The following is a 72,089-nucleotide window of genomic DNA, read 5'->3' as shown; positions in this document are numbered from 1 at the left end:
CAGCACCAAAAAAAAAAAACAACCCCAAAAAAGAAAGAAAACGAAAAACAACCAAAGAAAAAGGAAGACTGTTCTGGTTCAGTTCCCCAGACCTGTCACTGCAGGTTCAGTGCTGTGTTGCTGGTGCAGGGGAGGTGGTGGGAACCTCTGGCCAGGGACAGAGGGAGGTCAGTGTCGGGCAGCATGGATTTAGCTTGGCTTAAATTGTTCTGGATCCAGACCCATACCCTAAGCTCTTTGTGACAACAGAACCGCGGATGGTGATAGCCCAGCACAGCTGAGCAGCCCACATCACCTCACCGTGCCTCTGGCTCCTGCTCTCAAATTCCCACTGAGATGAATCCCTCAGGTCACATGGAGAACTGAGATCACAGCTGGGTGTCAGACAATCCCGAGCTCTAATCCCGCTCTGCCAGCTCCGTGCTGGGAGACATGGTGTGCCTCAAGGACATCGAGCAAGTTGTGTCAGCTTCCTATCTCTGTAGAGCATAAAAATTAGCTATAGAAAGTGCTTCCAGAGCGGCCCTTGCTCCAAGACAAGATCAAACAGAATTAAGCCAGCCCTTAAAAATACATAGTAGATGGAGCTCCTAGTCTCGCTGAACAACCATCCATTGGAAAGTCTTTCTCAGTGCTTTGTCGTCTTCTCAGGTGGAAAGTAAACCCATTAGTTTTTGTACCGTCCACACTGGACATGGAGGACCATTCACGATGGATTGTGGTTGTTTGGCTACCTCAGATTGGCAGTGCCTGGCCTCATCTGTGCGTGACTGTATAGCATGTTAGTACTGTTCAACGTGAAGGGTACTGGGTCCTCTGACAGTCATCCATTCGGAAGCTGACGGGGCCCATAGCTCATTGCACAGTTAGCTCGCTGTGATCCCACCGAGAGCGATTAATTCTAAAGCAGTCAACTGTTCCCCCTGGAGGCTGCCGCTCCGCACCTCCTCAGCTACATTCCCCGCCAGAAGAGGCACGGTGGCGAGCAACTGGGAATATGGGGTCGTTATCACATCGGGGGATCTGCATGACCCAAGATTGCTCTCCTGTCTCTTGCTTTGCCTGTCAGTTTTCTGATACTGTCTCATCCTCATGTTGACACTAGTAGTGCCACCTGGGATAAAGCGGTAACGGGGTGATGGGTGCGGAGGTGGTTCTTTCATCAGGGATGGGCCAATTCATCGCTGCCAGGGTGGAATTTCTGATCGGAGTGACAGAACCAGACCGAGCCTCTGGGTCTCAAGTGCTGCTGTTGTGGTGGGACTCACATGCCCAGGACCACTCAAAATGAAGACTTGAACTTCACTGTGCCGTATTTTCAATGAATGTTTAAACACCTGCTTTCCAAATCAGCCTCTTCCTGAGCTGATAAATATTTACGCTCCTCTCCAAATGGAGCAGTGGTCTCAAGAGAATTTCAATTTGACTGTAGCTTTGTTTATAGGATATTTCCTTATTCGAAATCAAAGGTTAATGCATCTCTTGGGCAGATTCAGGGTGCCTGTCTCTCTCATTTGCTTTTCATGAAGAAGTCTGGAGGGTTCGTTTCTTCCTGGGGCAAATGGTTCAGTTCTTCAACAAGCCATGGGATGGAAAACCTCTGCAGGGCCATTCAGTCCTCTTGCTGGGGCTGGGAGAGCTGCAAGGGTCTCCGTGCAAAGGAGAAAGAACATTCAAATGTGTTCCACCAGCAAGACATGCTGCCTGCTGCCCCGAGGTCACGGGAGGTCTCCAGGGCCATTGCTGGCATTTAAAAGCAAGCAATGGACTTGGGTATGTTATTTATGACACAGGACACCATAGTGTAAAAGCAGCACGTCCGATTGAGTTGAAACTGACTGACCTGAAAGCAGATCAGGAGTTGCATAATTTATTACAGTCAGCTTTTAAGTGAAATTAGGGATTAAGTCTGGAAAAGCTGTTGAAGCTGTAGCTCTGCTCTGATCTCCTGCCTCTCACACCAGATAGTCTATAATGCTTCAAAACGCAAACACTGAGCTAACCGGTGGCAGAATTTCCTGCATGATGCCCCGACGGCTGCTTGTGAGCAGGACTCCCACTGCAGTACCCGGGGGGAGGCTGCATCGGAATATATGAGGAACTAAGGATGCTTTCGTTTGCTTTTCCACCAAGCAGTGTGTGAGGGATCACCTTGCTGTGAGACGGAGGTGGGCACCACGCTGCCAGTGGTCAGACTCCTCACTTGAAGGGCTTTCTCACCAGCTTGGCCTCCAACGCTGCACGGCACCAAGAGTGGTTTAGCTATGGTCAGTTTTTCTTTCTTCTTTCCGTGTCTCTTCTCATTCCTCCAATTACCACTTTCAAAATTACGGAGGAAGCATGCCCCATCACTTCCATTTTCTCCTGCTGCCCCTTCCCTTCATTTCAGTGTTTTGCATAGAAAAGGCTTGCTTTTTTCCATGTTTGCTTTGGGACATTCGTCTGTTTAATAACTGTCTCGGAGACATACTCAGCATGACCCAAGTGTTATCAGCTTGGGCTCAGGGTGTTCTCGTCAATGTCAATCCTTTCCTCACACGTCTCTGTGCTGGGCTCCACATTGTCATGTCAAAAGACACCCTGCAACCTTTTTTTTTCCCCCTTTAATCCTCATCTGTCATTGCTCGTGTCATGGGAGGCGTGAGCACATGAGGTAAGGAAAAGCCAAGCCTAAACCATGAAGAGAGCCTGAACCAAAGCTCCATCAAGCTGCTTTTTCCTTCCCGCTGGCTCTGGACAAGAGCTCTTGAACAAGAACAAACAATAAGACACCTTTTCATCTTACGGCGCACTACCAATGAAGGATGTACTTCCTAGCAGGCATCACGCAGGGTTTTAAATCCCTGAATTTGTTTCAGGTAGAGGGTCCTGTTCTGGTGGTTGGAAATGTGACAGACACAAATGAGGGGTTTCTCTGGTGGGTAAAGAAAGATAAAACTGAAACTTCCACTATGAATCTGAATAAATGCTCTTCAGCATTAATTTCTCTAAAGCAAAAAATCCACAAATCATTTTTAATATAGATTTGCTCCTTTTCTGCATTCTAAAAATCTTTTTTACAGATTTTGCTGGAAAGCAGCTACACAATCACCTGCACCCCATATAAAATGTGTAATTGCAACTCGGAGGAGAAAGTAAGTTTGTTCTGGTACTGAAAATCCTCTATCAGAAGAATTTGATAAATAAAATGCAGTGTGGAGAATCAGCCTGATTTTAATTTTAAATGCCTTCTCCAGTACCAGAGGGGTTTGTCCTTTATGCAGCGCCAGCCTCCGGTCAGCCAAACAATTACCCCCGCTACAAAGGCCAAATGTTTTGCCAGCTTGCAAGGATTGCCAGAACTGTAATATGAACTCGTGGATGTCTTGATATATTCTTGTACAGGCTGGTGTCTTTCTGTGTAATGGGGCACTGCCTCAGATAGCCTAACAAATCCCTTCCCAAGCCTGTAATTCCAGTCTTTCTTTGTGCTCTATGAACCCTGCCAAACCCTCGCGTGCCCCAGGAGAGGAGTCTGGGGGCTCCGATCGTCCGTGCTGTGCAGATTGCTTCAGGTGCTCCTGTCTCCAGCGTAGCCTTGCATTTTGTACGCCAGCTACGTGCCTGAGACAGCGTACATTTAGAAGGAAACCGTGGAGAAATGCAGAGACGACCTCATACCATGTGTCCCCAGCGGGTCGCTATGGCACACGAGAGCTGCTCAACGACCATTAGAAAAACTAAGCCTATAGGGACCCACTCTACAAACCTGAGGCTGAAGTATGACAGCAATTAAACACCTATTCTTCTCTGAGACCGAGACTATTGCTAGTTAAGTACCGCCATACCACTGCGCTTGCTGTTGCAGAGCTCCCATCCCATCTATTTCCAGAACATCCCAACAGTCTGACTGATTGAGTCCATACCACGACTTCACTCCAGTTTAGTAGTTCTAAATATGGCTTGGTGGGAAGATTTCATGACTGGATAAAATGTAATGCTGCTGGGAATCAGGAGCAGTGGGTAGAACATGTACCTTTATCACAAACCTCTGCAGAAGCCTTGGTGAAATGAGTCTTCCCCATTTGCAACTTGAGCAGTAACATTTTATTGCCTGAACCCTTTACAGAACCTCCCACAGTCCCACCTGGTTAGCACTAGGAAAATTCTTAGAGGTCCTGAACAAAACACTGGCACACACGTGCAGAGAGGAACCAATATTTAGACTGAATGAAAAACTTTGGGGTTAGCACGTCTATGGGCTTCTGTTTAGCAAGACCTTCAGAAATTGCCGTGGGCAGAAACATTTTGCCAGTTTCAGTCAAATTAGCAATGCAAAAGGCAAAGGCTTTGTTTCTTTTTTCCTTCATTAATGCTGCAAAATAGATGCTGCTAAATTAGAACTCAACTGTCTTCATAGTAATAAAACAGGAGGTCAGATTTAAAGAGCTACGTTTGCCCTTGTGTTTCTTGGAAGACCTCTCTGTCTCTAAGTTGACAGTGCAGCTGTTCACTGAAAATTACGCAGAAAGATTAATAAATTCCTAGTTGGGAATCTCAAAACGTACGGCAAGTCCAGCAGTTTTAAGTAACCACGGACCACATTGTTCAGCTGAAATAGCTGAACACACTTTTACCCTGGGGCTGCAGTATTTATCAAGTGCAAATAGTAAAAAAAGAAATGCAATAGAGGAAAATAAATGAATCTGATTTCAGCCACGTCCAGTCACGATTTCTCCTCATGTCCCGCGATGATCCGAGAGCCCGGGGCGGGGGGGGATATAGAGCGTGACTGTCATCCCGCAGCAAAAATATTATCACACACTTCAAAGCCATTGGCTGCCTTTCCTCAAACAAAGTCAGAGCTTTAACGTGCACCCTGATGAAAACAGGATGGCCCCTTTCAAACCGGGACGATAGAGACAGACGAGGCAGTAAGACGAAACCAGCAGGAGCCAGCACACGCGGAGCTGCAGTAAATCCACGCCATAAACAGAATGCCTCCTGTGCTTAAAACCTTCCAAGGCCCCCGAGCTTTCCCAAAGCGTGGCGGCAGCCCCTTGTCTTGCAGACCTGCAGGGATTCAGAGGGGGCACCAATTCCTGTGGTTTTATAATGACTTACACCCATGAAACAAATATTCTTTACATCTTTAGGGAGAAACGTGTGACCGTTCGCGGCCAGTCATCAAGGAAGCCTGATAGATGAAACAGGCAGCGCTGGGCGGCCATACGATAGGGCCGTACGCAGCTGCCGCCGCTCCTGCTGCCGGCCATCGGCCACCGGCCCGCATGGGGGCTCGGGTGGCTGGCCCCGGCCAGGACTCCCTGTTCGGGATCAGTTAAGCTTCTGAGAGCACCAATCACGGCGCTGCACTCCCCGCGGGGGCGGCTGCTGCGGGAGGGAGCGCTGCAAACCTGCCCGGCACCTTTCCCTCGCAAACCACGGCATCAGCAACTGCTCCCTAACTTGAAGTCCCCGAACTCACGTGTTTCACGTAGTTTATGAAGACTTATTTTTAGTTTTTTAGGGGAACTGCATGCTGGGTTTGCAGCGCTCTGATCACACAGGAGATGATAGATAGTAAATTCAAAAACACAATTTAAGGCAACACTAGAGCACGACCCCATATTTGCACACACGGATGACCAAAATGCCCAGATTAACTCTGCCTTGCAAACACGATTCAGGTGTGTTTTGTTTTTCTTTTCGAGAGCTTAAAAATGTCTGCTGATTCTGAAAACCAGGCCTGGTAGAAATAAAGAAGCCCTACCTGATGTTTTTGCTCTGAGAATTGAGACAGATAACTAAATTTTAACAAATAAAATAGCATTTAAAATATTTTAAGGGCCGCATGTCTAGACTGCCGTCCCATGGTCTATGTGTATTTATATGCGTTACTTTTGATGTGCTGTTACCACCGTTACACAGAGGGGCAGCTGAGGCACAGGGCAAGCTGGGGTGAGATCTGGTTTCGGATAAGACACCTACATCTAAGAGTCTGGAGTACGGATGCCTACCCGCAAAATGGGTGTCTACGCTCTCATTACGGCCAGCGGAGGTAAACAGAGTCTGAAGAGTGACCGGAGTTGGACAAATGCAGGAGTCTATTCTGGGATGCATCCCACCCTGATTTCTCAGTAGCACGTTGTCTGTTTCTGAGAGAGAAAACAGCTAAATCCCTGGAACGCTAAGCCACGGGGCCTGTGCCATGGGGACGTCTCCCCCATGATGTTCACTATAGGCTTCTGTACGTGCTGCTGGGCTACCCCATGCAGACAGTCCTCCCTGATGGACACTGCTCTTTGAAGTCACCTCCAAAGGAGCACCAGGAGATAATCTGCTTGAGGTTAGACAAGATGCTTCTGCCACACAGAACAGCAGCTTCGTCCGGGGCATTGTCTTCCTGCTAACAACCTGAGTGAGTTTTATGGCAAAGAATGGACAAGATGGCAAATGTTCAGAGAGTTTGACTTGTTACTGTCTTCCATAAGGCATTAGTCCGATCTGTGCAGTGAGGGAACATCTCAAGAATGGGCCAATGGTAAGAGGCTTAGTGCTGAAAAGGGCTTGGGGAAGGACCTAAGGAAGCAGATAATCTAGTTTTATTGGAAAGTCAGGAACCACGAAGACCTGTAATGATCTCATATTTATCACTCTTCTGGAGGATTTCAGGACCAACAGAAAGGCTGTTCTGACAGTGAAAACATGAGGAACATGACTAACAACTTCAACTACCACTGCACTCGTTTCCAATCAGGGGGTTGCAGCTACAGCCTTTCAGGAAACAGAGATACGTTATGTCTACAGGTAACTGTGCGACAATGTGCCAGCAATGAGCCCTTGTGGCCAAAAAGGCCAACTATATCCTGGGGTGCATTAAAAAGAGCGTGGCCAGCAGGTCAATGGAGGTCATCCTCCCCCCCTACTCTGCCCTGGTGAGGCCACATCTGGAGTACTGTGTCCAGTTCTGGGCCCCCCAGTTCAAGAAGGACAGGGAACTGCTGGAGAGTCCAGTGGAGGACTACAAAAATTATCAAGGGACTGGAGCATCTCTCTGAGATGCTGAGGCTGAGAGACCTGGGTCTGTTTAGCCTGAGAAGACTGAGAGGGGCCCTCACCAATGCTTATAAATATCTAAAGGGCGGGTGTCAAGAGGATGGGGCCAGACTCCTTTCAGTGGTGCCCAGCGACAGGACAAGGGGCAACAGGCACAAACTGGAACACAGGAAATTCTGTCTCAACACTAGGAGGAACTTCTTCACTTTGAGGGTGACAGAGCATTGGGACAGGCTGCCCAGAGAGGTGGTGGAGTCTCCTTCTCTGGAGACATTCAAAACCCACCAGAATGTATTCCTGTCCAGCCTGCTCTAGGTGAATCTGCTTTGGCAGGAGGGCTGGACTAGATGATCTCTGAAGGTCACTTCCAACCCGTACCATTCTGTGATGCTGTGACAATTCATTTCTACTTGGCAGAAGACACAGTCTCACTAAATGCTCTGCACCGCAGCGCAGCTGAAGGTAGCCCGGTTAGCCAGCCAGCAGCCACAGCGGGAGGTACAAGGTACGCTGCTCTCAACTCATCCCAAATCCAGATACCATCTCTAGACTGGGTGGGCAGCTTGACTGAGGAGGCAGATTCCTCACATAAAATAGTGGAATGATGGTGATCATACTGACCAGTTGCTGCCCAAGGTCCATGTGATTTCCTGAGGTCCACAGCCCAGAGAGTCCGTCCACACAATAGACCAGGCAACATGCCCAGCAGCAAAAGAAAGATTCCAGTATTTTTCTGTTTCCTATGCCAGCAGTGATCTATGTTGGGTTGACTCCTTGAAGAATGAATCTTGGATTACTGCTATCCTTTGATGTATCTCTCGCGTTGCTCAGTAGAGCAATCAGTGCAAAGCTTTCTCTATTGGTCATTTAGTATCTCAGAGTATTCTTCAACTAAAATGAAACCAGTTCTTTTCCCCAAAGAAGAATCCACATCAGGACAACTTCTGTTCACTTTGAAATGGCTCGTGTGTTACACATCAGCTGCGTGCTGCAGGCTGCCGAAGGTATTTGTAAGGCAATTGGGCTAACTGGATTTTCATGATGAGGTTTGGAGAGTCCAGAAGTAAGACGCTGGTAGTGAAGACCAGGATGGCCAAGAGCAGTGTGGGCTGAGATGTGGTAATGCATCTGTGAGAAAGAGACGCTCCAGGTATTTAGGCGGGGCATTAGTTTAGCAGGAGTCAGAAGAGTATCCCAGCTCCTGTAAGGCCAGCATGGAATCATAGAATCATAGAATCATTTACGTTGGAAAAGACCCTTGGGATCATCGAGTCCAACCATCAACCCCACTCTACAAAGTTCTCCCTTACACCATATCCCTTAACACCACATCTAAACGACTCTTAAACACATTCAGGGATGGTGACTCCACCACCTCCCTGGGCAGCCTATTCTAGTGTCTGACCACTCTTTCTGTGAAGAATTTTTTCATAATGTCCAGCCTAAACCTACCCTGCTGCAGCTTGAACCCATTCCCTCTTGTTCTATCGCTAATTACCCGTGAGAAGAGACCAGCACCAACCTCTCTACAATGTCCTTTCAAGTAGTTGTAGAGAGTGATGCGGTCTCCCCTCAGCCTCCTCTTCCTCAAACTAAACAGTCCCAGCTCCTTCAATCGCTCCTCATAAGATTTATTCTGCAGGCCCTTCACCAGCTCCGTTGCCCTCCTCTGCACTCGCTCCAGCACCTCGTTATCTCTCTCGTATTGAGGTGCCCAGAACTGGACACAATACTCAAGGTGTGGCCTCACCAGCGCTGAGTACAGGGGGACAATCACCTCCCTCCTTCTGCTGGTCACATGGAGGACCTTAGAGCACAAAAGGGATCCTTTAAACATTACAGAATGATTTCATACAGCCTTTCTTTTCTTCATCTTGCTTTACGGGACTCTATTGGCCCTTCTGCAGACTTGTGATCAGATTTTTAATTTTTTTTAAGGTCTCTGAACACTCTTGGTATGTATTTACCTCCATTTTGGCAACTAAAAAAGCCTAGTGGGGCTGTGCCTTCTTCCCAGGCATCTTGCTGGCTGAGGTCTTAAATTTTGTTGGTAGCTTTCCTTTTTTCCTAGTCTGATAAGAATTCTGCTTTCTCTGATAGCTTGCATTAGAGTTAGGGTAATTCATAAGGAATACACAGTAGGTGTTTAAGGACTGCTTTTCTCTGTAAGGAGTAACGCGCTCCTTGGGCTGCCTGGCCGAGAAGCAGATCAGCGATGTGATGTGCCACATTCAAATACTTTTCTAAGAACGCAGAGTCTGCGGGGACACCTCCTGCCAAAAAAACCCAGTATTTCCCTCTCCAAACCACAGTATGCCACTCAGGCAGAAGTTTTGGAAAAGTCATCTCAAAATACTTCTTAAGATGTAATATATCTCTTTGGCAAATTGTAGACGTGGCGAAGAAACAGAAAGGTCCGTGTATCATCTCGCTCAGGAATTACATTGACTCACCTACGACAAGAACCTCGACAGGAGCCGGATGGGATGCTGAGATCTAATCCAGAGCATCCCCATTTCAAAACCAAACCCAACAGCAGTGTCACCGTCTGTATCTTCCCTGCCACGTGCTCTTGGCACCAACTTTGATACCAAGAGCTCGCTACTTGTTTTTGTACCAGGTAACCCACTATTAGCGTGGACAAAAATATAAAGTGCAGGGCTGAGCACCGTTCTACACAACTGACAGCCGAGGGGCTCGCTTGCGCTCCAGAACTGACCTTCCCCTTACCTGACTTGGGCACAGCAGGTAAGTTTTAGTAATATATTCTCCAAGGAGTAGGTAACTAAAGCTACTGCTGGTGAAAACTTAATTCTTGATGTAGGACCTTGAAAGTGAATGCTACTACCTAGCAGATTTCTGCTGTAGCCACTTGCCTTTCATGCTTACCCACATTACCCTCAGGAGAGCAACCACAGAAAACGTGTTTTATGTTAACTGGCCCCAGACCAGCTTTTTTCCATTTCATTTTGCGTTTAAAAATAAACGCAGATTCTCTGCTGACAGTTGAACAGGCGTAACCCTGACAAAGGACTACACGCTGAGGATCGTTTCTTCCCTTGATGATGAAATAAGCACTCTTTTCGTCCAAAAAACTATTCTAACCTGAAAAATTTTACAGTACCGTCTATGAAAAAAAAAAAAAAAAGGGGGGGGGGGGGGGGAAAGGATGCAGATTTCTCAACAGTCTGCCAGTCTGTGTACCTTGTGTCCTGAGCATCTGGGAAAGCCCCATCTATGAACAAAGGGCCCCAAATCCAGCTCAACTGCTCCGGCAGTTGCCTGGTTCTTTGGCATCGACATCCAGAAGAGCCGATTCCCGATTCCACACGCCTGCCCATGTCACTTCAACAAATACTTTGTGTCTGATACATGCTACAAGCGTTATCCTATTTCTTAAGCTTTAAACTCCAGATCGTGTTGTGTCCCTCAGCTGGCACGTACAAAAATATAATGTGGGTTTATATCTGTTTTCAAACTTGTTCTGTTTTTTAAAATTTCTCTGAAGTTTTTTCCTCAGAAAAGTTTACACCCCCTCATCTAATCCTCAAGTAACAAGTTTAAAATTCATACTTCTCAAGTAACACAACTCAGAAAAGATGATTAAGCTTCAGGGAGGGGAAAGAACACACACATGAAGTAATGGCTCAAGAATTTCACTCCAAAAAGACTCCAAAAACTCTTCAGAGCACTAGCAAAAGGGCCTGTAAGCACGTTCTTCAGTACTAAAAGATAAAAACCACAATAAATATATCAAGCTTCACAATTTCACAAGTTCAGCTGTTTATAGATGGGTAAGTCCTGCAGGTATGACCCCAAACGACATTAGAGAAAAATGTGAATACCTGATAAATTACTATTCTAGCTCATTTTAGCAGTTTCTCCACAAATACCGTGAAATTCAGCATGAAATAAAATTTGTCAGAAATCAACGCATTATTTATGTTTCGATATTGATGGAATGACTCTACTTCTCAACATGCATCTGCATTAATTTCAAATCTGTGATTTCAAACAACTAACGGCTTAATTTTTTAAGCTCAAAATAGCAGACGTGCCATAGCGGTTTGGTGATTAAAAAGCCTCTTCCACAACTGTATAAACATCCTCCAACGTTGGAACACTACCTGAGAGAGAAGTGTCAGGCTTGAACACGGACATTAAGCCCCCCCAGCTCAGGTTCTAGTTCACGCTACCCTCCCCTTTCCTCCTTCTCGCTCACAAGAAATCCCCAGGCAGCCAACAAAGCCATAGCACAGGAGTCCCTCCTGCCAGAGGGCACCGGTCCTTTGAGAGACAGAGGTTTAGTATCTTCTAAGCTTCCCTAAACCATTTTCACTTTTCTATAAATAAAGCTGCTTATCACTGTACTTAAGCTTCAGGAACTTTAATTAGACCAGGAATTCCTCTAATGATTAGATAAAGGCTGCTGCAATGGGTTGGTAGCAGTCTTAAAACAAAACCAAAAAGATCTCTCCTCCTTTTTCCTCTTTACATACGTCTTACTTGGGAAAGTAACCATCATCAAATAACAAAATTGTAAGAAAAGCTTCCTTTCAAAAGCACGTTGTAACCTTCTGTTTACTAAGTGGAAAGAAAATAATACACCTCAGCACACCCTGTAAGTAACAATTCCAACTTTGCCTCGCGCTTAAAGCCTAAAAACCTCAGAAGTACTAAACTTAAAGCGCACAGCAGACAAAAACGAGAAGTGCTGGGCTCTTCAGCTGCTTTAGAGGAGGAACGCAGACTGCTGAAGTGTCCTGGGCTCCAACACTACAAGGTGCAAGACAAAGATTTACATCTGTAAAAAACTCCTAAGTTAGAGCCTTCCTTGACAAGAGTTAACTCTTTAGTACCCCTTCTGCATTGTTCACTAATGAAGCCACGTTTGTTTGACCTTGAACTGTTGCTGGATCCCTGCGCTTGCCCGCAGCAGGAGCTGTTTCCAGAGAAGCTGCCGAGCAGCCCCGCGACCTGCCAGGGGCACAGGGTGTCACATTCCTGCTCATTGTGTTTATTCACTAGCACAATCCAACTTTCCGGAGACATGAAAACTACTGCGATCTGACAGCGGCTATTTACTGCTTTGCGAACTTGGCGAGGCGACCCAAGTTACTTTTCAAGCGTGTAATCAATACGCAGGTCTATTTTAAAAGCCGTGCCACAATTAGCACTTAAAAACCACACAGTTTTACGCTAGTTGGGTCAAATTAATTTTATTATGCTCCATGATGAATTGCCACCAGTGCAACATCCTATTCACTGTACATTTCAAAAATTCACATACTAAAAATTTCAGTTTGATAAATGGAAAACTGAATGATTGAGAAGTTCTTACGGATTTCATACGTACAAGTGGCTAGCTGATATTGTCTATGCACATAGAGTGTTGAGATACAAAAGCCTCATGCTAGTTTGTTAATTGCTAAGGCTATCTGGACAGTCATTTAACCAGAATATATAAGAGAGGCCTTCATTACAACGTTTAGCGACAATGCACCAGTATCATGAAACGCGATCTTCTGCTCATAGTGCAAGTGGCGGAGTGCTGAAGCATGCAGTTAGGACTAACTTCGCTGCTATCGCAGTCTTTATGCCTGAAATTTATCATGTACAAACACTACTTTAAAGTAAATATTAACCTGGACACCACAGAATGTGAGTGTACTTTTTTTTTTTTTTGTACTAAGTAAAAGAAGTAGAAAATCCAAAAGCTTTCTTTGGCCAGTATCTACAAATCAAAGTTTTGTTCAGTAAGGTAACTTCAGAGCTCCCAAAACCTGGAACAGAAGTTTGATTAATGAACTGTGACGCTTAATTATTAACTATATTACAGAAATTCCAATCCTGGGAATATAACAGCTAAACATATCTAGCAAGCAGCATGTTAGGAAAACCTCGAGGCCTCATTTGCTTAATTTTGCCCTATATGCAATAAAAAACAAGGGAGCAGTGCCAGAAGTTATATGAAAGCCACACAAAGATTTTCCTTACACACAAGTTCTTAACTCCGCTGCCATTAGCTACCCCAGGCTGCACTTGCACTCGATCCAACGCTCAAGCCATTCCAGCAGCAAAGCTAGCAGGAAGTGTTTCTAGCAGCAGAGGGCAATACAAAAGTTACCGCAAGAAAGTGAGACCACTTGGAAATTTTTTTCCTCAAGTTATGTGCTTAAATTACCCTTGGAAGGAAGTTAGCATCCTCTGAATAATTTAACTACAACCTTACCTCTCCCACTACTTTTCAGCAACTTTCCTTTCTTCTCATACGACTAAATTAATTCGCTAAAGACTAGGTTATAACTGGGTTAGAAATCCAAGCCGTATCATGCAGGTCCAGCCTGTCAAGATCAGGTCAACACTGGGTTTCCGTCAATACAATTCCGATAACTTAAATTTAGTTTGATAGCTTGACTACAGTCAAAGACCCAGGACGCTATGCATTAACTACACTCCAAGTATGACTGACTGAACTAAACATTCCGTGTCAGATAATGTGGTTTTTAAAAAGATCTTCTACCTGAAAGTTACAGTAAGTACAGTAATTAACGCTGCAGATATTAAATACCCACGTAGCATAGATTAGTATTTTGTAATAGGCAGATACGCCAATGTTTACTGCACTACAAAGTACAACTGATATAAATGTGCAAGCTGTGAAATGAGAATCCCATTTTCCGTCCACTTACTCAAATGCTATTCTTGTGAATTGGGTTCTTGATCTTCATCGCAACCCTTGGTCTTAAAGCCAACATATGAAGACAGAATATTGCCATAAAGTTCAGTATTTATTCAAAGTGTATATTCTGAGTTAATGGCTTTCCAACTTTATGGATGTAGGATTGGTGCTTCAGCATTTGTTGTGTACCATAACGCAAAGACTGCAAAGCAATACCACTTATGTTTACTTTATTAGTACACCAACGTCCTACAAATTTTAAAAAGTAATTAAACATTATTGAAGCAAGCATTAAACGCAGCCCTTCAGCCTGAAAACCACATAAAATTGATTTTAAAAATAAATCAAACTGTAGCAATTGCCAGCCTCCAGTATAGCCCCCAGTAATTTACACTTCTTCATTCTGAAAGTAAGAGCTGGGAAGGAAAAAAAAAAAAAAAAAAGACTGAACTTGTCTGCATCAAAGATGCCTTTACCACTATTACAATGTAAAACCACCCTGCTTGACTTCAGATAGAGAGTTCCCTAATTGAAGGATTTAATTCCTACTGCTGTTCAATAGCAGTCAGTATTGCTACAGTTAGGGCAAGGTAATCTTCACAACTAGCTGTGCATTTCTGTACTGATTTTGTTTTCTGTAAAGCGTACTGCTAAGATTTGAACTGCAATGGTGTGACGTACTTGAAACCATGCAATAGTATAAGCCAGCCTCAACGTTCACGTAGCATTGCATTTGCAATGAAGGGGCTAAATAAACTAAGAGCTGCATCACTTAAAGAACATAGTGCTATACTAGGTTTTAATAAGAAAATTTAGATACAGAAAAAGTAGGGTATGAAAATAGTGTTTTCCTTCTTGCATTATAACTAAATTACATTAAGGTTTTTGTCAGTCTCACATATTACATTTAGACTCCCTTATTGATGGAATGGAAAGTATTCACATGTACATGATCATCCAGGTGTAAACTTGCACACATTAACAGGGAGTAGCTTTGTAGAGGATTATGACAAACCTTTACAGATTAAATGAGGTATTGCACAGATTAATAAAAAAGCAAAAGGCAACAAAAATATACAGCAAATTGGTAGAACATTTACATGATAATTTTACAGAATCCATAGACAGAAAGTAGTGTTTAGTATATCATTCACCTTAAAAAATATATATATATAATAATATATGATCAATCATCCCATTCGTCATCATCCTCAAAGTCTTCTTCATCATCTTCATCCTCATCTTCATCTGTAAGACAGAAAAAAGCAAGTCAGTTGCATGCACCAATTTAACATGACAAAAGCGTTACTGATTTGTCCCACAACTTTCTGAGAACAGAACACTCAGTTCAAGGAGGTCACGACAATACATTTGTAATACTCTGAGATTTCTAGACATGACATTCAGTTTAGGTAGATTTAACTTTCACGATCTGTTTCCTTTCTCACTCCTTGCCCCAGGTAGGGAAAAAATGTATCTTGCTTTCTGCTATGAGAAAAAGAATCAGAAGTTCTTATTTAACACTTACTACTTATTACTCTTACTTAGAGAATCTCAGAGTGACCAGCTTGTTCCAGACTGGTTTTTAAACTTCAGGGACAGATTAACTTCTGAACTGTAAGAACTGCTTCCCGAAGTTTACTACATAACAGGATTTCTGTTTACTGTACAGGCAGATAAAAAAAATAAATTTATGAAGTACATTCCTTTGTGGTTACTGGAACATTCTAAAATATGTAATGCATACCAACATCAATGTTTCTTGTTAACTTTATTGAGCCTTCCACTATTGTTAATATGTATCACAATTTAAAAATTGTAGCCTGTTAAAATTAAACTTCTTATTTGTTGGGCAAGAGCATTTCCTTCCCTGGGTAAATGCTGTATCAGCCCCCTTCTGGTAGTCATCACAGAACACCAGGTTGGAAGGGACCTCAGGGATCATCTGGTCCAACCTTTCTTGGCAAAAGCACGGTCTAGGCAAGACGGCCCACCCTGCCCAGCTGCATCTTAAAAATGTCCAATGTTGGGGAATCCACTGCTTCCCTGGGGAGATTATTCCAGTGGCTGATTGTTCTCATTGTGAAAAATTTTCCTCTTGTGTCCAGTCAGAATCTCCCCAGGAGTAACTGGTACCCATTAGCCTCGTGCATCGTCTTTTCCATGTGACTCCTTGTAAAAAGGGAGTCTCCGTCTTCTCTGTAGCCACCCTTTAAATACTGGAACATGGCGATAAGGTCTCACCTAAGCCTTCTTTTCTCAAGGCTAAACAAACCCAATTTAATTCACGTAAAGTACCAAAATTGGAGATCACTATGTAGGGCTTCAAATCAACAAACTATATCGCATTTAGTCAAACTGTTTGCAGATTGCAAGCCCAGTTTTGGTACAAGACAAGCTCTGGAAGAAAAATGTATCAAAGCCTAAACAGCAGAGATGTAACCAAACAGCTGCACTGCAGCTACTGAACTGCATTTATTACAAGCTGGTAGTTGAGAAACGCAAATCCTCTTGCAGCCTTATTCTTCCCAAGAACTTAAGTATGAAAAGTTGATTCAGCACTAGTATGTGACTAGTTAAGTAACACTACTTATCTAATTATTATCCAGCAGGTGGCATCCAAAGCACACTGGAAGCCAGAGTTTTAAGAGCATGAATCTTTGCAAGAGCTTTGGCTTCTAGAAACAGAAAGCATTAAAAGCCTTCCTTCCAAAATATTTTGATAACTTATTTCATCAGACATCTAGTGGATAAAAGTAAGTTAGTCCTACAAAAAAAAAAATCTTTGTAGGGATATTAACCTTGACTAGTAATTTCTCATTCAGTATTATTGCGAACTACTATACAATTCAAAGTAGCACGAAGTAACCACTCAGCCCGTCACTATGGGTCTGCCTGGAGCATTCCGTATTGGACTATATGCTGAAATCCATGCTTTTTTCCAACAATATTTTACGCTGAGTAGAAGTGTTAACTCTTGAAAATCTGACACTGTGAGGTCAGAAAGATTCCATCAGACTCACCTGAAGAATGAATGGCTTTGCTCCTTTTCTGCATAACTTCCATTAATGCACCCACAATTCCTGAGGTGGGTGCAGGTGTAGGCGGTGCACTCTCCTGACCATCAGATACCTTGGAAAAAAGGACACATTAGAAAGATGCAATTAGCAAACAGAACCCGTGTATTTCGAGACAAACTTCCTTATAAGATTAGTGAGTTTATTTTCAGGCAGAAGGAAGAGCGAAATTGCAGTTTGTTTCTTTAGTTCAAGCTAAGTTTTTATTTATAAAAAAGTCAACTTTTTCTCTTTTGTCATACAACACAACTGTAGTCCACACTCAAGATTAAATAGTTCGTCTCTGATTATCATGAAGTGAGTGTGCAGCTGAAGGAAAGCTTCTTAATATGGTTGTACAGACACGATTTGTGTGGTTGCATAATCATTTGTTATTTTATCCTTGGTACATACAACAGAATATTTTTTCTTGTTTGGGCTTGTTAACCAGGTCTGCTTTGGGCTGATAATCCCTTCTGAAAGTAGTAGACTTTGATGCTGCAAACCTGTAATGGCAAATAAATATTAACGTGCCCTCACGCTTTTTGTATCAGAAGCCTCAAGTGCAAGAGACTGGCCAAAAAAAAAAAAAAAAAAAAAAAGTACCTACAGGCAAAATTATTTTAAAGATATTCAGTGACATCAAGAAGAAATGCTAATAGTAATAGCCAGAGCTGCAGCAGAAACAGCAGAGGCATCCCTCACAAGTGGCACTTTTCTAGACACAGGCAGCCACTTTCTTAGAAGCCTTAGTGTTTGCAGAGCACAGGACCATTTTAAGATGGAAAAAAATACAGTAATAATAATAAAAAAAAAAAATCTAGTGTTTGCCTTCCAGTACCATCACTGCTGAACTCATCCCCTGCAGTTGCTTAGATGTTTTTACTGAAGTATTAAGGAGACCAGCAATCTTTCTTAGTTCTTGCAAAAGTTCTTTACAGCTGCAATACTGTGGTATCATCACTTTACGAGTTACGCTTAAAGCTTTACTGAAAAGTGAGAAATGAGTTCAAAACAAGGACAATTTCATGCTAATACTCCCCTAGAGCGAATAAGCGTTCTAAGCATTTTCTCAGTACTACCATTTAAAGTATCACTTCGAAAAAACTCTAAAAGTTATGATACAGCCTGAAACAGCCACAAGTTACTCTTCACACTGCAATACTGCATCCATTTGCAAGTCCCAAGGGGACATAGATGAGAAACAGCTTTTACTCACGGATTTCAGCTGTATACCCTGTCGTATCTGGTCTAACAGTGCATCTCTTCCTGAGCAGGACACTGGTCGACTGTTCTGTTCTACTTTCTTTAACTGAGCTCCTTCTCTGATTTGATCCAAGAGTGCTGCTTTGTTTCCTGCAGGAACTGGAAGCTGGTGATCAACCTCTGAAGGAAGGCCTGGTGGTGGAGGAGGACCAGGAGGGGGTGGAGGAGGTGGTGGCGGTGGAGGAACAGATGACCCACTTGCCGGTGGTGGTGGTGGTGGAGGAGGGCCGGATGGTGCAGATGATGAATGCACTGGTGGTGGTGGAGGATACATCCTGTTTGGAGGAGGAGGGGGCACTGTGGCACCAGGTCTAGATGGAGGTGGGGGTGGAGGTGCTGCTGTGGGAGCTCTTGAAGGAGGTGGAGGTGGTGCCCCTCGGCCCCTAGCAGGGGGAGGAGGAGGGCCCGAGCTATGGGGAGGTGGTGGGGGAGGTGGAGGGGGTCCTCCTCTGCACGGTGGTGGTGGAGGTGGGGCTGAAATGAAACAAAACAATTTACAATTACATGCTACTCAATACTCATAAGTCTTTTGTTGGAGACTAGCGGAAAAAATAAAAAGGCTTTGCCTTGCCTTTTGCAAGGATCTCTGTGCTCGTGCAAATTGTACCAGTTCTGGATTAAGTTGAATATAGCTGAATATAAGCTATGCTTATATGAATGCAAACCAAGTTGACTATAAGTCCCTATGTCTGTCATGTATTTTCAAGTGCAACACAAAGACTAACTAAAGTCACAAAACAAGCTTGGTCGTTAATTTTGGTTTGGTCCTATGGTAGTAATTTTCCTCATAATCCAAGCGTAGTGTTTCAATTTCTCATCACAAAATGTAGAAAACTTTCAAAAGAATCCTCTAAAATTTTATTGAGCTAGGACAGAAGGCAAAAGAAAGATATTTTAGAAAATACACTTAAAGTGAAATACAGAATTTCCACTTTGTGGAATCTATCCATTATTTTATTAGGGAATTACAGGATGCAAATATTTTTTGAAGCATCATCTTCTAGTAACAAAAACACCTATTAATGCATTACGATGCAGCATAAACTGATTCTTAGTCCCTTTTCAGGAAGATTAGTTCCAATAATATCTTTATGGAAGGGACCATAGAAAGGAAACAACTTCAGGGCTATCTCAATGCACAGGATCATTTCTATATGAAGTGGCCTTGAGATGTACTTGCTCCGTTAATGGCATTTTAAATAGCACCATTTCATTTCCTCTTCCATTAAGCATCTAATGGCTTATGGTACTTTAGGTTGTGTGGTTGTTGCACGTAACTACTTAATAATCCAGGTGCCGTCATACAACTAAGAAAATTCACATTTTATTTCATATGCTTTAATAATGAAAAGGGTATTACACTCAAGAAGATACTTCTTTACCTCTTCTATTACATCCTTCCTGCTAAATGCTGATAAAGTAGGCTGTCTGCACTGGAATAGAGAGGGGACGTCCCTAAAAAAGGGATTTTGAGGAAGCAGGAGACACTAGTGCCTCAGTGCCTCCTTCCCTGCTCATCTGAGAGAAACATCCCCCTCCTAAAATCATGCGTTATGTTCTTAAGTTCCACAAATTGCTCTGTTTTTTCCCATCCCTTCAAAAGAACAACATGGGCAGAAGCTCCTCTCAAACTTTATATATTTCGCAAGAGACATACTGCCAACATTCTTGATTTTTTAAAAAATCACCACTTTTTGGCTACACATGACTGTAGCTTCCTTTTCGGCCACTGGAGGACAGTATTTTCAAATATAATTTGCTTGGCAAGCACTACAGACAGTTATTCTGTATTTTACCGAAAAGATATATAACATAGTCATGTTCCAGAGTCTGTAGTGTCTGTAGATTTTGAACACAAGGTTTAAGTTTTCCTGTGGGGGAAAGGTTTCACTTGCATCGTATACAGAGAGATGTGCCACATCCAATCTGTGGAAATAAGAGTTCAAGAGCTTTTATAAGGCTTGTCTGCACTCAGCTGGAGTGAAATGAGGGAGGAGAGCAAGGCGGGAGCACCATTACCTCATCCACACTCCCTTCCCCCCCAACAGATGGTACAAGCAAAGCAAGAAATAATTTACTTTTTTTATAAACGCACATTAATCTAAACATGGCTATTAACAAAAAAAAGTACGTAAAATCTTCTATTGATGGTACTGCCACTAAAAAAAACCACCCCAACAACAGTACCAAAAACTAGGGGAAGGGCAGGAAAAACAAGAAAGTAACTTCTATCTGAGCAGAATAATGTGTCTGTAACTCTCAAGTCAACATCTAGCAGGGTGAATACGTAAGCACAGAAATTCTTGCAATAGAACACAGAAAAATGTGTTTCAGTTGAGAAAGAACACTCCAAACAGCAGTCAAGCCTACACATCAAATAACATAATTGCAGGTAAACCCACTGAAATACTGGAATATTTTATCTACCTCTATCCAAAAGCACAGAGGTAGATTATTATCATGCATGTTAAAGACGAGGCAGCTTTTCTTTCAATTGCATACATGCAGGTGGCTGTAACTTGAAGTTAACGCATACATAATAGAAAAATAGGCATTTTTAAAGTATTTTAAGCTAGTCATAAGACTCCAAAGACAAGTCTTCTCAATCCAATTTTATGGTCAGTCCTCTGGGATCAACAACTCTGTAAACATTTAAACAGAGTTAAGAAACGGACAGATTTCTTACTGAGAAAAAAAAAATCATAACTGAAATTTTGCTCGAAATTTAACTACGAAGTTTGACTATAGTTTTTAGTATTGCAGTCAAACAGATGTGCACTAAGGTTTCTCATCTAGGAAAGAAGTCACACAGCAGCATAAGTACTTTGAAGCATATGCTCAGATGCCAGCTCAAATACATACCGCTCCACCGCGGGGGACCTAAGGAATAAATGTAACAAGTCACTGTACCCTGAATCTGTATCTCTTCAGTCACTCAAACAATTTATTCACTAGTTTCAAACTGCTATAATTTCAACGGCATTTATATCCTGTTCCTCTTGAGAAGCGTTCTAGGCAAATCTTTGAAAGTTTGACATTGGCAGCGTAATGTTCAGACTGACTTGCTATGTTCCACTAGATAATGCATCAGCCTACTCAAAAGTAGTACTTTTTACTTTAAATTAGAAAAAAAGACCGTTTTTTCTTCTTAAAATATTCATATAAAATTTGCAGGCCTCTAGCTGTTGCAAGGTTCATTACACAGCGCTGACAGCGTAAATGGGCACCACACATACATCTGCCAGACATGTGCCACTACTATCACTGACAACAGAAATATAGATAGGATTTTATTTTATTTATAAGATCGAGGTTATACAATAAATATGTAACATACACAGTCTGAAAGGTCTATATGCAATATACTGCATAGTATACCTTACAGTCAGACTAAGTGTTACTGGAAATTACTGACACAAATAAGATCCTTATTCATTAGGGAACTCTCATGGGTCAATGCATCAACATTTTTACATAGCATATAGTATACAGAAACATCATGAAATCTAATGCAACTGCGGTGATGTGAAGTCCAGAGAAGAGAAACAAAAATTGCTCATCACCAACAGCTCCTACGCTAATCCTTAAGGCAAAAAATGCCCTGATAATTTTTATACGGAAATAAGAAGAATCCCACCTTGTCTGCGCAGTTCATTTTTAACAGCTTCCACACCTCCTGTTTTTTCAATGAAATCATATATGACCTTTGAAGTTTCTTTGTCTTTTAGTTGAGCCTCTGAAATTCCACACATATCAAACAGGTTTTTCAGTTCTGGGTCTAAGTTGTTCACCTGCAAGCCAGATACATTGCTTTTAAGTAGCTTGGAAGAATTTTTAAAAATATCATTTGTATTAGCAAAAACCCCACAAACCATGTAGTTAAAAGGAAGAGCAAAGCCAAAGACATTTCTCTGGGTTGACCTTTCAGCCAGAAAGGACTATTTTAGGACAAGTCAGTACCTTGCACAAAAAGTTTTGCATGTCTTCCCCTATTCCCTTCTACTCCAACATGTCTTTGAATCATATTATAAAAATCACAGTTTATAACTACTTTGATGTACAATAAAGTTTACTTAATGCTGATCTTCACAATTTACATTAAAAAGCCTCTAAAGCTTTTAATTATTCAGTGTCTAGAATAGCTTCTTAAATTACTTACATCAAAACCTGTGTTTGGATCCCAACCAACATGTCCAATGTGTCTAAAAAAGAAAAGTGCATTTAATCAGCATAAAAAGGACCTTGTTAACTACAATAACAGGACACCAAGGTAACTAGAAATTACTACCAGCTTCTACCTCCAGGCTTATAAGACACTAAGCAATTTTTATTTCTTAGTGCCCCGCTTGAGAACAGAATAGTAAAACTTCTTTTACTCCCACTTTTTGACTTGTGTCAAAGAACCCAAGTGGAGAAGTTATTTTGCCCCCTTAGGTTATGGTCTCTGGCAAAATAGGAAGGCTCCATCCCACCCTGTGCTACAGTATATTGACGGCGATGGAAGGACTGCACAGAGATCAAGGGAGACCAAGTCTGGCCATATACAGTAACTGGACTTCACGCTACTGACAACGTCTTGAGGGTCGTGCAGCTGGAAAACCACCTCTTCCCTACCATCGCTGTTTGTTCTCTCCTCACCCTTCTTCCATTCACTTCCTTCTTTCAACAAAAAGTCAGGACTGTTTTGAGTTGCCATCTTCCTAAGCTTCTAGTAGCCATTTCATGTGTCTACTAAAGTATTATTTGACGTGATGCTATAATGAGCTAAAAAGACAGAAGAGCTCGTGCCCCTCCAAGCTACTTCATGCAGCTGCTGTTGGCTACAGAAGACAGAACCACTACGTTACCAGCACTCCATGTTCTGGGTTTCTTTTTGCCAACGGCCAGTTCTAGAAACACAACGCAGTCTTCAGGAAGTCTAATTCAAAGTTTTAAAAATACCAGGTGAGCCATTAGTAGCCAACACGGTCTAGACTAAGCTTGTCAAATTACAAGGACCATCGCGCTGTCCTTATGCAGTACCTTGCACAACAAACCTTATATTCTTGCTTGGGTCTGTTAGTACCACCAACAGCACAAGTTTTCTTTCTTAATGAGATTCCTGAAGCTCAGTGATCCGTTTTGGTCTTGGTATAACTATGATTAGTTAACTACTTAGTTTGAGGGGCAAGAAGAAATCTGGTTTAAAGATTGTATTACGCTACAGAAAAGGCAAAAAACGGGAAGCCCTTGTTTTTCCTAAGTATTTAAATGCCTTTCACTGCCCAAATATAGGATGATTTATTGATTACAGAATTCTAGATGTTAAGCTACAGCTTGTTTAACATAAATTCGACACATATTTCCTAATACATAGTCTCGTATCCAATTGTAATGTATTAACTGGCATATGGAAATTGACAGAAGTTTACCAGCAAACACAATCTTACCCATGTATCTGATCTGTGCAATTCACGATGCCCTTTTAAGAGTTTGTGAGCATACGATGCAGAGCTTAGTGTACTTTACTGATATTAAAGTCTACATGGATTAGTATTAGCATTATTTCTCATTTATTTTTCATCTTTCAGAGTAAAATAAGTTACTTGTATGCATTCACTGTAACACACTGTTTTCAAAGGTCTTTTCAATGAAAATGCATACTTATCAGGTAGCTGCAACTGTTACGTTATTTAAAAGAACATATACAGCAAAAAGTTATATTAATGTTAAGTGTAGTTTGATTATTTTTTTCCTCAGAACACTGGAAGTCCACATCTGTCTAACAGAAGGCATTTAAAAATTGTACCTACTGATGACAACTTTGATTAGGCATAAACAGTGATAGTGTTGGTCTTCACCAGTATCACAGCTCAAGTTACACACAAGTTATCCTACTGGCATGTTTCTTTAACACCACCAAACACCAATTCCCATATGTATGTACAAAACCAGCAATTAAAGTATCTTGCACAGTAAGATGACACTTAGCTGCACTCTACAGGAAACTTAACTAGACCTTAAGCTGAACAGAAGAGACTTTCAATCTTCTTTTGCAAAGGTTCACCACTTAGGATTTAATGTTACATTTAATGATATGGGAACATATCTTTTGTTTCAACTTCATTAAATATTTTATCATCTTATTCTGAGCTTCTCTAGGTCTTTAATATTTTATGAGTGCACATAGTGTTTTGCAACGGTCAGAACCTAAGAGACATTATAAACAAAGTCTCAAAGTCATTTTATATCTGCGCTGCTGCACAGCCCCTTCCACAAATTCTGATCATAGGTAAAACACAGTAATGGAAATTATTATTTGCAACTTTGTCCACATATGCTGAAGTCTGCGTCAGTAGAGCTACAACAGTGACCAGCTACCAATCACTATTCAATTTTCTTTCTTTCACTCTTCCTCCTTTTCTGCATTTTTCAGTTTACGTGACATTAACAGATGCAGCACTTCACTGATATGCAGATCAGAAAGAACGTGGTTGATGTCTGAATTGTCTCAGCACAGTCTGGTTAGGGAAGCATTTTATCGCATTTCTCCTTTAACTTTCTGTCCACTAGCCCATTCTACAGAGCACTCTCTCAAAACACTGTGCAGTAACATTACTGTAACTGATAATAGCAGCATTACTTTTATGGAGTTTTATTCTGGGAAGGCACGTCAGTGGAAACGATGCAAAGTAATGGTTCAAAAGAACAAGACATGCACTTGGCATGTAAACCCCGCACTGGTTTGCTAATACTTCACAGAAGCTGATCTTTCCAGTAACTAACTCAAGCCCTTTAAATTCCTGTTGCTTTAAGCAAATAAAGTATGTTTATTTTAAATGGCAGAAGATTAAAATACCAAATTATAGTTCAGGAAAACAAGAGTTAATTCAGTAAACTGACCAAACCCAAGTTTCATGAAAATGAAGCTTAAAATGATACATCATAACTATTCTAAAAGATTGAAGACACATAAGAAACAATATTCAAAAAACCCAACCCATTCCCAAGAGGTATACGCATGCACGTATACTTTCATCACAAGATATGGGTACTAGTAGCCTATATACCAGGAATAAGTAAGTTTGTAAACAGAAAGCCAGAGCTAAAAATATGGCTTTGTCATTTCTGCTGTTACGACAAGTCAGGAGCCGCATGTGTACGTTGTATGACGAAGCACAGCTCAGCAGGCACAGCTGTAAGAATGACAGTGTTAAAGAGTTGACCGTTGAGGATAAATATGACTCCACATGGAGCTGACCACGTCAGTAAGACACTTTTATGCAGCCAAATTGTTTTCTAAACTATTTTAGGATAGCAAGTTACTTTTTGTTTATAGTTGCAGTAAAACCCTCACCTGTGTATAAACTAACTTGCTATAAAACCCTGCACCATTCCAGCTAGCATTCCCTGTAGTTCAGGTTACACACAACAGTCACACATTTAACTCTTGAGCGTCTGCAAGTGTAACGGACAAAAAAAAAAAAAAACACCACCAAAAAACCCACCAAAAATAAAACCCAAACTCAAAAAAGTCCTTACTGGAAATTAGATGGCGTTCCAATATCTGCCTTTGTCAATCTTCTCTTTTTAGTTTTTCCTTTCTTCTTTTCTTTGGTATATGAAATATTGTTGACTTGTGGAGTATAAAATCTGTTAGTTGTAATTTCCGGGTTTTTGATATCAACAGTTGCCATTGGTAGATTTGGGCCTGTGAAGGTAAAGTACAAGATTTTTTACTACTGTGTTTCAACAAAGCCATATTTAACCTACAATTTTATTATTTATTTTTTTTGAGTGGCAAAATACTTGTACTGTAGCCATAGTCCTCTGTGCCACATGCATCTGGCTGGGTTCTGGATGTCAGAAACATAAACTAAGTTATTTGCTGAAGAAAAAAACAAAACATGTTGCTAGAGCAGAGCAACGGCAGAAAGATTTTCTAAATTAGAATTTGATTTTTGCAAATTTGGCCAAGAAAGTAATTTGAAACTAAAGAGCTTTTACGTGCTCAAATCACATGGAAGAAGACACACTAAGGTTCAGCACAGTTACAATCCTAGACAAGATTAAAGGAATGCCACAAACAGTAAGAGCCACCATGCGATCACCTTGGCAGCACAATAAACTGATCTTAAAGGAGAGGGAACCTTTGCTTACTAAGTCCCAAGTGGGAACACTTTCTGCCATCGCACACAGAACTAGAGCATCACAAGAGCTTCAGAAGGCTGCTCTGGACACACTATTATCTTCAAATACTTGACAGTATCTATGGAGCTATTCAGGATTTCTTATTTCTTACACTTTGACAGGTTTGCAAAAGCCCCAGATAAGAAACAAAGGTTGAAGAGCAGTGACAGTGCAAACAGCACCAGAAACAGAAATTAAACACTCACATTATGAATTATGTTCTCAAACCTTGTTCTTCATTATACTCTCATTATTTAAAATGCATCTGAATTATACTCACGCCAATTTTAGCATTTTAGTATGCTATTACTTGCATGATACTAGCAAATAAGTACACCTGGCAAGTTTTCCACTCAGGCTTTTTCAGTTCTGACAGAAGATAACCCTTGACGTAAGTGATAGTAGTATTTAAACAGTAAGAAGCAGTTTATGCATTTTTCATATATTTATGCACACACACGTATTAAAAGAAACCTGCAAAAAGGATAAGCGATCTCATTCTTCCAAAATAGAAACTAAGCAGTCAATTTAGGACCAGTTTGGCCAGAAATAGTTTGAAAAGCATCCTCTGCTCTGCTGTGAGTTACTACCCAATGCTTAGCAAATCAATTAAAATAAGACTTGGGCATACAGTCTTAGTGGGCAGATGATAAAAATGTCTAGTTAGACTTTGATAAATCTGAACCTTTTTTGACATGTTTTGTAACTGTATTTTGTATGGATAATTCAAAATTCTCCTAAGTATTCTGAAACGACCAACAAGCCTTAGGTTTCACAGACTAAAGTCCAAATCAGAAAGGAGAAGGAGACAATACAATAGATAACAGAGCTGACATTTGGAGTTTAACTCCTCAGTGGGAAACACCTAGCACTGGCCAGAACAAGAAACAAGAACAGAAACACGACACTGGGCTAGACAAAACTCATCTAAACCCATATGACAACTCCTACGTTCCTGTAGGAGTCTTAAAGAACAAGATTTGAAACTGCATTGAAACTACAGGAAGAATTTCGAAAGTGCTTTCTGCTAAGCAGAAATGCTTTTATCTAGAAATGTTATAATCTAGACAACTGTCCTTTGAAAATACCAAAAATCAAACTGACCACATACAACCAACCAAAACCAATCTGTACTGTTAGTTACACCTGAAGTTAGCATTAACTCACCAATTGCCAAATACTATCAACTCAAAACTTAACAAGTGGAGTTCAGTAAATCTTCGGGTTTAATTGAAAGTTACAGTCTTAATTTCATTAGATTAGAAACCAAAACCACTGTAGGAGTTTTTTACCATTTTAATCTTCTACTATAATTTCTCACCATTACAGTGATATTTGTAGTTTCAAAAACTATACTGAGGTTCAAAAAGAAACATGTACCCTAGCACTTCTAGGAAGTTCTTGATATTCTTCTCACAATCCCTAACAGTCTTTGAAATTACACCTTTTTGCAGGTAAAATCATAAAGTAAACACACACGGTTTTAACCATTTAAAGCAGCAGCCATTTGCAAACTGAAGTTTTATTCAGCTGAGCTGAAATTAAGGACTGATAGCCTGATGCTAATTCCTTGATACTAACAACGTTCATACCAGAGATCATAGCAAACTCTTAAAGATGAAAATTTTTCTTACCATCAGGTTTAGACCTTAGATGTCCACGAGGGATAAAAGAACCTTGGAAGGAACTGCACTCTTCTAGAACTGCCATATTTATATCCAGCAAAATTTTTCCCATCATAAGACATGCACCTTCCCTATCAGGTGTAGACAGCTCAATAAATGAAGATGAGAGAGGCATATAGAGCTCATCGTTGGGAAGTACCTGACAGTATAGTGGCCTTAAACATCCACTGTTATCAATATCTGTGACATCTTCAGAAGGTGCTCCAGAAAACGTAGTACAGAACATTTTGAGATGTTAATTCTACGAAAGTCTCTGTATTTTATTTAGAACCTCTCTAGGCATCTGTCCCAGACTACAGACAGCCCTACAATAAATGCAAACTGTTCTAGTTAACATCTGAAACAAAATTCTGCCACATGGCTCTTAAAGATTCCCTCATAATCTAATTCTCTGACAAATCCTTATTTCATCCAGAACTTCACTAAGAGGTCAGTTGAACGACAATAACTCTTCTTTATTTGCATAAAGAGACCTAGCTATTACAAATGAGTAGAACATAAATCCCAGGAAATTACAGACTAATACATTTTACATAACTGTTAATGCCAATTTGATTTTAATCCTGCAATTCTACAAAAAAGAAAAATAAATCTTAAATCCGTACTATTGAAAACATCACACAAAAAGGCAGAGTGCTTTTTCCATGCAGGTTCAACACATGCAGAAAATCCAGACAAACAAGCCCCACTAAAACAAAATTCCCCACTGTATTTCAAGCATGGATCATGTGAGGACAGAAATGTGACTGTTCTTGTTTTTCAGTTTTAAAGGTAATTATGCACTGATACCCAGCACACAAAAAGCAGGTGTTCCATTTTTTTTCCCCAATAGAATTTCACTGCATATAGAGTATAAAACAAAAATTAGCTCATACTACAACAGTTGTTTTTTTTTTTTTTTCCCCAGTTACATGCTGATAGTATATATCTGCTCTAGACTGAATTTCAAATAGTGAAATGCAGCGTCTGTATAGAGCATAACCACCTGAGGCTATAAGCCATACCCTGACCGTGTCTCATCTCTGACTACAGAGGCATGACCACCCTTAGCTCTTTGCCAGCAGAGAGGCCAGGCATTATAGAATTTCACAGAATCCAAAAAGGAAAATGGACAGGTTGTGAAGGAGTATGTGGATGTCCCAGGGAAACAATTTACTAAAAAGCAGAGATGCGCAGGACTTTGACTAGTGATTATAAACCTGAAACATCTGGTATAAACCTATGTTTGCACGGAATATTCAGGATAAAAACACAGGACCAATGAATATAAGTTTAGTATGCGAGTATTTTTCTCAAAAAATGTTTCCTGACTATTTTAAGCACAAAAGTTTTTGCAGGCTTAGATTTTACACGTGCAGTTTTCTTAAATCTTATTTCTAATCACAGATAGCAAACTAGGCAAACAAATGGTTTGTGTTATTGTTGGTAGCATTTACAGTAGAGACAGAGGCTAAATTTTTGTGGTGGGTTGCTGTTTTCCTTCCCACCTGCTCTGTAGATATTGCTAGCAGGGCTGCACTGTTCAGGTGAGCAGAAGCAAATGTCACTTAAGCAGCAGAGCAGTTAAAACCTTCAGAAAGCTCAGAGAAGCTGGTAAGAATAATGGGTGGTATTACTTCAGTTGCTTCAAAACTAAACAACCCAGACTCAGTTAAAGGAATAGATACCAAAAATGCCTGGTCTAAACTGATGATTGCCTCAACTTCCTCAAAGCTTAACGTTTACGAAAAAGAAACAGTACTTTTTTTGAGAAGTATTCCACAGGGTGGTGGGGTGGGCTTTATTGGGACATAAAAAGATATCAGCAGTTCCCATAATTCAGGATTAGTTAAGGACTACCTATTTTGGTGACCTACTGAGATAATTGGATGTCTTGGTTAGTATAAATTTAAGACTACCTCCTCAGGTCATAAGGGGACCTCAGATGATCAGCTGACTATACCCTTGCTCCAGTAGCAAACTAACAGATACAGTGATACGACCTATGCTCCGGACCGCCAACAGAAATATCACAGGAGAAATTCCTTTTTAACTTCAGTGTGAAATCAGAACTACAAAGACTCCAAACTTGATGTTCATTGATATGCTTTTTTCACTTGATTTTAGAATAGATGGTAAAAAGTTTTTGGATCATATTTATACATATTTTTGACTCCTTCCATCCATTTAATGAGAGGATCTCCTGAGCAACCTGTATTTTCATGCCAGTGAGATGTATTCCTGAGACGCAAACAAACCTTCATGCAAAAAAAAGTTTAATATTGACAAATACAGCCTTTTGGTCCTCTGTCATATGTTACCTTACATGGTTAGCCAGGTACACTGAAATTGATTGCAAAGTACAAAGCTTTCTTCTCAGCTTAAGCTGAAGGGCCTCTGTCCTATTTGCAATGAAACATGTTCCTCCAAAAACATTCTTTTCGAATGCCAGCTAAGCCACAAGTCTTTCAAGCTACAACTAAACAAATACCAAAGAACAGAAACAAAACAAATATAACTAGCCTCCAGAATAATAGTTTACTGCTTTTGCCACCACATGACTACCCTCAACAAGTCCAAAACAAAACTACACATAAACCATAACGGCAGTAGGAAAAAATAAAATGCAGTGATTCATGTAAAATGCTTACCATTTGGTGGGTCTCGTCTTTTTTCTGTTGAAAAAGAAAAAGATATATTTATTCCTAGGTATTATGGAAAAATTCATTCTAAATTTCAGTTTCTAGTGAAGCTTTCAACAACCTTGAACTCATACTTAAGAATCTATTAATATCCTTAAAGCCTACTTGTGCAGTTGAAACAAAGCATTACAGAACAATAAAAACCCCATCTTAGATAAGAAGCACCTATTTCAAGCAAGCAAACTGAGTAGGAGCATAAGGAAATAGCTACTGAGTTGGTTTCAGACATTTTGACTCCAAAGTAGAGGTGAAATATTCAAAGAGCAGCTGTTTTGGTATAACCTATCGAAGTAAGCTTTTTGAAACCTCATGCTTTCTGATTTCCACTGAATGAAACTATTCCTTCATTTTTATTTGAGATATAATTAGCACTTTTATATAGTATTGTTCTCCCACAAAACCTAAACCACATTATAATTATTTTGGGGTTTATGCAAAGAGACTAGGACACCGGGGCAAGACACTTCACCTATATTATCCCACAGGAAATAAATAATACAAAACAGAATTAGAATCACCTTAGTACTAATCTGATATTCTATTCGCAGTGGCAAACTGTTTCACAGACCATGAAGAATTTGGCTCAATGATTGAAAATGTAGTTGTAAACACTTCACATGTCAGTACTCTCAGCCTGTAACAGGAAATCCTCCTTTAAAGGAGATTTCCCTTGTTATTAATTCCTATCCACCACATTTACTTACCCTACAACCCCCCAAAATGACACTTACCTACCCAGCCACTGTCCTTCAAAACCTCCAGTACACAGTTACCCCATCTGTGTACCTACACACACTCTTAAGCAGCAGTAGCCTTGTGGGCAAGCAGTCTGCCATCTCATCACACCAAAAAACATGGTTCTACAAGGAAGGCTGTACGTCACTCCCTTTCAGATCTGCAGTATCTGAAATCTAACTGGAACCCCCAAGAGTTTTGTAATAAGAATTTGTAACAGACATTTCGCTTTTAAGCAAATCCCAGAAAAACTGCTAACTTCTTTTATTTTTTTCCAGACACAAACATAAGGGGAAGGGAGAAGGAGCTTCCACAGATGGTGTTGACCATGTCCTAGCAATATTTTTAAAACAAATAAATACACAATCCTAAGCGTGCAAGGCACATCAGCCTCCTATCAGTCAGCTGATCTTCAGGTAGGAATAAAGAACCTGTCAAGGTCATGAAACGTTCAGGAGGAAAGTGCCAAAACCCCTTGAGAATCAACTTTTGCTTAGCAAGCCTTGTAAAGACAGACGGTTGCCTCTTAGCTCACGGCAGATTAGTTTTAGGCACAGAGGTGGAGAATCTCTGCAAGGGTGCCTCAGCAAAAGGTATCAGGTCTGAGGGGAGAAGATTTCTTTTTTTTTTTTTTTTTTAAAGAAGATTTTTGGCCAAATACTGTGTTTTCTCTTCCTAGAATATTCAGTTTAAGAAACCACTGTTGTTGTGTTGCCAAAAAAAAAAAAAAAACCACCCAAACCCCAACTCAACTTTTGGAACATAATTAGAGTTTTATTCAACAAGTCAGAGACAGCAAAGGGGAGCGCAGGACTGACTTCAAGTCATTTGGCACAGGATGGGAAGCTGGCAAAAGCGGAAGGTATTCATAGGAAGTGTTAAGTGGGCCCTGGGCCAAACCATGGGAATCCATTACAATTTTCATTAGAAGAAAGAGTTCAAAAGAAAAGATATTGGAAATAAAAGCAAGACATTTTAAATGCTTCCTGTAATTTTTGCTGGGTATATAAAAGATTAATTGGTGGCCCAAAGATACTAGATCTGTTTCTGTGGTTCCCACTGCTGACTAGAAAATACGAACTCCTGCTCTGAAGTGCAGAGGACCAGACTGGAGAGTGGTGGATTTCTCCTTTTTTTGAAAACGGAGATGCCTACTGATCCAAAACAGATCAACTTCACCAGCTGCCTATGTCCAAAAAACACAGCTCTTTTTAGTAAGTATTCCTGGAAACGAGAATGATCTCTGCTGAGACTTGAATCCAATGCAAGCTGAGCACTTCGGAGATGCCGTTGTCTCCCAGGCAGCAAAACCAAAAAGCTGTGCCCAAAGATTAAAAAGAAAAAAAAAATACATATAAAATATCCAGCTTGAGGCTTATGAAGTGCATTAGGACCAGGAGCTAAAAGCTTGTGGAGGAACAAGGCAGCTTCAGAAAGGGCTAACAGAGCTCCCACCCATGAGCTACGAGCAGTCCATAAAACGTTAGTCAAGAAGCCTCCTACTTCAGAAAGGCAGTTAAGACAAGCCTCTGTTCTACAAGTCTCTGCTGCCCTTTTATGGCTGACTGCTCAGAATGCAGAGGGGACACTGCTGTGTGTAAACATGTTAACACTCCCAAGGCAAGATAATAAAAATAAAAACTAATGGTACCTCCGTGCAAGAAACCCAAAGTGAGAATATACTATGCTGACAAGCACTGAGGAGAGAAACCTGCTTACCAGGGGAAGTATTTGGCATCAGTTTAAGTAGTAAATGGAGAGATTATTTAAGTAAGTCTACCAGAGAAATTAACTCTGTTAGAAAATTAGGAATTTAAGATGAATTAAAAAAAATTAAGAAATTAACTATTAAATTATAGTAATTTCTTCTTAATCTAAGGTTAAGAATTTGAATTTAAAAATCAAAAAAAAAAAAAATAATCAGAATTTAGCTAGATGAAAACCAGTCTGATATTAAAAAGATTAAGACAACACCACATCAATAACTGTTTCTCTGTCCTTCTCCCTCATTCTATTCTCTATTGGATATTTTGTACATTTGCAAGTTTTTGCACATTCTCTATTTGAAGCCAAACTTTCACCTCTCTGGAGCTCCAGATGCACTTACTCAGGAGTTGTCTGTATACTGGAGTGCATTTCAAGCCGAGTGAGGAAGCGCAGAATACCTCTTCTTGCAGCTGTTAGACAATATTTTGTGTACTAGGCTCAGCACCAAGACATAGCTTTGTGAACCAGAACTGCTGTTCTTGCTACCTTCCAACAACACAAGCTTTCCATAAGACTCCTGGAAAGGTCTCCTAGCAAGCCTTGAACTGTATAACAGGCTGCTAAGTGATCACATGGAGTACTCACTTGGGTTGAAAGCATGTCAGGTGGCATTGCCATGAAGTGAACGATATTTTGGAAGGCATGAGAGTAAAAGTCCCATTAAAACAGAAAAGCATCAAAACTACAAGACTGTTACTTCTGTGTTTGAGAAGTTAAGACATATTAGAATACACAATCTATATATACATTATAAATAATATAGAACTTTTATATATCATTGATATTATATATAAATGGTTTTATATAAGCATTTATAAATAAACACACACACACACACCAGCAGCAAATCAACTTCGACTTGGGCAAGCGCAAAGCCCAAGCATTTCAGAAGCACAATTAGATACAGTCGCATCAATGACAAATACAGAACTCCATCTGGTGGCTTGACTAAGGAATCTCATGATTGGTTTTAATCGTTGTTTTGCAGCTCTTAACAAGAAAAAAAAAAGGTGGAGTTTTTTGTTTTAGTTTTTTTTTTTCCTTTTTTTAATTAAAGTTGTCTTCAAGTTGTAAGTGTTTGGGGAGGGGGAGTTGTTTGTTTGTTAAAAGACAATGTACGGAGTAAGATAATCCTACAACATGAGTTTTAGCACAAACCCCAAGATATTATCTCAAAGATTAAAGAAGAAAAACTTCTGTGGTCCTGTAAAAAAAAAAAAAAAAAAAAAAAAACAAAACCAAAAACCCAAAAAAACGCAAACAACTATGTGGAAAGACAGAGGTGAACCTCTGTCCTGTGAACAGGAGGTTTGACTGAACCACCATTTTCAAACAAAGTTTGTTACGGCCAATAAGGCAAACATATTTCCTCCCAAGTCATGTCTGTGCACTGTTAGCACTGTGTTTTAGACACCTAGTAGAATGAAACTTCAGGAAGAAGAGATGCAAGCTGATGCAAAATTACTTTTGCACAAGTATGAGAAACAATTAATGACACTTCTTAATGACCCCACTTCTCATAAAACCCTATGCACTTACTCTAATTCTGAGCAGAGGGAATCTTAAAGAAGACATTTAAGCTTCCAGAACAAATGTTCTCCACCTGAGTCACTGTACCGGAATGAAATCCAAGTGAATACGTATAGATCACATAGGTTCCCAAGAATATTTGCACGGATGGCACTCCCATATGAGGGCTTCCTCCCTTTGTATCAGTCTACGCTGCACTGCTAGTGCAAATCAATTCCAGAATGGACGCAAGTCCACGCTACAGCTGACAGCAAGCCCGAGCACATCCCTGTGTTCCCAGCCCATGTTTTACATCACCTTATTCTTCATGGACATATGGCTGTCAGACAGGCAAGTTGTTTATGGGCTCCCTGGAAAAGGACCAAGACAAGATCTGCAGGAAGCCTGAGCTCCCTGTAAAACACTGACCATGTTCCTAAGGCATCCTGCAGCTGGCAAAAAGCATGCTGTGCTTCAGACTGGCCTGTGCTGCTAAGGACAGTATAGGCACATTATGTCTCCTGTTCTTAGCCTCCGCCAAGATCACTAGTTTGGAATAAAAGATATTTCTCTACTGAACGCTGGACCAACGCCAAAAATTCATTCACATGAACTACTGAACATACCAGATGGTAAAATCTTTGTTACAATCCACTTGGGCTGAATTTAAACAAATCAGTTATATACAGCCCAGAGCTAAAAAGAGGGTTTAGTCAAATGTGAAAACAGCTTACAGAAAGATTTCTAGTCTTCCCACTGACAGCTTACCGTTTTTGCTTCCTCCTGATCTATATTTTCAACCACAACCTTGTAGTCTCAGCTGACAAGGAAACTTACAGCAAGGGGCATCAAGTTGCATTATTTCAGAAAAATATTATTTTTGCACAATAGAGAAAAGAAGCACAGTTTAATAACACAATTGCTTTTAAATGTAAGTATGGCAATAGTGCCTCCAGTAGCTTTCAGACATAGAAGTAGTTTCCTGCTTCCCCCCAGAACAACATAAACAAGCCTGAATTTAAGATTAATTTGAATATTTACCAGATTTTCTCTGCCGTCGTCCAAGTAAATCTGTTACTGTTTTGCGGAATAGTTTAGCTTCTTCTTCATTAGCAAAATTAAGACCAACTTGACATGTCTGAAAAACATTAATATTCCCCCACCCATGACTAAGAAAATGTTTCAAAGGCTTTCTCAAATGTCTTCTTAGACCTTCTGAAGGTATAATAAAAAAAAAAATCATCACTGCAAATTTGGAACTAAGTCTTAGTGAAACATTCTATCTTAGGAATGTCTGTCTACTAATCAAGTTTCTAGAGATCATGGCTAACAAATCTGAGCAAAATCTTGTAGCTTGAAATCAAAGTGGGGAGAGAAAAAATTGTGCTTTAAGAATATATGATACTTCACAAACATCATCTGCAAGTCAAAATCTAATTTCATTAAAGGGAGTTGAAAATAAACTCCAGTTTATGCTTGTGTCCTATGGATTAAGTTTTCTAGTTGAGATTTAAAACATCCTTTTATAATAAGCTTAAAAAGCTTCAAGGAACACAGATAATATTGTACTTTTATAAATAATTTACAGAATGAAATAAAAACCTCAGTTATAGTAAAAGCAGCTACTGTTCAAATAAAAGGCATTTTAAAATAGATATTCAAAGACGTTGAGACTCACATCTCCAGCAAAGGTATGAAAATATCCTCTAGGACTATTATATACAAAGTTATTGTACAGCTCCTGCTCCCACAATAATTTCCCATCCTGAAAAGAAGAAAAAAAAGTATTTTTAAAAACTTAGATGAATTGCAGAGTTTAACTTCTTGCACAATAGAACCTATTAAGAGTTGGAAACTGCATGGTGTTAAACATCTGCCTTGCTGTTAATCCAATGAATGAGCTCAATCAAAATCAAAATATACTGGAACTTGCGGTAGAGCTGTGGAAGACTATTGCATCTTTCAAGTTCTACAATCCTGCAATAGTGATGCTGGGAGCAGTAATAGTGACCAGTGATAGGAATACAGTGATAACAGCAATAGCAATAAAGGAGACTTCCAGTTTCATGGTATTATGTCAGGCTTGACTTGAAAACAGTTAACTTAAAGGGAACAAAAAACTCACCTTTTTAGAAAGTTTTATATATTTAAACAGCATTACAGTTCAGCACCGAAGGAACAGGTTTCTCACTAAGTCTAATAGTCAAGTGACCAAATCACAAAGTCAAATGCAAGCGCCAAATGGCAATCCTGAACAAATCAGAGAGACTTCAGGCACTGAATGCTGACAGATAACAAGCTGTTCCTAGCTGTAGAGATAATGGGAAGCTTTCCAATGTCTCAGCAAAGTCAGTAGGACTTATGCTTCTCAGTATCATTTTTGTTATGAAAACACATCTTGGACACTTCATCTCTTAGTTCCCACTGTCTTGAGTGAAATAATACACCAGGACAAAGATCTTCAGTATGAATGTACATATTGTGGAGGGGGAAAAAGCCCCACTTGTTTGTCCTGCAGTTTTCACATGCACCAACACACTAAACAAAAAGATTGTTGCCACCTGTACAGAAGTGTTAACTTTCACTAGTTTGACTAATCAGATCCACACATGACAGCTTCTGTGAGCTGTAAGAAAATGGTATCTGGTATTTATTTCATCCATAAAAGTTGACATCTATGAAATAATTTCAATTTGGAATACCTAAGAAAGTTGCACTTGCCTATTAATAAGCACTGTAACTGCACCGCTTAAAGCGCAACCATTTACTTGAGAATTTCTATGAGTTTGTAGCTACGACACCCTACACTCATCCAATTCAAAATGCAGAATGAATACAACCAAGCTTGAAGAGCCTGAAAAAGAAAAAAAGATGCTTACCTTAATGTCAAATATTCTGATAAAATATGACCTCTGCGGATTGTCCTTTACAAGGCAAGCTACACCACAGCATTTCTTTGACCACATGGCATTGCGATCTGCTGCATATATTTGAACAACTGCTGAAGACATCGTCTAAAAAGAAAAGGTAGCTATTATTTTCAAGTTAAAAATCATAAATTCTACATTTCATCTTTTATCAAAGCATCTCTTAATTTTGTTCCTTGTTCCAAGCAGCAACTTTGATGATTTCCCAGGTGGTAACATAGTAAAGTTCAAATGACCCCAAATCACTTTTATGCTTTAGATTGTCATTCCTATGCAAGATTTAGACAGCTTAAGAACAATGAACTTTTTTTTCTTGTTACTGGCAGACCAGTAACTATGGCAGTAACAGAGAAGCCCCACTGTGCAACTAAATTTCTTTCTGTTCAGTAATTCAAACTGGATAGAAATACAATACTCAATCTAGAACTGTAAATTACACAGCGCCTGGAAACACTCTCGGGTACTCGAACGCAACTGTTTACATTGCTTAATTGTTCAAATGGTCTCTGGCATGATTTTAACCCATGCCAACTAGCAAACTCCTCAAATTCTTGGGCATGGTTTGAGCATTCACATGAGCTAGGCTCCTTCCCAGTTGGCAACTTGAAATCGTCCGGTTTTCAAACTGAGAGATTTTAGTAAGAGATAAAGATTATTCCACACCAGACTGCTTCAGTCATTAGGAATGTTCCTCAGCACATTTTCTAGTATACACATGTCCTACCTTAAGAGTCCGACGAGTGAATGAAAACTGGAGCGTTTGAACAATATTTATTTAGCAGCCAAGTCATAAGGACATAAAGCTTAAAGGCTCTGTAATGGGACAGACCCATCTAGCCCACCATCTACTCTCCAACAGCACCAGATGCCTAGGTAAGAATACAAGAGTACACCATTACACTACAGGAGTATACCCCCAGCAACTAGCAGGAGGGACCTCAAAGCTCCCATGAGCCACCATACGCGTTTTACAGCACACGTTGGTTTTTTCCTTTGTGAATTTATCTAATCGCTCTTCAGACCCTTGTGAACTTCTGGGCATCACAACACCAGGCAGGATTGTACTTCTCAGTTCACTTATGTACCGTGTGAATAGTTAGCTACTTTTACCTAAAAGTTTGCCACCTGCTAGTATCAGTTGAGTGTCCCTCCTTGTTCTTACACTAGGAGACGGTGTTAATGGCTTCATAGTTGGCTTTCCATGCTGTACATGCTTTTATAGATATTCGTCACACTTCTTCACCCTGTAAGTTCCCAACTGTTTAGGAAATGGTAAGTTTTAAGTCATTCTTGTACCAAGAAAAAATAAAAAAATCATTCTACACTTAAATTAGCCTTGTCACTCTCACATGATCTTACTTAGTCCTACTACATCCTTCTTGGATCAGGGATGAGATTCCGTATGAATCCAGTTTGTTAGCCTTTTGAACACAGGGTCACAATCACACTGTTCTCTGTTTTGTTCTCTATTTCTCTCTCTGTAAGTTCAAGAGCTTTATTTCCTTTTTCAATATGGAACACTAAGCAGATATTTTGATAGATCTGTTACAGTTGCAAGAGGGATCATATCTATTCTGAGTAATGGGCTCCTTATGAGGTCTTCCCCACCCGCTCTACAAGCATTACTTTGCCTTCATCAACACCAACTACTGGCCAAAACAGCTGACATCCTGAATGCAGGCATATCTTGTCATATTATAAGATTATCTACTACATATCTCTATCACCCATGTCATACTTTTCAACTGGTTTAAAATAACCAAAAGAATAACCTAAGTTTCATAGTATTTTTTTTTTATCAAAACACTTTCCAATTTTGTTAAAATAGAGTCAAAGTAATATAGTCAAGACTGACAGCTACTCCTTGGGGAAGTTTATAACCTTTGCCCAAGAACTGTGATGTAACTTTCACAAGTCAAGATATAATTCCGGAAGAGGTGGTTGCAAGGAGGAACGAAGTTGTCAGACTGACTACTAATCTTTCTGCTAGCCTACAGAAAAAGTCAAAGCACGACCGACTGATGAAGAGAAAGCTTTGCAGTTGCCTCCTCAAATGCTCTACAGCTAAGTTAGAATAAAACTTATCTCCCTATAACCTACAGAGCAATATGAATAATTTAATCATAACTGGACTTGTCAGATGAGTAAAAAGTGACTCTTGAATTAGCCATACTACCACAACGATACAGCTGACATTAAGTTACAGGCATAAGAGATGCCATTTTACCCCTTATGTTGCAACAGGCAAGGACATAATTCTGAGCACAGCTGGCCAGATTATGTTCAAAACTTCTAACAGCTTTTTCTCTCATTTCTCCAATATCATCTCATTGTTGAACTGATAATCATGTAGACACAAGACAACAAAAAGGAGCACAGGTGGGTCACTCTACAGTTGAAACGAAGACATCACATTCAACCACAGCAATCATCCCACTGTCTGTGCAAGAAGCCGTCTCAGCCTTCCAAAACAAGTCCAGCTCCACTAACCTTCCCCCAACAGGACTACCCACACAAATGGGGGGGTCTTGGCAGGAGTTAAGCAACTTAAATTCAAGCCATAGAAGACAGGGATCTGTATCAAGAGAGGGTTCCCCACATGTCGCTTCCTATCGTATCTAGCAGCAAAAGCACCAATTAGATTACCTGGGTAAACCAGTAACTGTCGTAACTCGACAACAGTTGCATATAAAACCTTGATCCAGCACCTACCCCATGAGTAGGCAGAAGAATATTACACAAAAAGAGTGTGTCCTCATTCTGCATAATCATAATAGATTTAATGTACACTTGGATACCCTATAAGCAGAGCTTAATTTACAAGTTAGAGAACAATTTCACTGAGTCTAAAGTAGGTGTTGTTTTGAGGCCTACCAAGTTTTAAGTTCAATTACACTTTAACTTACTCATTAGCATTGTGCAAATTCCTCGTGTTGACAGACTGCCATGAGGTTTTCACATGTTAGAACATATAATTACAAATTCCACTGTTACACCACTATCATTTTTTATTAGAGGGACAATACAGGAAAAAATACAAGGTGTATTTCTGGAGGGACAAGGATAATAAAATCCAACTCGTTTTACTTCAGCCACTGTTTTCATCGTGCAAAACAGTGTTGCCGTGCTTTATGCTATTCAGTTTCTGGAAGACAGTGGCAAAAATATTTAATCATCCACAGCCTTTGGAAACTTACAAACTTATCTGCAAAATCTAGAAGCTGTGAAAATATATGAATCATAAACTTCATCTACTGCTATTCATTATGAATACTAGCAACGTAAATTCAATTAAAAAAATAAATTCAACTTTAATTGCGAAATTGCAGCATCTGAGAACATTTACACAAATATCGTAATGTGAGTATTCTACTGCATTTTCTGAATAAGCATTCATTTTGTCTGTTTTGAAGCCAATTGATAGACCCAGCTCAGTTTCTCACAGCATTCTTGAAGAGAATGTTGCATTTAAAAGTATGGGTTCTTTAAAACTATATGTAAATATTTCTTCACAAGAGGTCACATCACTGATTTCACAGACAGAATTGACAGAACTGCCATTAAATACTCAATGTAATTAATGTATTATCTGTGATATAGTAAGTTGATTTGTTACTTAATACCTAAAGTTATTACTGCATTTTCAGGAGAAGGATTTTGAGGTTGGCACTACTGCTTTGCTGAACAATTTTGCTGAGGACCTTGTCCTTTTTATATACCTATATATTTGGAAAAGGTGTACAGGGGAAAGAAACAAGGTAGCCCACAAACTACTGATGGGCCATGGAGATGAGCCTCCAACCCCCTCAGTTCCCTTTATTTTTTCCAAAGTCAGCCTCCAGCTGGAGGACATGCCATTGATTCCAGGGACTTGTCACACCCCTCAAACAGATGAGCTATGAAGCAGTAAGTCTGGTCTTGTCAGCCGTACGCTGGCTGCCTCACTGGCAGAGCTGGTCTCATCCTTGGACACACGTACTGCAGGATATGTGGTAGCAACAAAAGGCTCCTGAAAACACCTTCTGCCTGCAAAAGGTAGCCACAACTACTCATCGCACATTTGTAGAATGTGATCACAGCAGCCACTGATAGTTTCCAACCGCGCAGCAGATAGCTGTGTACTTTGATCAGCTTCTGGTGTGAACATTTGCTGCAGTAGCCTGTCAAGTTAATGACTTGCTGTAACTCAGTGTTTCTCAGAAACAGTAAAGCAAGCCAACACAGACAGTGGCACATCTCATTACAACAAAGAGCCATCGCACTAGATTGCTTACGGTTGACATGGATTGTAAAAAGCTAAGAAATTACAGGAGACTACAGACATTAAAATATAGCGGGCCAAAAGTCACAACAAAGAGCTGCAGCAAGACTAAGGCTGTAAGAGGATGTTCAGCCATGTCAGTAGACACCAGAGCAGAATGCAGTTCAAGACCCAACGGGATGGATTTTGTCATGTTCACATACATCTGACAACTGCTCGTGGTGTAAAGATCAAGGACTCATAAAATAACTTTGGTTTGATGTGATCTCTTTAAGTCTTACAGTCCAACCTCCTGCTCACAGCAAGGGTAATTAAAAGCCTAGAGTTCCAGTTGCTCAAGGTCCTGTCCAGTTAAGTTTAAAGGCTACAAATCACCTCTGGGAAACCTGTTCCAGTGCTTAATCACTCCCATTTCAGTGCTTGTAAAAATGTAACTAAGTTTAATGTATTCTCCTAATGGTTCAGCGCTGTTACATGCTGACAGTACTACTGAAGACACACCAGCAGCGACTTTCAATCTTTTTCCAATTTTAAGAGTCAGTTTTTCCAATAAAGGTGCAGACCCCTGCATATATGTACGTAATTTAATCCCACATGACAGACTTGCTTTTCTTAGTTTTCCTTCCCAGTCCCTGGAAGTATCTTAAAAATAAGACGGGGGAAAAAAAGACCTTGCCCTGTAATGTAAAAATACAAGCAGCAGCAGTTGTTTCCAAGCAGAGTAACCTCTTGGAAAAAAAAAACCATGCCAATACAATGCCAGTGGCTTCTTCATGAAGTCAGTCTGAAGACTTTCAGCCTGAAAGTCACTGTGAACACAATTAGCTACTTGAGGATTTCTGTGGGGAAAAAAAGCTATGGTGAATAGCTGTGTGTAATCCAAACCCTGTAAGAAGAGAAATCAATATTTTTATTATATTTTCCTTAAAGTAGGTATCTGGAAAATTTTTCCTGATCAATAGTACAGATGGTGAGAAGGTACCTGTGGCAGGCATTCTTTAAGACCTACTATGGTGGCAATTCTCATTACATCTAAACCAACATGCTGAAGCTTGACCAGGTGATGCTGGATGCTCCTGGGTCACTCATTTCTTCTTTGACACAAGACCAAGACAACAGCCTGCAGTGTGCTTCTAGGGGTGGCTGTTCAAGAATAAAGGGCTGTTGCCATTCACTGACACTGAAACCGCAGTAAGTAATAATCTTCCTCAGACAGCAGGGTTCAGGAACAGAGACGTGGTAACGTCAAGTACCACTTCACTGTGGAAAACGCTTAGTGAGGTGCAACTCTGATCTTGACCACAGTGAGGACAGGAAGCTTCAGCACCAAGGCAATCTCTAATAGCCTAGCATTATCTGAGTCATGGAAGATATAGAAACTCATTAAGACTCATGAATAAGAAAAAAGCGGAAGTGAGAATGCAGGGTAGCTAACTCTATAAAACATCAAGACTAATCTACAGAAAATTAGGCAATTAGACAGAACTCAGTGGTTGACATTTCTTTCTCTAGATTATGAGCATTCTGCAGAAAAACAATCCAAAGCGTAACACTAACCAATCAAGCAGAAATATTGCTTGAAATCTTAGTTTATTTCAAAAAAGCTTATGCTTAAGCAATTACACATTACATGTCGATACTTTAATAAATTCTTGTTATTCAAAGCAAGCAAAAACAGAGTTAGACTGACAATACCTTCATGTTGTTCTGCAATTACCTTATCTTCAGTGTCATAAATATACGTAGCTTCCAAAAACGTTTCTGCGGTGCTCGACCCAGCTATGCATTTTCTCTCATCACTCTTAATACAGAAACATAAACAAAACCTGCTGCAGAGACCAGGCCCTGGAACCTCCTCACCTTCTCATGGGAAGGCCTTTGGTGGCCTACACAACCAAGCTCTGCTCACTCCTTCTGGTGGTTTGGTTTCCCTTCTGCACAAGAGGTCCCATTTCAAGAGAAAACGTAGCTATTTTCTTGGCACTGAGGATGTCTCCTGCCATGTGGGAACAGCGTGTTCCCTTCCTGCTAGGAAAAGCTGATAACGCACTTCTAGGGTGAATGTTCTCATCACCATGCAATCCTACAGAAGGCACACACTGCAATCTCCTCCAACCGTGTTTTTAACTGAATAAGCCTGCCACTATTCAGATGATCCCCAACCAATTAGGGCACATAAACAACATGCAAGTATACTTCCCTAACAATTCCCACAGTATAAGTAGCAGAGGCATTTGCTAGAGTAGACAAAAATATTTCCTAGTGCTTTTACAGAAACTTCGAAAACTTGAGTTTAATCAGGTTCAGAATACTACAATATATATTAGCCCTGGATAGTGGGTAATCCAACCTTCTTTAGCATGGGTGTCTAGTATGATGGTTTAGCTGCAATTCGGGCATAACAGCAAGAAATATGAACACAAATCAACACTTTCACCAAGTTTTAAAGGTCTCGATAAGCATTCACAAGTGTCAACTTGTAATTACTTCTGCAGTTTTAGATGGGAAAGGATGGAGATAGGAACAAACAGCACAAGGAGAAAAGACTTGCGACACTAAAGGCAGACTGCTTTTGCTTCCTCCTGACACCTTCGTCTGAAGGACTACAAGGATCATGGCCCCAGATGACAGAAAAATAAGTACAATGGATGCATCCAACTGTCTTTTTAGCCTTTTCCCCCTCAAGAACAGTGGATCAGGCTATTTATGGTCACTGCATCTTGTAAAAAAAAAAAAAAAAAAAATAAAAAAAGTGATGATACTGTCTTGATAGTACACATACGTTTCTGTAGATAAAAATACTTTTCAAGGACTATTTTTACTATGAAATTGGATTTTAGGAAGCTACGTTTTGCAATTCTCAGACTGGCTTATAATTTATGTCTTTGCACTAGGTTGCCTCTAAAATCTTCACAAATAAATCCAACATGTGACAGTGTTTGTTCACTGGGGATTTGGATACTTCTTTATTTGCAATTTGGGTAAACTGTATTTATTTCGATTTTTAAAGCTATTACAGCTGTTAAAGACATATTTAACAAATTACTAATGACCTTACCTTTAAAGACAATTGTGTATTGCAAAAAAAAGTCACCTTCAGATGCTACAGGAGAGGATTTTAAACTAGTTTCCCATAGAAAGAAGAAATACAGAACTTCAGAAGTTTGCTGGCAGATTTCAACAAGTTAAGCAGCTGGAAACAATCTTCTGATTTTAATGCCATTTACAGGACACTATTTTCAGAGGACAGACTGCCTGCTCCACAGACAGGAAAACTAAAGCAAGATTTCACATTATTTGACAGAACTGACATAAGAGATCTTTTTGTAAATACCCAATCACATGAGAAAAGCTTTATTTGGTGCAAGCTGAAAAATTACTCAACTGAAGACACTGAGGCCTCACCAGTTCTACTGCCTGTGAAATTATTTGCCATAATCACCAACAGCGTTCAATTTTAAGCTCAAATATTGCTTTTCATTTTTTAATTTCCTGTGACCACCCACTAATTTAAAAATGCACTATGCATAGATGCTAAGACATTAATATTTTTTCTACCTATACACAAAGTTAAGCTCTGCTAAAAATAAAGCCACTGCATAAGAGATGTTGCCTTTTTCTTATTTGAAGGGAGAAAGAAGAGAGGAGGTTTTTCTGAAATGTCAAAAAGCCACTTTGCGTATTTCCTATCATTTCTGAAACAGAAAGATCTTAAATCTAAGGTAAAAGACAGTTCTACACAACACATCATAGCCCGAGACATTTAAGAGATCAAGAGACCAAAACCCATTTTTAAAAAAAAAAACAAAAAACGTTAATACCCAAGAACAGATTCCCTGCCTTGTTCAGCTTCAGTCAGCTTCAATATCCTCACTGAAGATGTTTTACTGATGTGGAGAAGGTAGCAGCAATCACTAAGTGATGTTACAAGAAAAGAGGGATGAAACAAGGGACTGCTTGTTTAACAAAACTGAACTATAAAAGTGCTTGTCCAGACTTAAGTCTGCAGTTGTCTAGCAAAGCGATCCTTCACTCCTAATCCTTGGTCAGGCACTTACAGACAGCTCACATTTTTTCTAAGTGTCTTCAGATACAAGTTCATTTACATTTCCAGTACCTCCCAGAACGCCCCAGTTCAGCTAGAGCTGACCCACTCCTTTTCAAACACTTGTTGCTCAACTATGGATCACACAAGACCAACAATTAAGATGTGGGTAAACAGCATAACATATAAAACCAAATCAAACAGCGCGTGATTAATTAAGAGAGACATGTTTTTATCAGACGCAGAATAAAGATATTTTTAAATCCTACAACCTCAGTTCAGACAACACATGCGAAACTTCAGCCTGACAGAGATATGACATAACCATAACCACAAGCACTCTCCAGATTATAGTACTGCAAGCCGGTCTATCTCAGCTTAGCAGATCATTTACCAGATGACATAGACAACCTGGGGTTTTCAGTGACGAGCAGGCTGAACGCTGTCACTTCCTGTTGTCCGGCACAGCATCGTTAGCAGCTTACTCAGCTGCATCTCACTGCTTAACGCTGATGAAATCGTGGCTGGCCAGAAAGCAGCAGACACATGACAAAACGCAGTTATTTGGGTTTTGTTGTTAAAATTACACATGAAGAAACTCTCAGAACAAATAAAAGTGTGCTGCGCACAGGCCGTCCAAAAATTTGCCACTGTCCTACTGCAACGGAGCAAAAATTCTCACTACAGAAGAATGATACTGTGTCTTGCAGTTCCCACTCCCACCCCAACCTCCCAAGACACTCAAAATCAAGGCATGTAAGACTGTTCCTTTTCAAAGCTCAGGGAATTTTTAGATGCAATGTTAAAGTCTACCTTTTAATTTTGAGCCATTTTAAATTAACTAAGACTCCCAAGACCAGGATGATCCTTACACAAACAGAGCACTGTACAGATATGTAGATTAACTGGTTCTCAAAACTATGTTTCATGGTCATGCACAGTAATTGCAGATTGACATTTCAAGCCATACAGATTCAAGGCAAGAATCAGGAGTTTCGAGCAGCCCATGGGATAAAATTTGAGCTCGAATCTCTTTTGTCCTCTTCCACTGCCTATTCAGCTGCAAGGGGAACCAGCTGCTTTGACTCAACATTCTCTTCTACCAGCAACCATTGCCTTCATGCACTATGGTCCTCTTTCTTCAGCCTTCACCAACCATTCCATTTTCTACACATTTTTCCAGATGCTACACACTAGTTCTATATTTAATGCAGGTTCTTATAAGCAGATCTTCACACCTACTTTGAACATACAAGAGTGATTTGACAGAATATATTAGAATTCAGACCCTTACCTTCCATAAAAACCAAAACAGGGTTGTGTGTTGGGTGTTTTTGGTTGTTTGGGTTTTTTTTTGTTTTGTTGGGTTTTTTTAAGATAGATCTACTGTAGTTCTTTATAGACCCACTTAATGCTACATGTATCATCATGTTCACAAGTCTTCAGAACAACAGTTAAATTGATTAAAAAAAGTCTGTGAAACGTAAGCGTCAGGAATTCCTCGATTATCCCAGCTCTGGAATACCCACTAATGAGCCCTTGAAAATGCTATTTAGCACCTACTGGTACTTCCAGGTCCAGCTTTAAAAAAAATAAAAAAAATATTAATATTTGCTTTGTAGAGGTAACATTTAGGTGAACTTTTCTTATGATCTTTACACTTGAGGAAAGAAAATAATATGGAATTTTGACTTCAGATAATTTGAGAACACTGAAATAAAAAAGCTTACATTGTTTTAAAAGAAAAAAATCTCTTCTGTAAGAAAACATCAACTTCATGCCAACATAAAACAAAGAAACCCCTTCAAAATATTAAAAAATTTGAGAAAAGGCTATTAAAAGTAAAACCTCTTTGAATAATAGCCAGCAACTGGTCTTGCAATTGTGCATACAACTTGCGTCCTGTCCTGTAAAGCAGACTCAATCCACTTACATAAAGTTACTTACAGATGCAAACCCCCCCCACCACCACTTTTACTGTGCCACAACAGGTTTTAGTTCCTCCGTCAGCAGTTCAGCTTTGAACAGAACAGTTACGATAATTCAAGTCAGAAATATAAGGAAACTCATAACTGTACATAAGATTATTTTTTTTATACCAACAACTGAATCTGCTATCAAAAAGGTTATTCCCAGTTATAAGTCTTAGAAAGTAGATATACTGACGGGAAAAAATAGCATGAAGATGTAGTAGTCATATGATCCCTGGCTGTATTCAAAGCTCATTCCAGGGATACAATGCTAAAAGCTCTTTCAGAGTAGAAGACGTACCTAATAGTGAAAGCATCAGCTGAACGTGTGCGAGACTACTATTTTTCATTTAGTTCTGGCAATAGCCTGTTGCATAATGTTTGCATTTATTTCTTCCCCGTGCCTCAGTTTCCTCATCTGTAATATGGTGATATGGACCTCTAACTCTGTAGAGTGCCTTGAGAACTACAGATAAAGACAAAAAAAAAAAAAAAAGCATCATGCTGCCACAGACTGAAATCCATTATTTTGGGGGGTTGTGTGTGTCTACATTATCTTCTCTGCTATTAGCAAAGGTTAAGACAACTTTATTTCCACATTTCTAGTGTTAGTTTTCTCCCCAAATGGAGCAGGGAGGTATCACCATGTTCCAGTATTTAAAGGGTGGCTACAAAGAAAATGGAAGCTTCCTTTTCACAAGGAGTCACATGGAAAAGATGCAGCGTAATTGGTTCGAGTTACTCCTGGGGAAACAAGAGGAAAATTTTTCACAGTGAGAACAATCAGTCATTGCAATAACCTCCCCAGGGAAGTGGTGGATTCCCCAACATTGGACACTTTTAAGATTCAGCTGGACAACGTGCTGGGCCATCTTGTCTAGACCGTGCTTTTGCCAAGAAAGGTTGGACCCGATGACCCTTGAGGTCCCTACCAACCTGGTATTCTATGACTAATACTTGATAGCCTGGTCACTGTTGACTGTTTTAGATAAGGAAATGGAGATATTCTTTTACTATGAGGGATGCCCTTTCAGTAAAGTGACATTTATCACAGCAAACAGTTACAACTGTCATTGCCTGTACCGGCTCCTTCTGCGTAGGTCCAAAGCACTGCATTTACCAATGCTCTGTGGAGGCCAGAAGCCACTTAAATTCACCCACGCGCAAACAAACTTTAGTAGCTTGGAAGCAGCGTCACAGAATGGTGGTCTTATGGGGCCAATTCTACGCAAATCTCAGGCTTAAGGTAAGCCACCTACTTCCATTTTAGACAAACCACAGCTGTAAACTCTTTGTAACAAACTTACTAATGCTTTTGGAAGTCGTCATCACACTTTTTACACAGCATATTTAACACTTGATCCTTAAGATGGAAGAATAAAGAGCACGTGACTCAAAACTTAATGGCAAAAGGAGAATTATTTTTATGAAACAAAAGTAATTTCCCACCTATCTGGCATTTCTCAGGGGTTTCTTCCGTGACACCGGAGCAACAAAAAACCCCTGAAGTCTTAGTACATAAGGACTGAGAAAATCATGAGACCACATACCAGAAAAAATTAAATCTGATGTTGGCAATAGCAGAGGAACAAGATAATCACCTGACGAAAGTAGTTTTGAAAACTATGCACTATATTCCAGCTCTGACACGGCCCTTCAATAATGGCAATCATCATCCCATATATATATAGGTTCTTTTATGAAGGATTAAGGTAACATAATGAAAGACGCTAAAGATATTTTAGTTTAGCTTTTGACATTACTACTTATGCCTCTTAGAAACTGCATTAAGAGATTGCCCTCAGCAATAGCCTGTAGTACGGGCTCTGCAGCTCAAGATTTGTGTTTAAATTCTCAGGCCAGGTACTACAAACCCTCATTTTCTACTCAAACTCCCCTGTATAATTTGTGTTTCTGGATTTCCCCTTGGATTATCTATTACAAAGGTAATACAGAAGTGTAGTTTTTGATGGGAAAAAAAGCTTAAGAAAGGGAATTCGCGATACTCAATTTTCAACGTTAAAAAAGAAATGGATACAACTGACCTCTGCCAAGCTAGGACTTAAAAAAAAAAAGTTCAGATGAAGAACAATTTTGAAACTCAGATATTAACAATGGAGTTACAATTTTCTTTCTGAACTTACTACCCACTACCAAAAATAAATGCCCAGAGAACTGCTGAATGGGAAAGCTCCTTCCCCGAAGCCAAAATTCTTCCTCTGTAACTCCATAAGGTGCCAGAATGTCACTTCTCCACAAGGGTGCCTACTCTGCCAGGCACAACCAGAACAGCAAAAACTGTAAAGAATCTACATATTTACAGTTAATGATAAAGTATTTATGTATACAAGAAAAGTGCTGTAGAAAGAGGGCAGCAGCAGGATGCATTTTTCCTCTGCACTCAACACTCTGGTGCCCATTTCCAGACACCAGCTTCCAGTTTAAAATCACACAATACTTATTTTTTCCTTTAGTGCAGAGCTGGTAGTTCAACTTCACGCACCAGTTCTAATGAGCAACCATAGGCAGAATTGAGGAACAGAAGCAGTGATATTATTCTCAATCTTTTATTCTTAAATATTCAAATGTTTGGATGGGTTAGAACAAAAGCATCCCCACAAAAAAATTAAGATAATTAGCTCTCCTGTACTGCTGTGTTCCTGTTCATAACGTGTGAATATAGCTCAGCAGCAATAAAAAAAAATATGCTACATGAAAAGTTAAAAGAAGGTATCAGCCTGAATTTTCAGATAATATAAAAATTATTTCACTCTATTACAACAGTACTGAAGTAGCATTAAATGTTATGTGAGAAACAAAGGTTACAATAAAAAAATCAATGTTTATTAGATCAATACAAGAGTTTAGAATCCACAAAGTCACACCAATATAATTTTAACACGAACTCAGTAGCTTAAGATATTTTAAAAATTCTTAGGACAGAGAATGTTTGTTTTAAAGAACATTTAGAAGAAATGTTAGATCTGAAACAGACCTTTACTCTTTTTGGTGAGTTTGTCAGAATTAAAGAAATACAGCAAGTTGAGCCAGAATAATAACTTTAATGAAGAAGATCTTAGGATAGCTTTACTTTTGATCCCAGTGAAAATGAAATACTGAAAACAATCAATCTGTATTGCACCATCAGTCCAATGAGCCAGTATCATTAACCTAATCAAGCATCAGATTTGAAATGTTACACGTTTCAGTTTCTGAACTACTTTTCTGCAAGTCTCTGAGTCTGTTCTGGAGCAGACAGTGAGGCTAAACATGCCCAGTGTCACCGGTTCCTGCTGCTTGGGAGAGCTGGAAACAGCCTTACAGTCAGCTCAAGTGTTTGTCACTTCTCTGAAAACCTCCACTTACGCAATGGTAAGTTACAGTGCTTTTATGACAGGTGTGTCATTGTGTGTTAATTACACCCCATTAACTGAATAAAAACGTTCATTAATACTGGCTGTAACCATTAAACAGAAAAAAAGTTATTAATGACACAGTAATTAATTTTTTCAGGTGTGTAACACCTTTGTAAATGAGATATTCCTCCATAAAGGTGCTGATACAACATAAACGCCAATGACTGAAAGAAGGTATCCCGTGCCAAAGTGGACACTGAGTTTCCAGTTTTTGTATGGATATTCCCTTCCTTTGTGATCAACTAACTACACCAATTGCTCTGAGCACCTGAACAGCTTCAACCTTAGCGCAGAAACAGAAAACTCTCGATGTTGAATATATGAAAGATAATATCAGTCCCAGGAGTATATAGCTTGGAGAAAACAAGCTGATTACCCAGTTAAGATAGAGTTCAAGAAAAGTGACACCCTACTCAGAAGACTTTATATGAGTATATAAATATATATCTCTTCCAATCTCCTGGAAGAAATAATCACAGGAGTGGGACCAACATAATAGCAATGCCAGAGGTTCAGCATGGTGAATTTTATGAACATCAGGTTAAAGTCTGTATAACTGGATCCTCAAAAGATCTAGGAATTAAACTCTGCCAGAAACCTCAACACTGTGCTACAGACCTACAGGAAGATGGTGATGGGGGTGTGCCAGTAACACAGACAGACCTTGAGCAAGCCTGAGGGGAAAAAAGAAAATAAAGCTTCATTTCTTGGTAGTCCAGAATCCACTCTTGGGCACACGGACTACTTACAGAAGATGAAGCAGAATGTACAGAATAAACTGAAAGGCTAGCCAGCTTCACCAATAAAAGTGTCCCATAGAACATTTATTATTCAAAAGTGCATCCTTCAGGAGAAAGCCTCTGCCATCTACCATGGGATGTGCAATACGATACAGAACTTTTACAGAGTTTTATATTAGCTGATGTGGAACTAAGGTCTCTAAATCTGCCAATCCCCACATAAAAGCTTCAGTTCAGCGACAAATGCTACAGTCCTCTGAAGAATCCCAGAGTCAAAGAAGCGACATGTCAGTCACTTCAGGACCAGGTTACTCCGACAAACCAGGGCACCATGTTGCACTTCAACGAAGTGCCCAAAGCATGTGAAGTGAAAAAACAGCCTTGATGATGCATGGCAGGCATCCTTATTTATGTCTGGTTTGTTTATTTGGAATAAGCCAACTACGTAACAACCTTTGCTAATTCAGACTTGCATCATAGTGATATTGTCTGTATGTGGCGACCTTGGAGAAGTTATTTCCAGTGATACGGATACTGGACTGAGTCATTTCATTGCTAGAACAATTATCGCAGCCAGAACTGACATGCAAGTCACCATCCTGAAATTAAGACTAAACGCACTCAGCTTCTAAATCCATGATGGATTATTATCTCCCTTCTGGTCTGAAGCAAAGGCTACCTGTTGTGGGAGAACTGCTCGTACAGCAACAAGCATCACCAGGGGTCCAGTTCCTGCCAGTGCTGACTTATAAAAGCAGACATTGGAAAAAAATATGGCTTGAGAGGGAAAAGGAGATCACAGGACACGGCAGGGGAATAAGATAAAATAAAAACTTCACCTAAGTGTCTACAGAACTGAGGCATCTAAACACGAACAGATCTAGTGGATGTACAAGACAGAACTGAAAAGGTTCATGAGCTTGCACCTTTACCTCCCACACAGAATCAATGGTTAAGGTGAGAGACCAGAACAGACAAAGTATGTGATGATTAAAGCACCATTAGTTATGCTACTTCACACCCTAGAACTGTCTCTGGAGCTTAAGTGGGAAACAAATTATTGCATCTGAACTGACAGAAAACTGCTAAACACACCAAAATGCAGCTGCAGGGAAGATTCCAAGAGACCTTAGCACATCCCTGGAGTCTCTAAAAATGCACAGAACTTCTCTTAAATTACTTACAAACGACTCATCAGAAAAGAGAGCTCTAGACAGGAATTCGTTTTCTTACTATGCCAGTGCTCTGTAATCAAGAAGCACAGTAAGTGAAATACAGGAGCCCTTAAGGTCACCCCTGCTGTACCTAATGCAGTCTGTAGAAGCACAGCTACAAGTTTGCCAGATCTCCTTACCAAAAGACAAAATAATTATTTTTTTTTTATCCTGAAATCAGAGAAGAGGACCAGGAACCTCACGAGCTTGTGTTCACAGTACATCAGATGCACTTGATAATTTGTCCACCGCAGTAGGCTGTTACATGCACAGGCACACTTCATCTGCTGGAAACTTCTAGTCACCTGCACTGTCTCAGGTTTCCAAAAGCAATTTCTAGGGGCAGAGAGACAAGATTGAACTTTGTTGCTGGCAGAAAAACCAGGTTTGACTCTGGCTTGATGTCAAAGAGGACAGTTATGAAAGCAGCAGTAGAGCTGACCCTTATTCTGTGATGTACACGCTACTGACAACACCAGAACAGTTAGCTCACTTCCATCTCCCCATCCTCAGCACTACAGTTGCTTTTGTCTCCTGGTAGCTTTCACTGGTTGCACAAATATTGGTAACCAGGACCAGGGACACTTTCTGGATCCAATAGCAAGTGGTACATCTGCACAGGAACTCTCTCTGTCCTCCCAACACAATGCAAATTGGATAAGGATGGCCCTACCCATACCGTCTATTAGAAACTGTGTTTATACCAATTCTGTTCCCAAAACCATGCTCATTAATTTGGGCAAGTACTAGCTAGCATTACCCAAACCTGTACCAGGAAGTGTGCCAACGAATTAAACACCATGGACAGTCATAGAACAACGCCTGAGTTCATGCTACTGCCCTACTTATGTTTGTTAGCATCAATCTGTTAGCACAGCTGGCTGACAGACCAGAGGTGAGACAAAGGACAAGATGCATCCTTCTGCTACTAAGCTTCAACATACCCTAGGTGGGTATCTCACATTTTGAGCCTGTCAGTTCTGGTTACCAGGGACAGAAAGGTATGGTCCAGGCAGGTATGGCCAGTGGGAGGGACGAACCCTTTGGCTGCACAGTGTGAAGCTTGGAGCAGCAGCAAGAACACTCGTTCAATAAACAATTTTCATCTAAACAATATGAACAGAGGGCAGAGGAACAGACAGGATTTGTTGTTTACAGGCAACAAAAGCCAGAAATGTTCAGAGAGACTATTAAGGAAAAGTCTCAATGAAGAACTGAAGCACTGAAAGAGAGACCATCTAAATGACATAAAAAGATTAAGTGAAGACCATGACATGAAATAAGTAAGACCTACATCTCCTAGAGAAACATTTAGCATCAAATCCATCTCCATTCATCCTATCAAACAAAACTGCAACACAACTGGGTGTGTTGCACCTTGTACATGGTTGAACTAAAGCAAGGAAGGGCATGCTCTGTGCAGATACAGATGTAGCAGCAGTCTCTCAAGTATATAAATATTGGCACCTGAATACGATACGGAAAAATCCCTCAAAAGACAAAGCTACAATAAATTATTTTTTTAAAATTAAGTCACTACTGAGTTCTAGAGATCAAGTGCAAACAGCATTTTCTGTTGCAATGACATTTTAAAATCTTGTATAGTTTTAAATTTAAAGTTCCAGCTACTCAACCTGCGAACAGTGCTACCAGTGCAGTATAACACCTAAAGAGGCCAACATTGTTTAAGAAAGGTCCAAATGACAACAGCCATTGTATGGCTAAAAAACACTGGTTCATATAAAATTGCACAAAATTAAGCCCCAAACCTTTATTTTCTGAAACTTTTAGGTTACTAAAAATATAAATGCTAATAATTCTGTGTGCCCAGTTATAAAATGAATTTCACACCTGAGATACTCTTAGTTACAGACTAAAGGCAAATAAAGAAAAAACTGCCCTGCATTTTATTTATTAGAATCTACTGCTTCCTTCTTTGCAAACGCAAGGGGAAGCTTTTGCCTGTTATATTGCACAGAACACTTACCACTATAGGATGTTCAGTTTTCTTCCTCTTTTCAGTTAACCACAAAAATCAAGCACAGTTTTACAGAAAGGAGCCTATTTGGATGCCTTTGTGTATAGTTAGTGTCATAAGCCAAGTGATGTTTCTATTTGCTTTGGCTGACTGAGGGGGAGTAAAGGAAAAAAATGTCTACCGACAAAGAATGACCACATCTTAGCTGCTCTCAGAGAGAGCTGTCACATGGTTAGAGGAGCAGGAAATAACTTACGGTTCACTCAAAGCAGAACTAAGCAATTCTGTGGTTTCAAATCTGAGCCTGTGGAGTTGCTGAAGCTGTATCCTTCAGTATACAGTTTCTTAATATAGCAGCTTACAAACTGGAGAGTCTGGTCCTCCCTGGAGACGCAGCAATGGAGGGTGGAGCAGTGCAAGAAGCCTGAGGAATATCATACTCTGGGTTTTGCTTCCCCCCCTCTTATCCACAAAGAGTTCTCTTTTCTATAGCAACATGAACAAGGACTTTGGGCCAGTGAAGGTGAAATAGGAGAGAAACGTCTAATGGCCATAGCTCAGGCTGAAGTGCACTCTATGTATGCAGCAGCAAACAGTTGGCTGGCATAGAGACTGTCTCCTCTCCTCATCTCTTTCCTCGTGCAATGCTCTGGTAAGTTAGAAGAATACAAACTGGGTCCATCCCAGCACTAGGTATGGGAACGACTACATGTCTGATGAGAAACAAAGTTCACCAGCAAGAACAAAGCACTTGTGGAACTGAGAAGTAGCGGGGTAAGAAAGCAGAGAGAAGAATGGTGAGGAGGAGAGACACTTCTATCTGGAGATCTTTGTGCAGATTGCGCATGCACATACAGGGCTGAAGGGAGAAAGGAAGATCCTGGAAGCACTTGAGGGACAAGAGGGAAAGAGGTAATACGGGGAGAAAACCCTTTTGCTGGGACAGAAGGACAGAATATTTGTTTTAAAAAAAAAAAAAAAGAGTGTGTGTGTGTGTGTGTGTGTTAAAGAGTGCAAGGAGACCCCGATGAAAGCTGAGACACAAGATTCGGAGGACAGAAGTCACTATCTTCTGCATGACTTCAAAGCAAATCAGCAGGACTGGACTTACAAAATAAATAGCGGTTAAATTGATTCCTAAAATACCATTATCAACTATAAAGTAATCTGCTGTATAAAAGTCTTAAAGCTTTATTTTCTACATAGAAACTAAGATTCTTTTTAAGTCAATAAATTACTGCTTCTGCTATAAAATGCACTAAGAAGGTTATAAAACATCTCTTACTTTTCTTTATCCCCAATACAGAAATATATTAATACAACAAATTAATACTAATTTATTTTCTTATCCATAAATCACATACAGATAAATAGATCTCGTCTGTCACCTTGAGGGGGGGAAGAAAGCATTTACAATTTAATGACAAATTCCCATATTCAAATATTCTTGTTGTTCTTCAGCCTAGACAGCAAGACAAGTACTAGGCCTTGCTACTAAATACTCAAGAGAAGTTTTTCTAGGAATCTGTATTTTAACTTAACCTTTCTTGCAAATAATCGCACCAAGTGCTGCCTAACTTTTAGGAAAACCATCATTGATAATACTTGAAGTAAACGCACTATTTAAAAGCGTTTGCTATCTTAGAGGCAAGAGTTATCTTTCCGTAATTAAGAGTTCAAATAATGTAGGACAGTTTTCTTAGCTTTTCAAAGAGGAGAAGGCCACATTTTCTTTCATTAGGTCGGTGTTTCTCAAGCTGCAGGCATAGTACCCCTGCATACAAAATATGCTTGGTGAGCAGAGAGAGGTTCCTGTATAACTCTACCGCTCTGATGCTACATAGTGGCTAATTAACAAGGAGGGGGGGATAAAGGCAAAGTAACACACTCAGTTTGAAGGGAAATTAGACAAATGCAGGGGAATTCTGAATTACACATAATATTCTGAAGGGGAAAATGGTGTGTGAAACCATCTTACAGAAATGGAAACACTTATGACCTTGATTAGCAAGCTTTAATGTGATCTTGCGGCTTTCAGCTAGACACTCTGGAGAACTGGAAAATGCGTTAACACTGTTTCTCAGAAAACTTAAAAGAAAAAAGGATGCCTTGGAGTGAGGATTTTAAGGCTAGTCAAATAAACAGTACAGGGAAAACAGTTTCAACAAAGTGGGGATGAATGTATGAAAGCAAGTGCCTAAGGTGAGCTGCAATCTGCAAATCGCCAATATTTTGTGGAGCTCTGCAGCACCAGTTTCCTTGCCAGCAATGATCTCCACAGAACATGAAGTCTACAGGAACTGAGTAATTCATTTAATGAACTTCTTCCAGAATCATGTATTCTTAACACTGGCATTCTAATTTGAGATGCCTAATGTGTCACTCACTACACAAACACGAAAAGGTGTCAGGATGTATACCTTTAACTCACAGGTAGCTGAAAATACACTACTGAATTTGAAGAATTAAGCAAGTGAGCAGCTTTCTAAGGAAGTGTCACAGTGATTGTTTGCATGACATCTCTTCTTTTTCCATTTGGCCCTTATAGAACACTGCTCCTGTCACGTGAAGATCACAGCACACTTCAGGATCTTAGAATTTAACTGGAATTGTCCCTGAAGGTAACTGCATACCTACTGTGCCCATTTTATTGGTTATCCAGGCATAAACAACATGTCTGGAAGCCACAGAGTTAGCGTACCCAAGCAAATATGTTGAGAAACAAAACTATCTTGTACAGCATCTGACTGAGTCATGCCCTGGTAGAGTGGGCTGTTTAAAACCACCCATGAAGATATACTTCTAGTTCCCCTAAATCCACTTTGCATGATTTACTGTTACAAGGGAAACAAACTGACCAATAAAAGAAAAAAAAAAGTCCCTCTGTGCCCAAGTAACACATAATGCCAATCTTTCTCAAGGAAACTATACCCTAACTTACCAATAAGCAACTCGGTCTAGTGCCCATGACACATTTTTGTTACTTCCTATGTTTTATTATCTAGGTATTAGGTCATGAAACCATAAGTCTCCTGCACTATAATATATTTTATTTCTGTACTGCAAAGATTCCTCAAGAGACAAGCCTACGAAACACACTTACTGGAAGAGAGGACACCATAAATCTTACCACGCTGCTTTAAGTGAACAGCAAACTTTCTTCAACAAACTGAGCGCTTAAAAGCTCAACAAACCCCATCTCCATTGCAGACAGCTCTGCCTATAAAAGGTCAATGAAAGAATCAAACCTTGTGTCATGTTGGTTAATGAACTACTGCAAAGTTCCTAGATGATGCTCCCTCATCATACGCAAACCACTTCAACACTTCACTCCATGCCAGCACTGAGCTAGGAGCTGACAGTGGCAGTTGCTGCCATTGCTGGCACCTGCAGCCACTACTTACCAATGATAGCAGTAAACAATTTCTTAATTCCTGCACTACTACAGACACTAACAGTAGAGCAATAAAGGTCATAAGAAGCTCTACAGAAGACAGGGAAGTTTTTTTCAGGCAGAAGTACCAGAACTCTGGTTATAGTTTGCATGTACCAGAAGTACCAGAACTCCATAGACAGAAGAGATTCAAGATCTAAAGTTAGAAAATTCTCCATTATCACCTTTTTACCCTGAAATTGCACAGTATAAAATAGATCTTGTACACTCTACTTGCTACAAATTGGGCTTATACTAAACCCTTGAGAACTCCAGAAGAAACATTCATAGAGGAAACGTTATAGTGACAACATTCAAATAGATATTTATGATTAGATAATGCAGAGATGTCACATCAATTCTCCTTTAAAGAAGAAACAAAGTAGAGTCTTTCCATTTACACATTTGCGTGAAATAGTAAACTCAATCTTTATCTTTTAACAAGAAGCTACCTCTTCCTTACGAGTTCTCCTAAACAAATGGTATCTGGACATCTTGGAGGAAATCTTGTAGTCAAAACATGACTGTTCATCTGAATCTTACAACTTCACGCTCTTCTAAATTCCTCCACCTGATTCTTAGCTGTGAAGAGCTGATAAGTTACAACACAACTGCTTGTGACTACAAATTGTTTTCATCCTGTTGCGTCTGTACCCTATAGGATTCCACAGCACGTTATCAGGAGCATGAGTGGCATACTTGACCAGCTGATTAACCACAGAGATGCTAGGAGACTTTTGACACCTGACTATCTCCAAAACACAGAAGAGATCTACAAAGTAGCTCAGAAGAGAATGCAAGAGCACTGAAGTCTTAATGGAATGAGGTACTTGTTCCAGGCCTATTTATTAGATCACCTTCTGTTTGGCAACACGTAATTCATAAGTAACATACACAGTGACTGAAATTTGTAGCAGGACTCACCTTGCATGTCAAGACACAAGTTTATGTGTCTAGCACATGAGCTACAAGCATGGTCAGGAGAGATGTAACCACTACAGTCACTGAAACAAAGACAGAAATTCAGCTGATAATTGTAAGTTTCTAACTTAATGTAAGTTGAATAGGAGATTTAGATAAGTCAGTGATGTCTACTGACAATGGTGGGATTCTAACACCTAAATTTCTGTCTCTTACTCCTGAACCAAATACCACACTTTGCAAATTGATGCTTTGTCTCAAATACATACAGCTACAAGATGCAATGCCTTGTAGAGTGTTCACATGCGGTCTCAAAACATTTCTCACCCATGGGCAAATAATCTGCTTACAGCATAGTGCACTACCTTAGCTGAATAGCAAGCTGTGAGGAAAACAAGCACGAGGAACACTTGATGATAAGTAACCCTACTGTAGATACATGGAGACAGTTTGAAGACAATGGCTAAACCACTTGCTCTGAAGAGTCCGATCTGACCCGTTCCTGTGAAAATCAGTTTTGCAGGCACAGGTTTGGTTCAGAGGAACTGTCAAAAACCAATGTAATTCCCTCTAGGGAAGATTATTGCTGACAAGTTGTTTAGGGAAGTGACTCCAGTGGATACTACTGAGACAAATGAAAATGTTATACATGTCTTTTGATAGACCAGAACAGACCTCAAAAGAAATCCAGGCATAACTCTCAATATTATTCTGTTCCACAAGACCCTATCCTTTACACTTTGTCTTATCCCTCTGCATCTCATTTAAAAACACATGCAAAGATGAGATAACCACCACTGAACTGATGACTCAGTTCTCCCTATCTATTCACAAGAACTCTTTTTCAAACTACAATCTCAACCTTTTTTGGATGCGCAGCCTGCAGCATAAACTCAAACTGGAGAGTCCCAACACTTCTCAGCCACACGAAGTTGTCCATTACTCAGATCTGTAGTCCACCTTCAAGTCTTAGTTCATACTGTTTTCACACATACAAGAAATCTTGCAAGCCCTTCCTTGACAAAAGCTTTAACTCTTATCAATTAAGAGCTACAACTGCCATTCAGGTTTTTATTTTGTTTTATCTCAACTATTACTGTAATTTGTCCTTTGGCTCTGACATACAACCTTATTCTGGTCACATGCACTTTAAAGCAGCCAAAACAGTTTTCTTAGTTTAGTGCTGTGTCACTTATCTTTTTGCATTCTTTACCAGTTCCTGTTTACCATATCAACCATAGACAGATCTTATAAATAACAACCTATTCCTAGCATTACTCATTACACTTTATCCAAGTGTTGAGATGCACTTTTAAGCAGTATAAAATATCCATACTCCATTACCTACTTCTAATGTTATCAAGTGCACACTTCTCATGTTGTCTTTCCTAAGGCCTCTCACACGTACAGAATTATTTCTACAGAATAAAATAGCTTTTATTAGTCAGTGACATTACTGACCAAAATTAATCATGTAAATTATAAAAGTACCTTCTTTTTTTAAAAATTATTAATGGGGGCATCAGGAGGATGGGGCCAGGCTCTTTTCAGCGGTGCCCAGCAACAGGACGAGAGGCAACTGGCACAAACTTGAACATAGGAAGTTCCACCTAAACATGAGGAGGAACTTCTTTACTCTGAGGGTGGCAGAGCACTGGAACAGGCTGCCCAGAGAGGTGGTGGGAGTCTCTGTCTCTGGAGACATTCAAAACCCCCCTGGACGCGTTCCTGTGCAACCTGCTGTAGGTGACCCTGCTCTGGCCGGGGGGTTGGACTAGATGATCTCCAGAGGTCCCTTCTAAGCCTACCATTCTGTGATTTGATTTTCCTTACAAAACTCATTCCTTAGGACAAAACTAAAGTGACTGATTTATAACTAAACAAACTTAAGAAAAATTTCCAAGTTTGGCATAACCATGAAAATATTTCATTAATATGCACAAAACTAATCTCATGGCTCACCTTACATAATGATAAGAAGTAGTTATTGAAAAATTTCATATCTGACCTAGACAGCAAATGTCACGTACCCAAATGAAAACTGGTTACATGCCTACGCAACAATGAAAGTCCTAAAGAGCTACCTTATCCTGAATACCTACTGCAAGTAGTCCTACATTTGGATTCGTATTTCAACCAAATTAACTATAGTGCAGCTTTGACTATTAGCCAGTGGCTTGGTTTTGAAAATCTCATCTGTCATGGGCAAAGGTATTTTAATTGCTCATAGATCCCGATAAGCATTTTACAGCTCAGCAAGCAGGGGCAAAAAAAAAGGGAGTAAAAAAAAAAATATCACTTTCTGGATGTACATTTGTCTGCTAGTCAACGAGATTCTCAAAGTATCAGTAGTCCAGAAAATGGTATCAGCTTCAGCAGCACACACATAGTGGTGGCTCTCCACCACTTCCCCCACTCACCGGTAATCTTTGTGTTTACCAGTCATCATTACTTAAGATGCCATTGAAGTTATGTCAGTATTGGAGTTCATAGGTTGCGAGTACTCAATCAAAATTAAGCTACTTGATAAATTCCTTTGCTTTTCCTTAGAACAAAAAAATCAAGTAGCTGAATGCTCAATGTTATTTCAAAGTAGCTGCCTTGTTATCAGTGAAACACAAAGGAAAGAGTGCTGAAATATATCAGGTCCAGAATGCCACATGCTTTCTTAACTAAGCCCCTCAGGACTGATACCAGCACTACGCCCTCCATAAGAGCACTAAGTCTCAATTGTTCCTCTGGCAATCACTTCACAATAACGTAAACACAAGGTCAAGTCAAACATAACCTAAAATTGTGTCCATATGGCAGATGCGCATCACGCTCATACCCGTGCTCCACACTGACAGAAACACCACCTGTAGCAGCCAGGTAGCACAGACAATCCAGCTGATGGGAAAGCAAGCTTGTAGCATCCTATGAAACTCACAGGAAGTTCCTTTCTTAAAAAGTAGCATTTACATTCTGAAGTTTCACTAATGAATAATTTAAAGATGGATATTACAAGATCAAATATTGTGTACATTACATCAAAAAGGCATTTATCAGCATAGCATGCCAACACTGAGCCACGCTAGAATGTCATAAGTATCAAGGATCCTATTGGGCTCTGACAGACCGACACTGTGGATTCAAGTTAGACAGTCCAAGCTGTTACCATCTCCTGGCGCTCATTCCACTTCTCCGATACACATTGCCCTCCAAGGGACAGAGATGTTTGATCTGCTCATGAATTAGTTTCTGAATTGTCACCATTTTTGGCTCATGCCACAGTAAGCTAAAAAGACCCTGGTTAAGTATCTCTAGAGCATCAACACTCAAGTCCTCAAGATTGAGCAGAGACCCTCAATTATAATAAGATGAGTCTATGCTTAACCTAGAGAGCATATAGGGCTGGGGGGAAAGGGGAGGAGAATGGGCCACAATTAGAAGAAACTGAATTGGAAAAGTCACCCGAGATTCAGGAAAACCACAAGAATGTGTAGTTTCAAGGAAAATACAACGCAAGTCATGTCTATGAAGTTAACAACCTGTCACAAATAGCATGACACCCAGATACTGTGAAGATATTTACCTCCAAAGCCTGCTTTCAACATGCTATTTATGCAGAAAAGTTGAGAACTTGAGTAGGTGAGTGTTACAGCCAAGCATAACAAAAACTAAAAGTGTGTTCACTTGACAAGAAAATCAGTTGTAGAAAAACAAACTGGAAATCAACTTACACGCACAAATTCATGCACTATTTTTAAAATTTAGAGAAATTTTCTATTGTTTTTGCAAAGAAGCTAAACATATGGAATGTGTGCTTAAAAGTAGTTCAATTAATTGAAGGCTTTTTTAACAAATCTATTATTTTTTAAAAAAACATGCTTTACGGTCACACCTTCTGATCCACTTGACTTCGTTACTGTGACAGCATCTCATTTAACCCACCCCAATGTAAATATCACCTACTTCCTGTTCAGTTACTACATCTTATGCTTTCCTTGCAACAGTCAGTTTGATCAACAATGCTATTTCAAAGTCCAAAGACTTATGTGGAACCATTATGACTGCACAGATATCCTGCTCTAAATCACAATTTTAAGTTCACGGAACACTCTTCACAGTGTTACAGCAAGGTGCACAGTGCCTGACATTAGTATGCTAGACACAAAGCATCAGAAATCAGCCAGGTGACATAATTTTCAACAGCTTCCAAATATTTGTGTTTTGGTTTTGATTTTTGGGTTTTTTTAAAAAGCAGCTTTTTCTTCTCCATTTTTATTTCAAAAATATCATTTTTTTTCTAAAGGCTGCTTCTTTTCTAAATAAAGTGGTTAACTGTTTTAATAGTTTCGTATTAACATGCAAGAAAGTACTCTGAAAATGAAGAACTTGCTGATATACTTGGTAACGCATTTACTACAAGGCTTTTTCTTTTAACCATTATGTTGCCTCTATATATATAGATGTGATGTGTGTATATATATATATCTGTACAGGAAACGATGCAGTATTTGAGTCACATCTGAGCACATGAATCTGCTGCTTAGGCTAAGAGAAGTACAGACTAAATCCAAGGCAGGCCTACGACCCTTCCCACAACTCCATCAACACTGCTCTGCTGTACCACAGGTGCACCTGGGGCTCCTCCCAGCCTCCCCGGGCAACTAGACCTTTTCCCCCCATCCCCGCGGCTGCTCCCTGGCTGCCCAGCTCCCCCCGCAGAGCAGGGGTCGGCTGCAGGGCAGGGCTGAGCCCCGCCGGGAGCTCGGCACCGATGGTCACGGGGGGGGGGCGCGGAAGGACAGAGCCCACCCCGGCGCCCTCGGAGCCGTCCCGGTGCGCCAGGCTCCAGCGGAGGGCCCGAGGCCGGGCCGGGCCGGGCCGGCCGAGGGGCCCCACCACCCGCGCTGCGGGCCGCGGCCGCCGCCATTCATCGCCCCCGGCACCCCCGCTCCGCTCCGGGCGAGGCGGGCGGAGAGCGAGGCCTGCGGAGGCCGCCCCCCTCTCCCGGGCGTCGGGACGGCTGAAACTTCCGCAGCCCTCAACTTCCCGGCACCCCGGCCGGCCTGTCCTCACACGCCCCCCGGCCGCCCCGGCCCCCCGCGCCCCGGGGTGGCGACGGGCTCGGGTTCCCCGGCCCGGGAGCGCCGCGGGCCGCCCCCTCCTCCCCTCCCCAGGACTCACCACGCATTTCTTGCCGAGGAAGCTGAAGAGGCTCTCGTTCTCCTGCGGGGTGAGCAGCAGGGAGCCCACGTTGGTGACCCGCCGCGGCTGCGGGGGCTGCTGCTGCGGGTTGCCGCTCATGGCCGGGGCCGGCCCGGCGCTGCCCTCGCCGCCCTGCGACTGTTGGCGCCCGCGGCCCCCTCCGCCTCCTCCTCCGCTGCCGCCGCGGCCTCACAGCAGCCGCATCGCGGAGCCTCCCTCTGCGGGCCGGGGAAGGAGGGACGGAGGTGGAGAGGGGCGGCGGGGCCTCGGCCAGCTGCCGGCGGCCCGGGGAAGCGGGGGTGGGCAGGCGCGGCGGTGCCGCTCCGCGCCGGCGGCCGATGGCACCCGCCCCTCCGAGCGGTGCTAAACTTCCAACTCCGGCCCGGCCCCGGCGGCCGCACGATCCAACATGGCAGCGGGGGCGGGCGAGACCACAGAGCGCGGCAGACAGAGGGGGGGAGAGCCCGGCGAGCGCGCCGCCGCCGCGACCATGCGCCGTGTGGTGGTAGGGGGGCGCCTCCTTCCGCTCCCGCCCCGCCGGGCCGCGCCGCGCCCTCCCTCGCAGTACCTGCCGGGCCGGCGGCTGCTGAAGGAGGAGGAGGAAAAAAAAGAGGAACAAGAAGAGGAAGGAGCGGTCGCCACTGTTCCCGCCGGATGGGGCCCGGCGGGATGCGGGGAGCGGCGCGGCGCTGCCCCCGGAGGCCGTGGGAATCGGCGGGGAAGGGTGTGAGGGGGAGCGCGGCCCGGTGGGCGCTGCGGGAGAGGGGCCGTGAGGCGGCCGGGCCCGAGGGGCGAGTCACCCGGAGCGCCAGGAGCTCCCGAAATCCGTTAAGCGGCACTATTGCCATGACTGGCTAGGCGGAGAATGGATTGAGAGCAGCCCTGGCGAGAAGGTCTTGGGGGTGTTGGTTGATGAGAAGCTCAACATGACCCATCAGTGTGCACTCACAGCCCAGAAAGCCAACCGCATCCTGGGCCGCATCAAAAGAACCCTGGCCAGCAGGACGAGGGAGGTGATTCTGCCCCTCTACTCCACTCTGGTGAGACCCCCCACCTGGAGTACTGTGTCCAGCTCCAGTGTCCCCAACATAAGAAGGACGTTGACCTGTTGGAGCGAGTCCAGAGGAGGCCACAAAGATGATCAGAGGGCAGGAGCACCTCTCCCGTGAGAACAGGCTGAGAGAGTTGGGGTTGTTCAGCCTGGAGAAGAGAAGGCTCCAGGGAGACCTTATAGCAGCATGCCGGTAGCTAAAGGGGGCCTACAGGAAAGATGGGGAGGGATCTTTATCAGGGAGTATAGCAATAGGACAAGGGGTAATGGTTTTAAATTGAAAGAGGGTGGATTTAGATTAGATATCAGGAAGAAATTCTTTACTGTGAGGGTGGTGAGACACTGGCACAGGTTGTCCACAGGGAAGTTGTGGCTCCCCCATCCCTGGAAGTGTTCAAGACCAGGCTGGATGGGGCTTTGAGCGACCTGGTCTAGTGGGAGGTGTCCCTGCCTATGGCACAGGGGTTGGAACTAGATCTTTAATGTGCCTTCCAACCCAAACCATTCTATGATTCTGTGACTGACACAGGTTACCGAGCAAGTGCGTGGGGGTGCCAGGCCTCACGCAGGGATTCAGGGACAAGGGAACGAGGGTGTGTTGGAAGCCCTTAAATTTTTAGTGAAACCTGATTTAATTTGTAACTCAAAAATCATTGCACCTTTTGTGACAGGAAGGAGAGTGTTTGCTCATGGTTTGCCATATAAATTGTGTGATTCCCTGCCGTGTTGCGTGGGGCGGGTACTTCATGCAGTCCTAGTGGTGCGGAGGCAATGGTCCCTGGCTGTGTCACCCGGGGAGGCAGGTGTGGGGGTGTCAGCCATGGCACTGCCTGATGCAGGCTGCTAAACTTTGAGGTGAAATACTTAAAAATAGTAGTAGGTACTTAAGGCTCTCAGGGGGTCAGCTGCTGAAGAGAAATTGCGTATACAACCAGCAGCTCCCCCTGCTTCTCTCCATGTGACAGCAACTAGCTGGGATGGAGGTTGAAGACCTTTCAGAGCCTGAAGATTCAGAGCACAGCTGCCTTATGCCCAGCTTGGCTTTCAGCTACACAAAAGAAATGCTCAGGCTTCTTGCGTGCAGAGGTGAAAAACAGATGTCAAAGTGAGCACCTTGCTAGTTTTCTTAATGTTTTTAGGTGGAGAATGTGTTGGCTTCACATCCTCTGATAAATTCATTGTCCATCTGGAAGGTGCTAAAGCAATCCCCCCATGGTGATTTACTTTTTATTGTAGCAAAGAACTGAAGAAGCACAGGAGGAGAACCTGTGAACACAAGTCTTTGTATGAAGCTGTACTGACTTCTCTTCATATCTTCCAAAAGATCAGGCAGGAACAGATGGCAACCCCGTCTGCTCTGCTTATAGGCCCCTTTCCCTGTACTTAAGAGCCTGTAACTGTGTCCAAAAGTGTAAGGAAGGGGGAATATGGTGGAAAATCCTGAGCTTCCAGCATAAAAAGAATTTAAACTACATGCATATACAGGACTCTGCAATCCGCAGATCTTGCAGAAGTGGCTTGGGCCTTTGCTATAAAGGAAAAACAGTAGGCACCAATGCTTCCGAAGTACTTTTCAGCAGTCCTAGGTTCTTCAGTTTTTATTCCTGTGTTAAGTATGTGCATATTTTAATGGAAGAGGAAATATTTTAGCTAAAGAATATTGGCAGTATTTCACTCGTTGAAAATGTATGTAAAAAGATAAAACACATGGAAGCACTTCACAAGACACTTGATATTTTTGGTGGGTTTTTATTTTTTTATTTCGTAAACAATTATTTTATAGCCAAAACCGTTTCAAGGAAATTTACATGCCTCTCTTGATGGCCACAGTGTAAATAGCTAAAAATACAGTGCACCTTCAATGGGTACATGCTGGTACTGTCCTCACCTCTCTGACCACTTATGTTCCTTAATTTTTTTCTTATTTCTGTTAACGTTTACTATATGTTCCTTGTTGCGTAGATCTTGCCATTCAAAGAGAGTTCTGGGTGTTACGCATGATACGTTTTGCTTCGTACTGTTCTCCTCAGACCAGCTGGCTGGTAGCTATTTGTAAAGGCCCTTTAACCTTCAGGCTGTATTGTTAGGATTTTGTTTGCTTTTTTAATAGGGGTAGGCAGGAAAGGGAAGAAAAAAGGACTATTTTCAGACCCTGTGTTTCATTAATTATGCAAAAGCTGTTTCTGTTTTTGTATCATGGCAAAGCAGCAAGTCCTGAAGGGAAATGGAAATATCAGTATCTGGTGATGAGTCCAAGGGACCCACTGAAAAATAGATTTTTGCCTTTGATTTACGTTTGTAGGAATATCGGCAAAAAGCTGCTATTCCTGCATAAAGCAGACAATTTCAAGTGAAGTTCTCTCAAGGAAAGCCACCAACTAGAATTACCTGTATATATTTTGAAGAAATTGCAGTGCTCTTTCTGATCTCTCTTGGGGAAATTGCTGTCATTTATCCAAGGCTTTCCTCTGAATTTCTCACTGTAGTCCTTAGGGTTCAAGCTGTGTCACCCACTGCTGATGTCTGTAAGCTTTATGGGAAGCTGCTCTTCTGTACTTTTCCATTTCAGGATACCAGCTTGTAGCATCAAGGTACTGAAATACATTGGAAATGACATAACGTGTATCAATACAAGCAAGCGTAATGATTTTAAAGATTTCTATTTCAAATATTATTTAATAAACAGTTTTTATTATCCTCGTCAGTCTTATCTTTGACAGGAAAGATGTATCTCTGAATTTTGTCTTTAAATGTGGACCTCTACAGTAATTTTTCGTACTTTCATACTTTGAGTTTCAGAGTTTAAATATTCACACAATTTCAGAAATAACATTGTGCAATTGAAGGTAGAAAAAAAAGGCAAGGAAAACTTTCTACTTAAAGTTCACTTTTCTAGCTCTATGAATCATATTTTAAAGGTTTTATCAAAGTCTGAATTATCTAAACACAAGAAGACGTTAGTTCGCTGAGGATTTATTATTTTTTTTTAAGCAGTGTCACTGCATTTCCCAAATCTTGATTTCATCCCAGTGCTGAATTTAGGTCACGCAGTTTGGTTTTCTTATTTTCCATAAGATGAAGAGACAGTCAGTTACACCAAAGAACACACAGGCTTAAAGGAAAACATGCCCCTCTGGAAAAAAATTCCCACCGTCTCTGTTCCATCTCTTGTTATTCTCAGTGACAAGTGGAGCAGCCTGGGACAAGTGCAACCCTCGCTGCAACGACCGCATACGCATGGCTGGGGGAGACGAGGAGCGAGAGTGTATGATTGCTGTCACCGCACGGGAGGGCAACCCAAGGACGAACAAAAGGGGAGGAAGGGCTTGTTTCCCTCGGCACCCTTTTTGGTTGGGCATGTAGGAAATGCCTGCATGCCTCCACTGACTGCAAAACCGCTTGTGGTAACTGAAAAAGGGAACTGTCTTTGTGGTTAGATGTGGGGTTGGAGCCGTGATGACAAAAGTTCTTTTTTTTAAGTAAACCATGTTGTTTTTCTCAACAGAGACCTCATCGAAGAGGACTGAATTTGCATTGTTAGTGAATCGATAGCAAATAACCTATTCGTTATTTTAATGACAAGAGCTTCATTCACTTCTACTCTCTGTGCACTGAACCTTTAAACGTTTAGGAATCCCAGCCTGCTCTGGAGGTAACTGAATCATCTATTAAGTTATGGCTCATTTCAGATTCACTCACTGCATTTCCTTTCTCACAGAGATTTTATGTTATCCGTTTTCAGCAGATGATAGTCTGGAAGAAAGAGGATCTGGAGTCTATGGTGTTTTTTTTCTCTATATTGAATTTATATCCTGTAGATTTCAATTACAGAAGGACATAGCAACAGAAGGTGACAGGTTTTATTTTAGTCAGTCAGGAGAGCCTCTGCTGATTCCAGATGGATGTGGAAGTGTAGTGTCAGTAGGAAGAACCCTCTCCTTTTGTGGGTCAGCCGTGCAGCAGTGTCCTCACCACGAGAGTGAGCAGGCTGGAGCCTGAGAACCTACGCTGTGGAACAATAAGTTCTTTCATTTCTTGCACAAATGCCATCCTGGGTGCCAGCTAGAACTTTTTCTCTCCCTGTAGTGCCTGTTACACATGTCTTTCTGTTTGCCGTATCTTTTCTAGCTCTTTTTTTTGACCTCAGACTGTTTACTTGAAGGAAAGTCATTTGTTCCCTTCCATATTGCTCAGCAAAGGATAACATTGATTTTGCTTTGGATGTAGAATTGCACTTTGAATATGCTGGGGTATGATATGGGCAATTCTGTTTTAACTTTGAAATCAGTTATGGGGAGATCTAGCTCTTTTCAAGAGCTTCTTGTCATGAGCTCCTCTACAATTCCTTTGTGGCCTGAAGTGTATCACTTCAGACTGTATCACTCTCCTGTTCAGGACTGTGAAGAAGGCGGATCAAACAACATACTAGAATGTGAGGCATCGTCTCTCTCCTCTTAATATTTATTTATTGATTATTGCCTGCAGTAACTGTGGAACAGTTCTGTAGCTGCTCTGCAAATTAGAGGAAAACGTTTTTCTTTCCCCAGCTCAGCTAGCATCTAGCCTTGCATCAAAGCTCATCTTCAAAATTGTATAGCGCAGGGTTTGTTGAAACACTCTTTTTATTCTCTTTGCTTGCTTTATACCTCACTGGGGGTGTGACTTTTGAGTTTTACACCCAGCAATAACCATGAGTGAAGTAAGTAAGTTCGTTTTGATTTATCCACAGGTACTAAAAGGGACTTTTATTCCTTCCTCTATGTTCCCTGACAGTTTTTAAATTCAATGTAATGAAATCTCCCTTCATCCATTAATCAGCCACCATAAAGCTCAAAAACTTCACCAGTTAAAAAAAGAAAAACACGTTCTTTCCTTACTGCGATCTGCAAATCCGTTGTTAGAGCACATTTCCTTAACAACAGAAATCTTGCTCGGGCTTTGAAACGTCAGTTCTTGTTTGCAGCGTGACTGACCTCCCACCTCCTCAGCGTGGTTCTGACCAGGAAGCCTCCTCCTCCCTGAGCGGAGGGAGCAGAGGCAAGGGCATTCTGAATCCACGTTTTATTACTGCACCCGCTAAGTACGATGTACATACTTGCCCTCTTAAAAGCTGGTTTGAGATCAGTAGTTTATTTCCAATAGATCAATGAACAGCTGGCAAATATGTAATGCAACTCAGCAATGACAGTGATTTGGATTATGATGGATGACTTAATAACTCTCATGTAATTTTTCTTTCTTTTTTTTTTTCCTTTTAATTCTGTATCTGGTATATACAACCCTAAGGAACAGGCAAGACCCACACCACGCTTCTTGTTGGAGTTGTGCTGGAGCTCACACAACCAGATCATTACTGCAGCCCTGTGGTGTGTCAGGGCTGGCCGTGTCCTGCCAGTCCTGTTTTGCTGCTGCTGGTGCCCTCCAGGAGGCCAAAGAGCGAGATCCCATCAAAGGTCAGCCTTCGTCTGGCAGATGCGTCCAGACCCGGGGCTTCTCTGTTGCATCAGACTCTCTCTGGTGCATTGGTACTTCTTTAATCGTCTCGCCTCTGTGTGGTTTTGCTAGTTGATGCAAATATTTAGGGGGGAAAAAAGAAAAAGTGTAGTCTTTATGCATCAGTGTTCTTGAAAGTGTATGGCTCCACCTCATAAAGCAAGACTGAGAATGTGCGTATCTTGATCAGCCTGATTTTTGTGTTGAGGGAGTTTACTGACATCAGCTCCAGGCCAACTAGAGCCACTGGTGCAGTAAACTATATTGTTTTTGTAGGAAAAAGAGAATATGCTAACAAATCTAGAAGTTTAACAAATGTATGCAGTAGGAGCTTTAACAAATATGAACAACATGAAATTGAACTTGCTGCAAACTGGCTTGAGCAGATGGATGAAAACCATCTATTTTATTTTTTTTTCAAAACTGTACGTGCAGTCAGTTGATTGTTGCTTATGCGTATTATGCGTCAACAAGAAGTCTGTCCGGTTGTTTTAATCTCAGAGATAAGTAAGTCTAAAAGTAAATCTTTGGTTTTGATTGTGTCCTAGTAAGTAAAGATAACCAAATTTTCTTAAGACCTTAGGAATATCTAGAATTTATCACAGACAGCCTAGTTATTTTAATTGGTGTTTTCCTGGCTACCCTATTATTACTTCCAATTGAGGACTCTTCCCATGGTATGTTAAGATGGCACATACAAATGATATCAGTGCTGTAGGTGGATATCTACTTTGCTCGTGCGCATCAGCTCAACCTGAAGGGAAGAAGTTGTCCTGTGAGAACTAACCTAGCTGATTTTTTTCCTCTCCAACTAAAATACTGCTGTATGTGTAGCGTAGCAATGCCTGAGCCCTCGCAC

The 72,089-nt window shown here is 40.9% G+C and overlaps 1 protein-coding gene across 2 annotated transcripts; it reads right to left on the bottom strand.

The window, feature by feature from the left end:
- Positions 1-12,241: 12,241 nt before the first annotated feature.
- WASL (WASP like actin nucleation promoting factor) lies at positions 12,242-65,190 on the bottom strand. Of its 2 annotated transcripts, XM_074594237.1 has the most exons (12): positions 64,666-65,190; positions 37,468-37,602; positions 36,267-36,353; positions 35,630-35,726; positions 30,527-30,550; positions 25,564-25,732; positions 22,202-22,244; positions 21,680-21,833; positions 20,905-20,922; positions 17,996-18,516; positions 16,744-16,852; positions 12,242-14,968 (listed from the first exon to the last, which is right to left on the bottom strand). In XM_074594237.1, exons 1-12 carry the CDS (start codon positions 64,783-64,785, stop codon positions 14,907-14,909), a joined length of 1,539 nt encoding a protein of 512 aa, XP_074450338.1. In that variant the 5' UTR covers positions 64,786-65,190; the 3' UTR covers positions 12,242-14,906. The 2 variants fall into 2 exon arrangements, with proteins under 2 accessions (XP_074450338.1, XP_074450425.1); XM_074594324.1 differs by lacking the exon at positions 20,905-20,922 and having other exon boundaries at positions 64,666-65,187.
- Between the last annotated feature and the right edge of the window lie 6,899 nt (positions 65,191-72,089).

This window comes from Larus michahellis, chromosome 1, assembly GCF_964199755.1.
Source record: "Larus michahellis chromosome 1, bLarMic1.1, whole genome shotgun sequence".
Lineage (NCBI taxonomy): Eukaryota > Metazoa > Chordata > Aves > Charadriiformes > Laridae > Larus > Larus michahellis.
The sequence above is the reverse complement of the archived record's forward strand: the minus strand, read 5'-3'. Positions and strand labels throughout refer to the sequence as shown.

Bases quoted from the DNA above. Each gene is read 5' to 3' on its own strand.
- WASL (XM_074594237.1), bottom strand. From the start codon at position 64,785: ATGAGCGGCAACCCGCAGCAGCAGCCCCCGCAGCCGCGGCGGGTCACC. The intron at 30,551-35,629 runs GTAAATATTCAA...CTTTTTCAACAG, and splicing joins ACGACGGCAGAGAAAATCTG to AAAAAAGACGAGACCCACCA. The intron at 25,733-30,526 runs GTAAGCATTTTA...TTACCTTCACAG, and splicing joins AAGACGAGACCCACCAAATG to GCCCAAATCTACCAATGGCA.